General features: G+C 43.4%; 2 protein-coding genes and 1 non-coding gene across 3 annotated transcripts; 1 reads left to right on the forward strand and 2 right to left on the reverse strand.

Moving 5' to 3' along the window:
- Positions 1-291: 291 nt before the first annotated feature.
- On the reverse strand, positions 292-48046 carry LOC122095103 (transient receptor potential cation channel subfamily M member 6-like). The gene is made up of 13 exons (XM_042665571.1): positions 48014-48046; positions 31868-31941; positions 25646-25808; positions 24382-24595; positions 17275-17399; positions 13401-13572; positions 11688-11856; positions 9937-10060; positions 7465-7537; positions 7255-7355; positions 4830-4964; positions 3035-3088; positions 292-444 (listed from the first exon to the last, which is right to left on the reverse strand). Exons 1-13 carry the CDS (start codon positions 48044-48046, stop codon positions 292-294), a joined length of 1590 nt encoding a protein of 529 aa, XP_042521505.1.
- LOC122095145 lies at positions 21434-21540 on the forward strand. The gene has a single exon (XR_006145046.1). It is a non-coding gene; the product is annotated as a U6 spliceosomal RNA (small nuclear RNA).
- Positions 48047-66692: 18646 nt separating the features above from the next.
- CUNH9orf40 (chromosome unknown C9orf40 homolog) lies at positions 66693-69934 on the reverse strand. Its single transcript, XM_042665580.1, has 2 exons — positions 69506-69934; positions 66693-67252 (listed from the first exon to the last, which is right to left on the reverse strand). The coding sequence occupies exons 1-2, from the start codon at positions 69893-69895 to the stop codon at positions 67094-67096; spliced, it is 549 nt and encodes a 182-aa protein (XP_042521514.1). The 5' UTR covers positions 69896-69934; the 3' UTR covers positions 66693-67093.
- Positions 69935-72089: the final 2155 nt, after the last annotated feature.

Genomic DNA, 72089 nt, shown 5'->3' on the forward strand with positions numbered 1-72089 from the left:
CACACACACCACACACACACACACACACACACACACACACACACACACATACAGTGGCCATTTCATTCTTTCTCACCAGTCTTGTTGCATTGCTTTTACATCCTCTCTTGTATTATGGCTGGATCATCCTCAGTCTGTACTTCTGACACTCCTAATCTTCTGTTCAACCCATGCTAGCCTGCGGGCACTTCACAGTATGCTTTTAGAAACTGTTTCTACCTGACCTTCCCAGGCCATTTCTTTCTTAGAACCATACTCCCGACTCCTCCTGAATGTCACTGGAACCCTTTGCTATGTAATTACCTTATGCTTTCTGCAGAGGTTGTTGTAGAGAACTCTGAAATTTTTTCTTGTGTAGCTACTGCGATATGCTCCACCAATAAGGTATTCTATGACCAATCCAATGTCGATGAGAGTTATTCTGTAGCCTGAGAGAAGGGTATGCTACAAGGAAACGGGCAAGGAATTATACCTTCCCATGGTCCTCCTCCATCTCATTTGCTGTGCTATCGGAGTCAGAGTCACCTGACTTCTAATTAAAACTCGCATAGTATACTACACTTGACTATATTTATTCAAATGCATGTATATTTGCAAAATACATGGGTTTACCTGAAAAAAAAAAGAAGAGAAAAGAAGGAAGAAGAGATAGAGGGGAAAGTGAGGAGGCAGAGAGGCAGAAACAGCGGGGAAAGAGCACACATGGTTGTCAATGTCGATTTAATGTCTCTGAAACTGGAGGCTATATTAAAGCTAAGGTCATTTTCCTTTGGAGTAAGCAAATTTTATCAACAGCTGGTCACATGAATCAGTTTGTAAGGTTGGAAAAGTTGATTACAAGGTGTAAGTTATCTCTCTCTGTGTTTCTCTCTAACCACTTTTCCCACTATCTCTCACTCTTTCCCTCTTTTTTTATGTAAATCCATGTATTTTATATAACTATGCATGCATTTGAATAAATATAGTGAAATGTAGTATAACATGCTAGCTTTAATGAGATATTATATAACTATTACAACAGATGAAAACCATGAAGTGTATAGTGAATGCATGCAATCCAAATTTAACACGGGCTTAACTTTTGTCTTGCTGTTGAATACTTTGCACTGTGTTAACTATATCATATATAAAACAAGAGCACTGAAAGGAACAGGACAGGAAAATATAAGAGAAAGGATTATAAGCCAAATGAGATAAAACACCAGGATATTCTGAAACAAATGTTAGGGCTGATTGAAAAGTGAATGAAGATTTCCCAGTGCGTGGGTCACAGTGAGGATGAAACCTTTTGAACCTTTCCCAATCATAGTACTTTTTCATAGCCATTCTCTTCTGAATTGCTATTCATCAGACGCGGTTTAAGACATGCAGAGTGCGGGGCTGGGAAGGTGGCTCAGTGGTAGAGCGCTTGCCTTGCATGCATGAGGCCCTGGTTTCGATTCCCCAGCACCACATAAGCAAAAAAAAAAAAAGCCAGAAGTGGTGCTGTGGCTCAAGTGGTAGAGCGCTAGCCTTGAGCTGAAGAGCTGAGGGACAGCGCCCAGGCCCAGAGTTCATGCCCCACGACTGGACCTCCCCCCGCCCCCAAAAAAGACATGCAGAGTGCTTTGGATGAAGATCTCTGAATGGACAGATTGTGAGCAATAGCTATGAGCAAGAAAAAGGTAATATATATAATTCTTACTTTTCACCATTCATGTGTGTGTGTGTATGTGTGTGCCTGCACATGCCTGCAAGCGCACCATAGCTCCACTTTCAACATATTGGTATTTATTGGAGACAAAAGTCTCATGGACTTCAATACCTAGACTGGCTTTAAATTGTGATCCTTAGATCAGCCTCCTGAGTAGCTAACATCACAGGTGTGAATCACAGATGTACATCTTAATAGATAAGAGTACCCTGGAGAGGGGGGAGGAAAAAAAAGCAAGTCATGGCCCGGTGTTGAAGGCTCATGCCTATAATCCTAGACACTCAGGAAACTGAAATCTGAGGATCATGATTTGAAGTTAGACCAGACAGCAAAGTCCCTAAGATCCTTATCTCCAATTAACCACCAGAAAATGGGAAGTGGCTGTGGCTCAAAGTGGTAGAGCAGTAGCCTTGAGCAGAAAAGCTCAGGGACAGCACCTACTCCCTGAGTTCAAGAACCACAACAGGAAAAAAAAAAAGTAATTCATAAACCAGGTGCTGATGGCTCACACCTGTAATCCTAGCTTCTCAGCAGGCTAAGATATGAGGATTATGGTTCAAAGCCAGCAAGGCAGAAAAGCCTATGAAATTCTTTTGTGTGTGTGTGAAATTCTTGTCTCTAATAAACTATTCAAAAAAAAAAAAGCCAGAAGCAGTACTTTGGCTCAAGTGGTAGAGTGCTAGCCTTAAGCAAAAGAAAAAGAAAAAAGAGAAAAAAAAAAGCTCAGAGGCAGCACCCAAGCCCTAAGTTCAAGCCCCAGGACTGGTATAAAAATAAAAGTAAGTCATGAGCTCCATGCAGGTGGGTTAAAAATTTAAAAACATTAATAAAGAAGAAAATGCAGGAGTATAGTTCTAAAATTATTTAGAATCACACGTTAAAAAAACAAGTAACTCCAACTCATACACAGGATTAAAATTATGCAAACCAATGTTATATATATTTATATAAATGCACATAGTTACCCAACACATATACAAATACACAACGCCATTCACAGTCTACCTTGTTAAATCTAAAAATCTCTTTTTTTCACATTTTAACTCTGGGAAGCTGGGAAGAATTCCAAAGTTGATAGTTTCATTGTTGCTTTTTTTTTTAGTGTTTTGGTTTCATGAATGTTACATGAATATACTTTGAATTGTATACATACTGGTTTAACATAGTTACTTATTTTTTTCATGTAGAGATAGAAGTAAATCATTGAAAATGAAATATAAGAGCAGGTAGTTAACTAGAAAACCCAAATCTACATTTAATAAACCAAGATTGGATGAATCCACTATCGCAAGGCTAAAATAACATACAAAAGTTATTTTCGCATGTTCTAAATTAGGTTACCTGTTTTACATCTTGGACAAGATAACGCAAGAACATATTACTTGGGCCTTGTTTCTGTGACAAAGAACAAGAGGAAAAGTTATTCCCTTTAACCCCACATGACGGACAGCATTTTACTTCAGAATATATGAGTAACCGAATACACTTACCAAATACAGAAACAGAATATGAAAGTTTGACTTAATAACTTCAAAGAAGGAATAACAATAATAATAATGATGATAACCTAAAGAAGGGATTTCTAAAGAAGCTACAATTAGGTAAAATATTCTTCAAAGTAATATGTACAGCAAGGATGCTAATTTATGTGGTAAGAGGCAGAAATAAATTTTAAGTAATTTATAAATATTCTTTACCATAAGTAAATGTCACACAATCACAAAGTACATTGACTCAACTGGTACTTTCTTGAATCTTTACAATGTTCAATCAGGTTACTAAGGGATTCCATGGACTGTTTATAATGGAAATAATATATAATATAATTGTGGGGAAAAGTACATATTTATACTAGAAAACAGGCAACAATATAATAATGTGTGTGCTAAGAAAAAGAGTTACAAATAAATCATACTCTCATGGCACTTGTGGCTTATTCCTATAATCTCACTTACCCAGGAGGTTGACATCTGACCATCAAGGTTTGCAGCCAGCCCAGCAGGAAAATCCTTGAGACTCTTATCTCCAATTAACTACCAAAAAGCCAGCAGTGGAGCTGTGGCTTGTGGTCGAGCACCAGGCTTGAGCGAAAAAGCTAAGAGACAGTGCCTAGGCCCTGAGTTCAAGCACTAGTACTAGCATCAAAAGCAAAAAGAACAAATAATCTACTCTCAGGAACAAATCACTGTGAATAACTAGAGTATTCAAGAATGAAGGACTTGAATGGATTTTTTAATTGTGTAAATAGCGTACAGAGGGGTTACAATTACATGAGCAAGATAATGGGTACATTTATTATCAAGCATTGTTGCCTCCTCCTTTGTTTCCCCTTACCATCCCTTCCCATCTCCCCCCTCTCGCTCCCCCTCCCCCGCCAAAGTTGTTTGAATGGATTTTTTTTTTGGCCAGTCCTGGGACTTGAACTCAGGGCTTGGGCACTGTCCCTGAACTTCTTTTGATCAAGGCTATCACTCTACCACTTGAGCCACAGTGCCACTTCCAGCTTTTTCTGTTTATGCCATACTGAGGAATCGAACCCAGGGCTTCATGCATGCTAAACAAGCACTCTAACATTAAGCCACATTCCCAGCCCACTTAAATAGATCATTGAAGAAAGGACAATATCGAAAGGATAAGGAAGAATAATTCCAGAAGGACGCATAGCTTAAGCAGTTGCTGTTCCAATGAATAAGCCAGCCTCGTTTCAATAGCATTTTCCATAAGGAAGATGCAAGAACAACATTTTAATAGTTGGCTGTCGGATAAAATGGAATTGGTTAGAATGTTTCTTCTTTGGTTGAAAAGTCTGTGTATCTACAAATGGTCTGTGTAGAGACTCATACTCAAGGTGACAGAGTACCAATAACTCACACCTATAATCCTAGCTACCCAGGAGGCTCAGATCTGGAGACTGAGGTTCAAAACCACCTTGGGCAGGAAAGTCTATGAGTCTCTTATTTCCAATTAACCACCAAAAAGCTAGAAGTGGAGGTGTGGCCCAAGTGGTAGAGCTCTAACCTTGAGCAACAAAGCTAAAGGACAGTGCCCAGGTCATGAGTTTAAGCCCTACTACTAGCACCAAGAAGTTCTTTTTAAAATCTTAAGGGAGATGACGGATGGACTGTTCATTACTCACTGTGTTATAGAGCTCTTCCAGTCGCTGGATGGTAAGAAATCGATGGAGGTTCACTCCACTTTCTATTAAGAGCTTCACAAAATCTACCCGATCCATCACTAAAGCATCTAGCATTGCTTGCTCTAGGGCACCATGCTTCAGAAGAGAGAAATACATAAGAGATACAATGACAATTAACAAAACAGAAATAAGTAAAGGTGATTATGACCACTAGCATTGTAAGTAATCTTTTGTTCTATTTTTCTCTAATTTCTATTATCAATACGATTCTACTATGTGGTTAGAAGTGGCGAGAAGAGAGCATATGAGAGCATGCTATATAAGACGAACAAGTTAGGCAAGTCCTTTTTATGAGGATTTTCACTCAAGTCAGATAACTGAAATCAAAGAGAGCTGGGCACTGGTGGCTCACACCTGTAATCCTAGCTACTCGGGAGGCTGAGATCTGAGGATCCAGCCAGGCAAGAAAGTCCGTGAAACTCTTATCTCCAATAAACCACCAGAAAACCAGAAGTGGTGCTGTGGCTCAAGTGGGAGATCACTAGCCTTGAGCTGAAGAGCTGAGGAACAGCACCCAGGCCCAGAGTTCAAGACCTGTGACTGACAAAAAGGAAGAGGAGGAGGGGATGGAAGAAGAGGAGGAGGAGGAGGAGGAGGAAGAGGAGGAGGGCATGGAGGAAGAGGAGGAGGAGGAGGAGGAGGAAGAGGAGGAGGAGGAGGAGAAGGAAAAAAAAAGAAATCACAGAAGAAGAAGGAGGAGGAGGAGGAAAAAGAAAAGAAAACAAAAGAAATCACAGAAGAAGGAGGAGGAGGAGGAGGAGGAAGAAAAGAAAACAAAAGAAATCACAGAAGAAGGAGGAGGAGGAGGAGGAGGAAAAAGAAAAGAAATCACTGCCCATAAAGGAACAGTTTACTAACTTGAACAAAAGGAGCTCTGGGTTTTACTGATTCTTTTTGAGGAATGGGTTGGAGTGTGCTCACTATCTGTCAGTCATAGACATCCTTTCAGGAGAAATGTTCCTCTTGTGTGGAAGGACCTAGCTTGTCCTTGGTAGGCAAATGGATGGTCAGTTTTCTTTGAGTTAGAGCTGCGGACATCAACTAGCAACACTGTCCTAGCGTTAAGCTAGGCTTGAAGAACCTGCAGTACTGAGAAAGCACAAGATGTGTAGTTGAAGAAATCACATCCAATAAGCCAAGTTAGCTTCTTGTGATAGTCGTGGATAAAACATTTTCCAAGTGACTGACTCACCACCATGCTTTCACAGCTGAGTAGCATCTGACTCAAGAGTTTTGAGGCAGCAAAAGGGACAAACACCATATAAAGACCAAGATGCCAGCTGTTTACCCCATTTGAGTCAGCTCTCAGGTATCTGTGAGTGCCAGGGAAAAGTCAGTATTTTTAACTAAAGCAAGGCTTCGAGTTTCTACAAAGTCACCTAAGCACTTGCTATCAGAGTTCACTGGTGACAAGTGTTATCTTATAGCAGATTGTTGGTTCTGCTCCAACAGGCTGCCTGAGAGCTAAGTTAATCCTGGGGGCTTACTGAAGGCATCTCCTGGGACAAAGGTTTTCCTTGGTAATAATTTCCCCCGGTCTCTGTTGGTAATTTGTGCAGCCATTTTGAACCTTGTAACCTTTAACTCGGATTAGTCATAAGTGACACTTAGTCTATAAACATTCTGACCTTGTGGCTGAATCCTGTGCTTTATGACAGAACTATAGAAGAAAACATACATGACGCTTTTAATCAGCATTAAGTAAAGGGCACAGAATTTCTTTGCATTTCTGTCCCCCAGTGGTGGTAATGTTTCCTGAAGCACGTTTTGCACTTACTAAGTTCTATGCAAAAAATAAACAAATAAACGGGACAACTTTTAAGTTGTAACAAACAAAATGAAAATTGTTTCATTTGATCATGTTAAAAATCCTTTCAGCTGGTTGCCAGAGGTTCACACCTGGAGTCCTAGCTACTCAGAAAGTTAAGATCTGAGGGTCGAAGTTTGAAGCCAGCCTAGGCAGACAAAACTGAGAGACTCTTATTTCCAATTAACCAGCAAAAGGCCAGAAAGTAAGGGTATGGCTCAAGTGACAGAGGGCCAGTCATAAGCAAAAGAGCTAAGAGATCCAAGGCCCAAGTTCAAGCCTCAGTGTCCTCAACACACACACACACACACACACACACACACACAATAACCTCCATTCTGTTTTTCCTCCAACTTCCTACTTCAGTTTCAATTAGCTCAAGGGATGGAAAAAGCTATTTTCAGGGAGGTAAAGTAGAATAGGGAAATACCTTAGTTTTCCAGTGGTGCCCAGCTATACAGATGTTATCTATCGCTCCTTCGATTTTCTATTTGTCCTCCCGTAACAAACCAGCATGTAAAAATGTTTTTTTTCCAAATAACTTCACCTTCACTATACCTTCCAATGTTGCCCATATGTTAAGATGTGCTTCTTGGCAATGTCCATTCTGTCCCAAGCCATTGCCAGGTTTAATTGTTCCGATATTGATAAGTTTGTGCCTAGGGCGAAATAAAGGAAAAAAATCATAGGTGTATTCAAACTGTCAAACATCAAGGGCCCTAGAACGTGAAAACAGGAAACAAGGAACGAATTGGTTCAGTCGCTCACCCTTCAGCAGAGCTGTCAGAATTGCTAGGTCAAGGTCTTGCTGCTCCTCAGAATCCACATCAAATATGGTAATCTAGAATAGTTTAAGAAACACAATTATTCTAGGCATTCACACACCATGAGGAACGTAAAGATGCAATGCCTCTACATAAATATATAAATATAAAATAATATTTATCAAAATAAACTCCAGGAAATGGAAACAAGAGGTTTTTCTTTGTTGTTGTTGTTTTCCTTTTCTTTTTGTCTTGTTTGTTTATCTGTCTTTGAGAAAGTAAAAGGAGGTGCGGGGGGAGGGGCGGGGAGGCACAAAAATGGAGGGCAAAGATGATCAAATGCAGCAGGGGTACTCAGTAGACACCATGTTGAAAATGAATGATGCAACTTGTGGGTAAGGTCAGAAGGGAAAATCTGGGAGAGAGGAAAGGAATGACACTGTCCAAAAAGAAATGTACTCTTTTCCTGACCTCAGTGCCTGTAACCCTAACAATAAAAATAAAAAAGAAACAACTATTTAATAATAATTGAAAATAAAATTAAAAAAGGAAAGAGAATGCTGCATATTCTACAGACTCCTAAAAAAATTTCAAGCAGTATTAATAGAATGCACATGTAAGCAAACAAATTGAGGAGAATATTCATTCTGTAATTTCCAAACAACATAAAGTGTAACTTTGTGTGAATATATGTTTGTGTGTGTGCACATACATGAGTGTGCCTGACTTGAGCTTGAACTCAGGACTGCTGCACTTTTTTACTCAAGGTTAGGGATCAACCTCCAGATCTCTAATTCTACTTCTAGCTTTTTGGTGGCTAACTCGAGATTAACCAGTAATCTTCAGATCTCAGCTTGCTGAGTAGCTAGGATTACAGGCATGAGACACCAGTGTCTGACCAATTCTAACTTTTTTTTTTAACTTTTAGAAGAGAAAACTTTTTTAAGTAGGTTGACAAAGACTGGGAGAAATTTGGGGCTGGGAATGTGGCTCAGTGGCAGAGTGCTTACCTGGCATGCATGAGGCCCTGGGTTCAATTCCTTAGCACCTCATAAACAGAAAAGGCTGGAAGTGGTGCTGTGGCTCAAGTGGTAGAGCACTAGTTGTAAGCTGAAGAGCTGAGGGACAGCACCCAGGCCCAGAGTTCAAGCCCCACCACCGACCAAAAATAAATAAATAGAAAAGAATGGGAGGAATTTGGAGAGTAGGAACTAAATTGTAAATATTCCAAGCACCCTACAACTTACTGCATGGCTAACATGCTCTGAAAATATTTGTATTTTTACTACTTCTGATGCATTTTCCGTAATGCTGATTATTGAAAGTGCTTTGATCCAGGGAGAACGTAGAATCTAAAGCGTGCGGGGTAGGACGGCGATGTGGGGGTGAGCAGTCTCGTTGACTCAACACAGGGGCTAATTCTAGAAAGTCACATCCGTCTCACTCCAGCTTGGCTTAAATTCCGCATTTTCAAACAGGCACCGGTGGCTCATACGCGCGATCCTAGCTACTCAGGAAGCAGAGATGTGAGGATCCAGGTTCGATGCCAACCAGGCTAGGAAAACACGTGGTTCTTATCTCCCACAAGTGAAAGCTATGATTCAAATGGCAGAGTGCTAGCCTTGAGCACAGAAGGATAGGGGCCGGTGCTCCTGTCCTGGGTTCAAGCCTCAATACACACTCACACACACACACTCACACGCACACACTCACACACACACTCACACGCACGCACTCACAGAAACAGACACACACTCACGCACGCACACACAGAAACAGACACACACTCACGCACGCACACACGCGCACACGCACATGCGCGCACACACACCCACTCATGCACACACACGCACACACACAGACACACACATGTACACGTGCACACGCACACACTCACACACTCACACGCACACACACACACTCACAGACACACACTCACACGCACACACTCACACACACACTCACACGCACGCACTCACAGAAACAGACACACACTCACGCACGCACACACGCGCACACGCACATGCGCGCACACACTCACACCCACTCATGCACACACACGCACACACACATGTACACGTGCACACGCACACACTCACACACACACTCACACGCACACGCACACGCTCACACGCACACACTCACACACACACTCACACGCACGCACTCACAGAAACAGACACACACTCACGCACGCACACACACTCACACACTCACACGCACACACACTCACACGCACACGCACACACACACTCACAGACACACACGCACACACACACACTCACACACACGCACAGACACACACTCACACGCATGCACTCACACACAGACACACACACACACTCGCATGCACACACACTCACACACACTCACACTCACACATGCACACACACACACTCACACACATGCATGCACGCTCGCACGCACACACACGCACACACACACACACACACACGAGTGAAGACACCATACTTACGGAATCCCTGTAGGCCATGCACTGCATTAGAATGTGGAAGAGGTGTCTGGACTGCTCGGGGCTGAAGTTGAAGGTGCTTTCGATCATGCTGAGGATCCCGTCTTTCACCTGCGGACGCAGCATCCTGCCAGAGAAAGAAACGTCCCCACGCGATACAACCCAGAGAAGGGCCACAGCCGGCAGCCTCGGCCATGAAACCCACGTCGCCACCCAACCTGCACCATTCTGCCAGAGAGCAGCGAGCTGAGCAGGAGGGAAAGGGTGCCAGGAAGAGGCTAAATGTCTACGTGACGATGAACGGACCTGCCACAGCCCTGAACCTGTGAGGTACAGGTCTCTCTGTCTCTCTGTCTCTCTGTCCCTCTCTCTGTCTCTCTGTCTCTGTCTGTCTCTGTCTCTGTCTGTCTCTGTCTCTTTGTCTCTCTCTATTTCTCTCTGTCTTTGTCTCTCTCTCTGTCTCTATCTCTGTCTGTCTCGTTCTCTGTCTCTCTCTGTTTCTGTCTCTGTCTCTCTCTGTGTCTCTGTCTGTCTGTCTGTCTCTCTCTCTCTCAGCAGTACTAGAATTTGAACTCAGGATCTCACTCTTCCTTCCCAGGCACTCTACACCACTTCAGCTATACTACTACTCCTTTTTGCTTTGGTTATTTTTCAAGCAGCGTCTTGCATTTTTCAAGCAGGGTCTTGCATTTTTGCCTACGAACAGCCACCTACACTTCCAAGGATTCCCACCATGCCGTCACACCTGCTTTATTTGTTGAGATGCTGCTCGTTTTTGCTCATGGCTTCACACCATGATCCTCCTTATCGCTGCCTCCAGAGTAACTGGGCTTACAGGTGGGAGCCACCAGCTCCAACCCAGCTCTTCACATGATAGATTGTGGGATTAAGGCTACCAAATTCTCGAAAGGATCAAAACCCCTATAAGGTTTAAGAATTACTCATCCAGGGTGAACAAGAAAGGAAAAAGTCTGAGAAGAGAGAGGAGAGGTAGAAGGTAGAGCTAAAAAGCTGGGGAGAAAAAAATGCAAGCAGAAATCTCAACATACCTATGTGAAAATGGAGTTGAGAAACTTAAAGGGCGAGGTGTTGGGACAGACAGGGAGAACAATGAAAGGACTGGCATTAATCAAGAGCCACTGTGCTCATAAACTACTTAAAGATAAAAAATTAATAAACTTAGCTAAGAAAGAAGAAAGCGCCAGGGACTGGTAACTCACACCTGTAATCCTAGCTACTCAGGAGGCTGAGATCTGAGGATCGTGGTTCAAAGCCAGCTCAGGCAGGAAAGTCTGTGAGACTCTTCTCCAACTAAGCTCCTGTGAAAAGCTCAAACACCTAGTCCTTGAATTCAAGCCTCGTGACAAAAAAAAAGCAAGAGAGAGAGGGAGGGAGGGAAGGAAGGAAGGAAGGAAGAAAGGAAGGAAGGAAGGAAGGAACGAACGAACGAACGAAGGAAGGAAGGAAGGAAAGAAGGAAGGAAGGAAGGAAGGAAGGAAGGAAGGAAGGAAGGAAGGAAGGAAGGAAGGAAGGAAGGAAGGAAGGAAGGAAGGAAGGCCATTTCTCTGCTAAGAAAATAGCAGTTCTTCTGGAGCATGTTGGTACTGATGAACAAATAGAGTCGCTGAACATTGTGTTCCAATCTCAGCCTCTGTGCTCCAACGATGTGGCCGCATAAATGCAGCTGGAAGAAGAAGCAGCGTGGAGGAAGGAGACATCACTGGAGTCGCACAGAGGAAGAGCTAGCCACTCACCCTTCGTCGGCTAAGTGTTTGTGAGTGAAGGCCAGGAGGTCGGCTGCTCTGCCCGAACCTTCACAGACCACCACGGGGACTTCGTTCTTCACCGTCTCCCACACCGACAGGATGACGTTGGGGCCGCCTTCCACCACCAGCCCCATCACGGGCACCCCTGGGAGTGAGCCTGGTTCAGATCACACACAATTCCACCTGGTTACGTGGCCCAGCCAGCCAGTCTCTCTACACGCGCATCTGAAGATGACCCCCTCTCGCCATGCCTGCACACACCCTCACTCTTCTGCTTTACCCAGACTTGCCCAGATCAAGAGCAAACCAGGAACAGATTTCAAATAAAACGTGGCATAAATACGGTGAGAGTACCTTCCAGCTTTTGCCAGAAAATAAAGGCAGATAAAGATGCACAGTGATAATTGTTTGAAAAAAACAAACAAACAAACAAAACCAGTCCTCAAGAGATCTTAGCTTTTCCTTGCAGGAAATTCTAAACGTATCCGTGCGTACACAGCTGCATGATGGATTGAGCATCTCCACGGATGATCAGCCCCTTGCCATTTCCATCTGTGTTTTGTTTTTGCGTCTGGGTCTCGCTAGGTAAGCCAGGATGGCCTCAGATTCGCAATCCTCCCACCTCAGCCTTCGAGTGTCGGAATTACAACTGTGCCGCACTCGTGGTGTGAATGTGAACGTGGTATGGGGTCAGAAACTGTCCCCTCCCTCCCCGTGAGCTGCTCTCCGCTGGGAATGACAAGTACAGGAACGTATCCTGCCTTCACCCACTGAGAAATGCCTGCATACAGGCTCAGTAAGCTCGTAATGATAGTTATTTCTAGGAATGAGATTGGATGGGCAAACTTCAAACGCTTAATATATCAATATGTTCTATTTTCCACTGTTCAGATTTCATACAGTGGTCCTATATTAAGAATGGGGGAGAAATCACTGTGGAGTCATTCTTCCATAAAAGAGATGAAGTGAAACAAAGCTTGACAGGCCATGCAGAATCTATCCTACGTGTATATTTACAGTGTATACATGGCTATATATTTTATATGTCTGTATACAGATAGCTATGTAACAGGTTAACACATAGCCAGACCACTATGGAAGCTAGTCATTACACCATTAGCTGTGGGGGAGAAAGAGGAGGATTGTACCAATCATATAAATTTCTTATTTAAGTTTTAACATCACATTGACACTTTCCTTTTTTGTGAATGTGCCAGTCTTGGGGTTTGAACTCAGGGCCTGGACACTGTCCCTGAGCTTCTTTTGCTTAAGGCTAGCCCTTTACTATGTGAGCCACAGCTCCTTTGCTAGCCTTTTTTTGGGGTGGGGGGGTCAGAGTTTATTGAAGATGAGAGTCTCATGGAATTTGCTGCCTGGATTGGCTTCAAGTCGCAATCCTCAGATCTCAGCCTCCTGAGTAGCTAGGATTGCAGGCATGAGGCACCAGTGCCTGGTGACATTTTACCTTTTAATCATTATTTTTTCCAATTTTATTTCTTGAGAGAAGAAAAGTTCACAGAAAACATCATCCTCACACTTCAGCAATAGAGACTCTGAACTTGGGGGCCAAAGGCCAAGGCTGACCCACAGATCTCTCCCTGACATAGAGACCTGGCGTCCACACGGATGACAAGAGACCAGCCTTCCCCCCCAGCAGGATCTCAGCCACGTGTGTTGGCTGAGCCCTGTGACAGAACTCACGGCTGTGTATTTTCTGCAGTGAGATGTACTTCTCCAGGCTCCTCCGGAGCTTCATTTCGTTCCCATACTTGCCCACAGTCCCATCGTCGGACAGGATGAAGTGTGAGTGCATGCAGTTGAGGGTGGTGAGCGTGCTGAGGGAGTTCCCCAGGGTCTGGTACATGCACACCACCTGAGACACAGCAAGGACAAGGGAAGGTCAAACGGATCCCGAAGCCTGTGGCTCACACCTGTCATCCTAGCTGCTCAGGAGGCTGAAAATCGGAGGACTGTGATTCAAAGCCAGCCTGGGCAGAAAAGTCATGATACTGTTAGCTCCAATAAAGCAGCACAAAGCTGGAAGTAGAAATGTGGCTCAAACAGTAGAGTCACAGCCCTGAGCAACAAAACCCAGTGAGAACCTGAAGCCTTGAGTTCGAAACCCACTACCAGCCTCTCAAAAAAGAGGTCACAGCTCAGCTCTTTCCTTGGGCTTAATAACCACCCAGCCAGGTCCAATTTCATCCAACTGAAAACAAAAAGGAAAACAACACAATCAAGGTCTTTCTTAATATACCTGAATACTTCCTTAAGATGCATAAGCTTTAAAGAGTGGGTTTAATAATTCCCCTAATTAAGAATGGTAACCATGGGTTCCAGTATAAAAAAAAAAAACTTTCATACAACACCAAAAAAAGGGGGGTGGGATGTATAAGTTTGCGCTCTTGTATCTTGCATAAGATATGTAAACTAGAAAAAAAAAACTTGAATAATGATCAATTCCTGCCCTGTTTTTTTCAGGCTGATTTTCCTCTTGTGTAAATGAGGATGATAATCACTCCTATGTTAGAGGATTTCTGTGAGGCTTCAAAGAAATAATGCACATAAAAAGCACGATGATATTTGACAAATATTAAGTTTTCGTGGTTACCTTTATCATTCTAAAACATGATACCAAGGTTAGAAATCAGAAAGAGAATGGCTTATAGATTTACTATACATATTTTGTGTCTATGGTAAAATAATCAACAATATTAAATCAAAGCTGGGGACAGCTGCAGTATACATAACAAAAGAAAATGTTACTAGGTTGAATTGTAAAACAAAAAAAGGTCTCTGAAGGAGTAGAACTGGCTCAAGTGGTGGAGCGCCAGCCCCAGTATCAGCACAAAAAATAATAATAGAGTTTTGAAGTCCCTAAAGACAAGTATAAAAATACTGTGCAAAAATCTATGTACAAGGATATTGAATCTCACAGGCAGCCAAAGTAAATTGGAACAGTTAGGTATTGTTTTATATCTATCAGATTGCCCCAAAAGAACTAAACCTAGAAGACCCTAAATGACAAAGGTACAGAGTAACAATTGCTCTCGTAGCAAATATGGATTTTTTTTCAAACACAATGTACGGGGTCTCAAGTTTTGAAATGCATATACCAACTGGACTAATCATTCTTCTTTAAGAATTTTTTTCTAGAGAGAAATAAACTAGTACCAAACATATCTATGTCTTATCACAATATTAATATTATTATCTGTAAGAGTGACAAACAGGAAACCACCATAAAACACAATTATGCAGGAATAACTGATTGAAGTTATAAAGTAGTAGAACACTACCAGGCGTGAGTTGAACAACAGTGCTTGTAATTCTAGCTACTCTAGAGCCTGAAAACTGGATGATCTTGATTCAAAGCCTGCTTGGGCAGAAAAGTCTATGAAACTCTTAACTCCAATTAACTAGTATAATGCCACCCTGGAGGTATGGCTCAAGTGGTCAAATGTCAGCTATGAGCAAGCAAGGTGAACAAGAATGAGAGGCTGAGTTCAAGTCCTGGTTTTAGCATCCATACACACAAAACACTACCAGTCAGGAAGAACCAAACTCAAACTCTGACTGTGACTCCCTCATCCTGTCCCACTAAAAGCAATTGGCAATTTCTCTAAGGAGCAAAAAACACATGATGATGGTAGGGTTGTGTTTTTTTTTTTATCTTGGAAAGCAGCAAAGTTGTGAGATGACAAAACTTTGTAAAAGGATTCAGGACAGAAAAGGGCTCTATTTGTCAAAGAAGACAACAATTCTATAAAAATAGAATACAATTGATGATGGTTAAGAGATTGGAATGCCAAATTAATTTAAATGTATTAGTTTAAAGAAAAAATCTTTCACCTTTAGACAATGCTAGGTAACCATCTTATTATTTTGAAAACTGTCAAATAAAGAGAAGGTATCAAACATTTTTTTCTACCCTTTCAATATAACTCTATCACGAATATTTTGAGGAGAAACATCAAATGAATGTTTGATGAGAAAGTGCTTTTCCTTGCTGAGTACTTAAAAATTATAGAAATAGATGAATACATCGATGTATTATTTCAAAATGAAACAGCAAAAAGCCAGAAGTGGAGCTCTGGCTCAAGTGGTAGAGCATCAACCTTGGACCCAAAAGCACAGGGACAGCACCCAGGCCCTGCACACACACAAAATGGAAACTATTAGAAAGGAGGAAGGGGACCAGCAGGAAGAGGATAATGGGACAAGAGAGGGTAATGGGGGCAAATTGATCAAAATACTTAGTGCATGATTGTGAAAATGTCATTATGAAATCCATTATTTTGTACAATTAGTGTACACTAATAGAAATTTTAAACTAGTTCATAAATGCTAGACTGTATGGTTAATATTGAAATATGATAACAACATTATAGTTATATTTTCTTAAATTGCTCCTATATTTCAGAAATCCATAGTGAGTATTTACAGATAAAAGTTGGCTCAAAATTCTAAAGAGTAGCTGATGGAGTGGCTCAAGCCTGTGTAGCAACTACAAGGTCCTAAGTTCAAACCCCAGTACTGCATAAATAAATGAATGAGAGCATTGTTGGAAACATGAAGAAGCAGGTTGAATACTTCACTGGTGAGTACCCATATAGAATTTTATACACTGTTAAAATTACATAGGTTTAAGAGTGCAGAAAATGTTTAAGAGCATATGAAGTGTTTATAAGAGTGTGGGAAAGGTTAATAAGAGCATGGGAAAGGTTTATAGGAGAATGAGAAGAGTTTATAAAGCCATGTATATATATATATATTTAAATATAATGCTATTTCATGGATTTTCACCTGTTGAGAGGGTCTCTGGAATGTAACTCCACAAGGGATCACTGTGGTTATCTTGCTTCTTTAGACCTTTTTATCCAACATCTTATGTTTACAAAAAAAAAAAATCCTACATGTCTTATAAATAAACTAAGACCAGCCCATTCCCTTCAGATAAGACCAAAGGATCAAATACACTCAAGTAAATGAAGCAGAGATTAACAGGAAGGGGTGGGGGATGAGAACTAGCAAGGATGTGTCTTGTTTTACCTCTTGCAAACCACAACAAATGTATTGACTGTTTCAGGACAGGTGCCATGGAAGAGATTTACACAGCATATCGCACAGTGTGATTTATAGCTCAGGAAATGGTTCTGGCTACAGTGTTGAGAATAGAGACAAGAGAACCAGGAAGAGAAGCTATCGCAATCATTACAGCATCTGAAATGGTCCTTGGACACACACCCCATCCCCCACCCCATCAGCGGGAAGGGAACCAGAGAGGTCAAATGCTAGGTATATTTTGAAAATGGAGGTGAGATCACTTTTTGAAGGATCAGGTATGAAGCATCAGACAAAGAGCTCATTCTGACCTGAAGCTAAGGCTTATGACTTGAGCAACTCCAAGGACAGGATTGTCAAGTTCCATACTAGGATAAGGGCTCTACTGTAGTAGAAAGGTGGCAACCGGGTTTTGGATATATTACACCAGAAGAGCTATGAGACCCTGTGTTACATGAGCTGTTTGGATGCTCATTCATTGGCTTTGGTTGGGAAAGGATTGTCTACTTACATCTTTTCCAATCAGATCTCTCTGGTTTTCAATGACACCCCAAGGGGGAATGCCAACTGTCCAGATTTTCCTCAAGGACTTCGAGGCATGGGCTTTCAGGGCATCCCCAACATGTTTGGACACTCCTGTGAATAACCAGTTTACAAGTCAGATGTTAGCTCACAGAGCATGCAAATAGGGGCCGTCACAAAAAGAGACATGGATGAGTACGTGGAAAGGGCTGTTCTGGGGGAGGTTGCTGGAACAGTGGGATTCCATTCTAAATGCTTGGCTTCCTCTAGTCTGTCTTGAACACACACACATTCTCATCATTATCATCATCATCATCATTATACACATCATCACCAACCTCTGTGTCTGAAAAGTTCCCCTCTCTTTGAGCAATTTCTGCCTATCTCCTCAGTCCTGACCCTAATCTTGCCTGACCAGAATGTTCTGTGCATTGTCCTTTCTCAGCAAGCCCAGACTTGACATCATGAATGTCTTAAGTACTCTTATCTCTAAGCTTCTTCAATGCCCTAGCAAGACAGCTTATACATGGTGTTCCTTATGCATTGAAGTAAACTCATTTAGTAGCTCTACTATAAAACATATTCCAGCTGGGAGCCAGTGGCTTATGAGTATAATTCCAGCTACTCAGGAGGCTGAGATCTGAGGATTGGGATTCAAAGCCAGCCCAAGTAGAAAAGTCCCCCCAAGACTCTTATCTCCAACCACTCAAAAACTGGAAGTAGCCTGGCACCAGTGGCTCATACCTGTAATACTGGCTACTCAGGAGACTAAGATCTGAGGATCATGGTTTGAAGCCACCCTGGGCAGGAAAGTCCATGAGACTCTTATCTCCAGTAAACTACTCAGAAAAAAAAAAAAAAAAAACAGAAGTGGCACTGTGGTTCAAGTGCACTGGCCTTGAGCAAAAGAAGCTCATGGACAACACCCATGCCCAGAGTTCAACCCCCAAGACTGGCAAAAGATAAAAAGGAAGTGGAGCTTGTGGCTCGAAGTAGTAGGGAGCTAGCCTTGAGCAAATGAGCTCATAAAATTAAATTAAAATGTTCCAGAACTAGTACATTAAGGAGTAATACATTCATATTTACCCTCCTGGGATTAATAATAATAGCAACTATTATAACACTCAGAACTTGGTGACACAGAAATACCTCAGTAAGAGTTAGCTAGCTTTTACACACTTACACTTTAAGTATGAATGCCTTTATGAATGTTTTATTACCTTTAAGTAGGTGTACAAGGGAGGTGCCATTTAACAAAGCAGTTTATGAATACTATACAACTTGATCAGTGTCACCCCTTAACCCCCCCTTCACTACTTTTCTTAACATGTATATATAATGAATTTTTGACTGCCTTCTCCCTCTCTCCCCCTTCCTCCCTGGTCCTACTCCTCCTCTTTCATATACCCATTTCCTGATGAGGATTTTGTTGGGCTTTGACCTAGTGTTTTTTTTTAAAGATTATATATTATTATATATATTATATTTCAGATCTCTATAGAGTCTATTATACTTCAGTTAATTCACTTGCAACCACCTGCGTACCACTCAATGCGCTTATTTGTAGGTTTATAGGCTGACTCTAGCTACCATACATGAGGTAAAACATGCAAACATTGCTTCCATGGGTATGGTTTACTTCACCTAATATAATCACTTCCAAGTCTATTTCCTTATTAGTGGTGCAATGCCATTCTTTCTAATGGATGAATAAAATTCTATTGTACATATATACATTGTGTATATATACATACATTTTCTTGATCCATTTGTCCATTGAGGGGCATTTGGGCTGATTCCATATCTTGGCTATGGTGAATAATGCTGCAATGAACATGGTTGTGCTGGTGGCCTTACTGTAACCTTGTTTGTATTCTATTGAGTAGAATTGCTGAGCCGGCAAAACTGGAAATCCACATGCAGAAAACTAAAACTAGATCCTCATATATCATCTTGCACCAGCATCAATTCAAAAAGAATCAAAAACCTCAATGGAAGATCAGAATCCACAAAACTATTACAGGAATGCAAAAGAGAAATACTAGGGCTTCTGGGCATGAGTTGAAAGTTTCTAAAATCCAGAAATACAACAAATCAAAGAAAGACTGGATAAATGGGATTGCATCAAATTTAAGTTGCTGCACAGCTACGTAGGGATTTTTATGCCTCATTTTTCTAGATAAAAATGTGGCACACAGGGATCAATATCATGCTCAAGGTTATAACTGGTCATCATTATCATTATCATTATTCTTGTACAATATTGGGGCTTGAATTCAGCATCTCATATTTGATAGACAGACACCACTTGAACCATGTCTCTATTTTTTTTCTCTGGTTATTTCTAAGTTAGGATCTCGATTTTTGCTCTGGCTGAACTGAACCATTCCTTTTTATATTTTTGCCATAGCTAGAATGAACAAGCAGAGTCTATCATGCCATTTTTTTTCTGTTGAAATGAAGTCTTTCACTTGGTGGTGGGGGAGGAAGAGGTGAACTGGACTGGTCTTGCAACCACCATCTTCCTCATCTTAGCCTCCTGAATAGCTAGGATGACAAGTACACACCACTGCTCCTGTACATGGTAAGCTGGTGGCATTCAGTCTAAGTAACTGTCAAATATTCGTGCCACATTATGGTCAGTTAAAGTTCCAAAGTGCATCAAGAGGAGACAGGAGCTTATGTACAGAGAAACATCTAGAGGTGTTTCATAAAAATAGTTCTGGTTCTAGGCTGCAATGCTTGATAAGAAATGTACTCATTATCTTGCCCATGTAATTGTAACCCCTCTGTACAGTATATTCACAAAAAAAATAAAAATTTAAATTTAAAAAAAAAAGAAATAAAAAACAAATGCACCTCACAAGTGATTGTACAGAAATAGCCAGTAAAGGAAGGAAGAAAAAAAAATAGTTCTGGTTCTGTTTCTCATTTTGCAGACCTAGAGTGTAGTTTGAGGTCTGATAACTCATTTTCATACTACTATATAGGACATTCTTTAGATTAGCTGATGCTGATTTAAACAAAAATTAAGCAGTAAGTAAAAAAAAGGAAAAATCTTTGGCTATGTCTACCTTTTCCTGAACTTGGTGAATTGTCCCTACATTTATTACTGGAAATAATATAAGTCTTAAGCCATAAACTTAGGACTTTGCTGGCTTTGGTTTGTTCCAAGAAGGTGACACAATAATAATCTATAAAATGTATGTCATGAACTATTAAGTACCTATTAGTGACAGGACAAATCCCTTGCTTTTTTTTGTTTTTTTATATATCTGTTTGTTGTTTTTCATTTGTTATCTGTTATTGGCTTCCTTCATTCCTTTTCAGTTAAAAAAAAAAAATGTGTGTGTTAAATTGGTCTGTGTTTCTGAATACTTAGGCAAATGTGTCCGTCCTGACCTCAGGTGCACTGCCAGGTGAGAGTGCAAGCTAGTGGGAACTCATCCTGATGCGGGAGGAAAATAGAAACACAGCACAGAAGCTGGCATGAGCAATGGCTGAGGAAATGCAAAGACGGAAGTGAGAAGCTCTAGCTGAGATACCACAGGCTGCTGAGTGGTTGTAATGGATGTAATGTTGATCTTCAAGGATGGGCATCATTTATTCTAGACACCTCACAGCGAAAGAGAGAAAAGTGAAGAGAAGATGGAGTGCACCACAGGCTAGCAACAGACTGGTGGGAGACAAAGGTCAAGGTGCTCGATCTGTATGATTAGACACACTTCTGAAGCTCACCTAAGGCAGACACACAGGCGCCTGTATCTCTTCAAAGCTCCCAGGTGATTCTAATGTACAGATTGTTCATGTACTCTGATGCATAGGAATAAGGTTTGGTGGGTGGGTGGGGGAAACCATTGTGTGAGGTTTAAAAGTCAGTGAATCGTAACAGGAGAGTTAGAGGCAAGAAGATCCTTCATTGAAGGGCACCATACACACACACACATGCACACACACACAAGAAGGAAAGGGGAAAGGAAGGAGGAGGAGGAAGAGGAAGAGGAGGAGGAGGAGAGGAAGAAGAAAAAGAACAAGAAGAAGGAGGAGGAAGAGGAGGAGGAAGAAGAGGAGGAAGAGGAAAAAGAAGAAAGTCATAGAGATTGCGACATAAGGGTATTAGCAGTCATGGGAGAATAAAAACAATTGTCGTGTTCGCTTTGGCAGCACATATACTAAAATTGGAATGATACAGAGAAGATTAACATGGCCCCTACACAAGGATGACATACAAATTCATGAAGCGTTCCATATTTTTAGTGCTGCAGGAATATCAATACCAAATTTCAAACTTTATTACAAAGCCATAGTAATCAAAACAGCTTGGTACTGGCACAAGAACAGACCTCAGGACCAATAGAATAGAATTGAAAACCCAGAAAGGAACCCATAGACCTATAGCCATCTAATCTTTGATAAGGGAGCTAAAAAAATAGAATGGAAGAAAGACAGCCTCTTCAGTAAATGGTGCTGGCAAAATTGGTTAACTACTTGCAGAAAACTAAAGCTAAACTCTTATATATCACCCTGCACCAGAATCAACTCCAAATGGATCAAAGACCTCAGAGTCAAAGCAGACACTCTGAAAACATTACAGGGTGGAATAGGAGAAACCCTAGGTCTCCTTGGCACAGGACAAAATTTTCTTAAAAGAGACCCAGAAACAAAACAAATCAAAGAAAGGTTGGTCAAATGGGACTGCATGAAATTGCAAAGCTTCTACATGGCAAAGCATAGCAAGCCAGATTAATAGACATAGCTAGCAAGATCAATAGAAAGCCCATGGATTGGGAACAGATCTTCACTAGCCATACAACAGATAAAGGTCTCATTTCTAAAATATACCTGGAACTCAAAAAATTAAATCCCTCAACAACAAATCTTCAAAGAAACAACTGCCCAATAAATAACTTGGCTAAAGACTTACAGAGAAACTTCTCTGAAGAGGAAAGAAGAATGGCCAATAGACACACGAAGAAATGCTCACCTCTCTAGCCATAAAAGAAATGAAAATCAAAACATTGAGATACCACCTCACCCCAGTCAGAATGGCTATAATCAAGAACTCTAATAACAACAGATGCTGGAGGGGATGTGAACAGAAGAGAACCTTACTGCATTGTTGTTGGGAGTGTAAACTTGTTCAACCACTTTGGAAAGCAATATGGAGGTTCCTCAAAAGACTCCACATAGATCTCCCTTATGACCCAGCAATCCCACTTTTGGGCATTTACCCAAATGATCACAAACAAGACCATACTAAAGCTACCAGCACAACAATGTTCATTGCAGCATTATTTACCATAGCTAAGATATGGAAGCAACCCAGATGCCCCTCAGTAGATGAATGGATCAAGAAAATGTGGTATATACACAATGGAATTCTATGCCTCCATCAGAAAGAATGACATTGCCCCATTTGTTAGGAAATGGAAAGACTTGGAAAAAATTATATTAAGTGAAGTAAGCCAGGCCCAAAGAAACATAGGTCCCATGGTTTCCCTTATTTGCAATAACTAGTATATGTCCGAGACAAGCAGAAATGGTCAGATAAGTTGATGTTAGGTGAAAGGAACACCAAGATAAGGATTCAAATGTTTTTTTTTTCTTTCTTGCAATTGTTTCTAACATATTTATAAGATGATTTCTTTGTTGCTTTGTATGTCCCTCCTCCATGGTATAACCCCTGTTTTCACTGTATTTGATGTTGGTATACTTTGTGGAGAGGAAGGGGAAAAAACAAACTGTTTAAATAGGGATACAGGTGGATCCATTGCAACAATGAGGTCTACAAGATGTTATGTTGAAAAACGAACTTTAAACTTTGGTGCCGGTGGTGGGAGGGGGAGGGTGGTGGAGGGATGGGAAGGGGAAACAAAAGAGGAGGCTACAATGCTTGATAAGAAATGTACTCATTATCTTGCCCACGTAATTGTAACCCCTCTGTACGGTGTTCTCACAATAAAAAAAGAAAAAAACAATTGTCTACTTATACTAATAAAAAACAATGTAATTTTCACGAACTTGCTGGTGAATACATGAATTTAGCTAATGTCCAGGCTCACACACACACACTACATACTTGCACAGATTTGATGTCCCCTTTAACCTCAAAATAGTACTGATAAAAGAACATTTCCTAGATACCCTGCATTTCATGGCAGAGAGCAAAGGAGGATGGGAGGAAGAGATAAATTGCTCAGTTGACAGCTAGCACCAACACTAATAAAAAGATTGTTCCGTGTGCCGGAATGTGTGTTGAAAGAGCTGCTCAGACCCCAAGTGACTGGCAAGGTGCTACTGAGTCCTGCTCTCAACAATCCAGACACAGTACTTCTGCAAATAATCCTACGGCACATTATCCCACTCACATCGTCTGTAGCCAGCGTAGTAAGACCAGCATAAGCGTGGATGCTTTCCCTTTCTAAGCAGTTACCATAAAAATGCTCTTCACTAGCCTTGAACTGAAGACCTGAGGGAAAGCCCTCAGGCCCAGAGTTCAAGCCCCGTGACCGGCAGAAAAAGAATGTTGTGGGCTCTGGGGTTGGGTAAACACATCTCTCTCTGCTTTCTAGTCCGGCTGGGGCAAGGAACTTGTTCCACGACATGGTTCTTCTTTTGCCTAGCATCCGGAAAGGCTCCAGATTCTCTTGGATTTCAGAAAAGTTAGTCTCAAGACTTTGTAGGTGAAGTTCCAGAAGGACAGTTTTTTTTGCTAGAAGTTTACTTGAGGTTACATTATAATAGCTGATACCTTTTAATGATTTTAAATTGGTGGGGGGGAATCCCTGTGATTCACCTGGGTTCATTTCACAGTCACAAGTCCAAGTCTTGTCTTCATGCACTGTATCTTCCGCAAGCACTGCGGAACACAGATTTGGTGCCATGTGGCCAGATTCTCAGAAGGAAGGAAAGAAAGAAGGAGGGAGGGAGGGGAGGAGGGAGGGAAGGAAGGAAGGAAGGAAGGAAGGAAGGAAGGAAGGAAGGAAGGAAGGAAGGAAGGAAGGAAGGAAGGAAGGAAGGAAGGAAGGAAGGAAGGAAGGAAGGAAGGAAGGAAGGAAGGAAAGGGGGGGAGACAGACAGACAAAATTTCTATTACCCGAGTTGATGCCTTCTGTTATTATCCATGCTCCGGTTGTCTCTGCAGCTTTAACCAAACCCTGGCTGAAGGTGTCTTTAAGCTTGGCAGGCATCTTGAAGTTCTGGAGCCCTCCATGGACGGAAATCACCAGCTTTGGCAGCTCCATCCTCCACTCATTCAACATCAGATGTAGCAGATGGTCCAACTTGGTGTCATAGGACGTTCTAATATACTGAAAGACAAGTTACAGAGCCATGACCAGAATGCGGTGAAAAATTCCATACTGGATACAGAAATGACACAGCAGGGCAACTAACATGGCCACAAGCCAACAGGAAGTTAGGCTCTCTCTACAAGTTCATCTTCACATAGTGGAACTATTTACTTCCAAAGATTCCTCAATCTCTTCAAGTTCCTTCTGGGAATTGAAAGTCACTACAGAAAGTTTCCCCTGTGTGGAGGGTTCACCCCCAGTATTCCTTCGAGAAAGCCTGAAGTGAGGCAGAAATTCTTCCAACAACTGGCAAAAATCACTACCCCAGCAAACTCATTAATAGAAAGCTGTAAGAAGTAGGTGAAATGAGCCAGAAAGTCCCTGAGCCTCTGATCTCCAAGTAAGCACCAAAGAGACCTGAAATGGATCTGTGGCTCACGTAGTATACTGCCAACCTTAAACAAAAAAAGCTCAGGGAAGCAGGGCACTGTTGGCGCATGCCTTATAAACCCTTGCTACTCAGGAGGCTGAGATCTGAGGGCTGCCATTCAAAGCCAACCCAAGCAGGAAAAACTGTGACACTCTTACCTGAAGTTTACTACCCAAATGCCAGAAATAACACTGTGGCTCAAAGTGGTAGAACACTAGCCTTGAACACAAAAAGCTCAGGGACAGTGACCAGCCCCTGAGTTCAAGTCTCCCCGCCCCAGCACACACAAAAGAAAAAGGTATAAAAATAATCAGGTGATCCTTTTTAAATGATTCCTATTGTCCAACTGATGAATTAAAGTGAAGAAAGCAACTCTGGCTTGACGTATCATTCTCAACCTCAACTCTTCCTCTCAAGTGATCTTCTCTCTCATCTGTAAGTCCCCTTGGTGAAACAAGGTATTTCTAATTAATATTTGAGGATACATAAACTTGGAAAGAGGGAAGAGAGCATCAATCTAGCTTTGACAAAGGAATCAATACCCAATAACTTTCACAATAAGTCCAGGTCTTCTGATCATCTACCCTTGGAGACTATCACATACAGAAGCAGAAAAATGACTTCGATTCTTAACAAACCTTGGAGTGGTAGATATGCTCTCCATCTTGGAAATTAATGGTGCCAAAGCTGTCTGTGGGGCTTTTCACTGTGTGTTTTTCAACAGACCATAGTTCATTCTCGTTAATGCTCCAGGGATAATCTTTCCCTTGATGGTCTTGGCTCAATCGTCCACAGTGGCATCTGAATCCAAAAAAATGAGCAACGTCAGAATAGAAAATCAAAGCGAGGCCTCTCCAGTTTGCTACTGTATTGTATAGATGCCATATGTTGAAAATCTGTAAAACTTCACCATAAGATTTGCATTTGCAACATTGGATTGTCTTCTAAATTTAGAAACCCCTTAAAAGTTTCTCTCCTTTGGCTAGACATAAGAATTATTTGAGGACTATTTTATTATTATTATTTCTTATTAGTGAGGGGGGCGGGGTTCTGGGTCTGGGTCTGTGTATCTGTGTGCCAGTACTTCAGCTTGAACTCAAGGCCTAGGAGCTGTCTCTTGGCATTTTTCTCAAGGCGACTCCTCTACCACTTGAGTATGACTTCACTTACCTACAGGAGCCAGATTCACAGACTGAATGTCACAGGGAAGCCAAGGTTGCCTTTTAAATGGGAAGTTATGCCAAACACTGGTGGCTCACACCTGTAATCCTAGCTACTCAAGTAACTGAGATCTGAGGATTGCAGTTGAAAGCCAGCCCAGGCAGGCAAGTCTGTGAGACTCTTATCTCCAATGAACCACCAGAAAAGTAGGAAATGGAAGGATGGCTCAAGTGGTAGAGCACTAACCTTCAGTAAAAATGGCAGGCAAGAATGTGAGGTTCTGAGTTCAAGTCCCAATAAAAGCACACACACACACACATCTAATAAATTGTGTTTTATATAAAATATAGTATTTATACACAAAAATGAAGGATTATTAATCAATGCAAAAAGTTGCAACATTAAAGATACATGTAAGCACAGAACCTTACTGAAAACATAAGTAAATCATGGTCATGAAAAAGATTTGACTATAATCATAGTTAATATATGTGACATAATTTTCAGAGAGCAAAACATTAAAAAAAATTCTTATAAACAATTAGCAATTTTGACAACAATGTTTAATATAAATAGCATCATAATTTCTACTAAAGAACAAAGTTGAGCCAGGCGCTGGTGGCTCACGCCTGTAATCCTAGCTATTCAGGAGGCTGAGATCTGAGGATCGTGGTTCAAAGCCAGCCCGGGCAGGGAAGACTGTGAGACTCCAATCTCCAATAAACCACCAGAAAACCGGAAGTGGCACTGTAGCTCAAGTGGTAGAGCGCTCGCCTTGAGCTGCAGAGCTGAGGGACAGTGCCCAGGCCCAGAATTCAGGCCCCACGACCAACAACAAAAAAAAAGAACAAAGTTGACTATTCATATTAAGCTCTTAAGGTTAAACCTTAAGACCAAAATTATATAAAAACTAACAAAAATGAGTATCGTGCTTATGAAAGTATAATAAACTTCTCATCTTTCACAAATTAGGGGGAAATGCAAGGAAACTAAAAATATATAGAAGTTTAAAACTTTCTGTAGTAAAAAATTATCCATCTGCATATCTATTACATCAAAAGAAATTATTCCACTAACTCCAGAATGAAATGATTTTGGCCTTGTATACTTCAGACTAGAAGAAGAGCAACTAATAAATAATTACCTATAAAAAAATTCGCCTCTGCTGCAATTATTCATTCAGGCAATCTTGAATATTTAATAAATCTTAATCTCACTGAGGTTAGCAAAAAATGAAATTATACCATTAAAGGAAGATAAAAATCATCTGAAATTATCACAGTCACACACCCCCAAAGACACCAACGTTGGAGCTACATATTTGAAGAGTATATTCCAGACAGAGCATTCTGCCTTACAACTTTGATCTTTTCCTCAATATTTCTCAGTAACTGATAAAAACAAGTTGACACAAAGTCAATAAATGCCAGTATATTACTTGTAGAAAACTAAAGCTAGATCCTTCTATATCACCCTGCACCAGAATCAACTCCAAATGGATCAAAGACCTGGGAGTCAAAGCAGACACTCTGAAAACATTACAGGATGGAATAGGAAAAACCCTAGGTCTCCTTGGCGCAGGCCGAAATTTTCTTAATAGAGACCCGGAAACACAACAAATCAAAGAAAGGTTGGATAAATGGGATTGCATGAAGTTGCAGAGCTTCTGCATGGCAAAGGACATAGCTAGCAAGATCAATAGAAAGCCCACGGATTGGGAGAAGATCTTCACTAGCCATACAACGGACAAGGGTCTCATATCTAAAATACACCTGGAACTCAAAAAGTTAAATCCCCCAAGAACAAATCTACATATTAAATATTAGTTAAGAGATGTTAAATTATAGATGCCCTAATTTATTATTGTTCTGTTTATAACTACAAACACTACAAAGAACAAATAACCTAAATATCCACTCAGTAAAGGATCCAAGTGTTAAAGCATCAGCCTTGAACCAAAAAAGCTCAGCAAGAGTGTCAGACCTCTTGAATTGAAGCCACAGTACTCACCCAGAATCAAGCAAACAAACAAAGAGGATGTTACTACTGCAAATAAGCTCATATGCTTGGTGTGCACACACACACTACTTGAGATAAAAATAAAATACAGCATCCTATCCGCAAGAAGTCTCATTGCCTCCAAATATAACGTGTGAGAATAAAATTAAAGTATAATACTTAAGTATTTCAGGTGGTAAAAAGCCCTTGCCAAACCCTCTTAGCCAGATAAATGTCTCAGTAGCACAAATAACCTATTACATTCAGATAGTCCCTCTCCATCAAAAAAGTACAAAATAAAACCAAAACACAAATCTCCTTGTGAAAGTCAAATAACATATACATTGTCCTGACTATAGAAACTGTCCAACACTCTTTTGGAGACAGAGCCTCACAATTAACAAGTTCGTTTATCTTTTTTTTTTTTTGGTCCAGAACTTGAACTCAGTACCTGATCAATGTTCACTCATTGGCTGGCACTCTACCAAATGAGCCACATCTCCAACCCAAAGAAGCTCATTTATCTAAATCATACTGGACTAAGTTCTGACAGATTTAGCAGCCTGGCATACTTCTAAATTAAAGAAATAAAATATCTGTTCATTTACTGATACATTTAAATATATATTTAAGGTTTATACAGTAGATTTCTATTATTTTCCATAGACTGGGAATCAGGATTTATGGAGTATTCATACATCATTTACTTTCTCTGTCATATCCCATAATTGTACATATGGTAGCAATGGCATACCTGTACTATAAAAAAGAAGAGGTAATTAACACAGCATAGAGTTTGGAACCAAAGTACAACAGGAAAATCTCATTGCTCCAGTGAGTCCTCTAGAGTCCAGATTTTGGGGGGTATTTTTGTTTGTTCAGTTGGTTGGTTGGTTTTTGTTTTTGTTTTTGTTTTTGTTTTTGGGTCAGTTGTGGGTGTTGAACTTAGAGAGTGGGCACTGTCTCTGAGCTCTTCAGCTCAAGGCTAGCGCTCTACCACTTTGAGCCACAGCTCCTCTTTCAGTTTTCTGGTGGTTAATTGGAGCTAAGAGTCTCATAGACTCTCTGGATACTTTCGGATTTCATATGAGCTCTTGTTCACTTCCCTAGGTTTCTTTTTAGGGTTTGGATGAGTATTTTATGGAATTTGAGTTTGCAGGTATATAACTTATCACTACTAATATTTCTTTTTTCTGAATTAAAAAAGAATCCTCTGCACTGGGAGATTAGCATTGTGATGGCCAAGGGTAAAGTGTTCAGTGTGAAGTTAAACTCCCATTGAACGGTGGAAGGAACGGTGGAGCTCATGAAATGAGGAGCCTCAATGACTCAGAAACTAGACCTCTCTGCCAGATGCCAGTGGGTCACATATGTAATCCTAGACGCTCAGGAGGCTGAGATTTGATGATTGCAGTTCAAAGCCAGACCAAGCAGAAAAGTATGTGAGAATCTTACCCCAATTAACCAGCAAAAACAATGAGAAGTGGAGCAGTGGATCAAGCAGAAGAACACCAACTTTGAATTGAAAAAGGTTAATGGTGTGAGGCACTGAGTTTAAATCCTAGTACTGGGCGCCGGGGCGGGCGCGGGAGATGGGAAGGGATGGGAAGGGGAAACAAAGGAGGAGGCAACAATGCTTGATAAGAAATGTACTCATGACCTTGCCCATGTAATTGTAACCCCTCTGTCCAGTATTCTCACAATAAAAAAAAAAAATTCTAGTCCTGGGGTTTGAACTCAGGGCCTGGGCACCTTTGCTTAGCTTTTTTCCTTAAGGCTGGTGCTCTACCACTTGAGCCATACCTCCACTCTAGCTTTCTGGTGATTAATTGGAGATACGCATCTCACAGACTTTCCTGCCTGGGCTGGCTTTGAAACTTGACCCTCAGATCTCAGCCTCCTGACTAGCTAGGATGACAGGCGTGAGCCACCAACACCCAGCTCAATCTGTTTTGTGGCTATCATCACATTATAAGGTATCATAAACATGAAAGGAAAACAAGGCAATGTTACCTTGGTGTTCTATAAACATTCTGTCAACAGGTAAAATAAGAATTTCCAACCCACAGGACTTACCAGCCTGGGTAATTCAATGTGGGTGGGACTAGTCAATGTTTAACAAAGGCCAGGAACGTGACTCTAGCCATCCCCAAAGGAGCCTCACCAGGCCCTGCATACATGGATAGTAATATTGCTAAAATCAGAATGGCCTCTAATTAAAATATTGTTTCTTCATCTTCCTTTTAATTTGCTCCCCCCCACCCCAAGGCAATAATCATCCAACCTTACAGTGGCCTCCATGACCCTGGGGAATTTTCCATAACCCTCCCTTCCTCTCTCTTCCTTAGGCTAACCTTGTTGAACTTTGTTCTACAAGTTGAGTTTCCAAAGGGTTTCTGTGGTCAAACTCAAGCCATCTGCCTTGCAGCCTACTCCCTGCTGACACAAAAAGTCTCTGAACGGAAAATGGAGTTAAAATTACCTGTCTGAATCATCTGAACACACTGTCCTGAAATGTCCTGAGCAGCTACCATTTGCCACAGATAAAGTTTTGTTGGAGATAAAGAGTATTCACAATATTTTGAATCATCAGTTCTGTGTACTGTGTATTATTTAAGCAGACAAGATGTTCTATACATTATCCAAACAATGTATACTACCCATTGGGACGGATGCATTATTTCCCTATAATGTCTATTCCTCCTCCACCTCCATCCATCCACCCACCGTCAAGAGGGGGAAAAAAGACGGAGTGGTGCTGTGGCTCAAGTGGTAGAGCATTAGCCCTGCACACAAAGAAGCTCGGGGACAGCATCCAGGCCTGAGTTCAAGCACCACAACTGACAGAGAGAGACAGAGAGAGGGAGGGAGCACTGAGTGGAATGAAATCACAACAATCAGAACAGTGATGTCATTATGTGTAACTTCTTTCCCCTGAAGATTTCATTCATTCAATAACCAGATAAGCTTCCTTAGTGATTGCACAGGGGCTTAACTTAGGTACAAAGCTGACAGTCCTTTCTTCTTACCAGATTGTCTACAATAATGGAAAAGCAACAGACATATATTAAAATAAATGAATACTCCAGCTGCTGCTGGCTCACATGTGTAATTTTAGCTACTCAGAAGGCTGAGATCTCCCATTGCAACAATGAGATGTACAAGTCGTTATGTCGAAAAACGAACTTCACAACTTTGGGGGGTGGGAGGATCGGGTGGAGGGAGGTAGGGGGAGTATGGGAAGGGATGAGAAGGGGAAACAAAGAGGAGGCAACAATGCTTGATACTCATTATCTTGCCCATGTAATTGTAACTCCTCTGTTCAGTATTCTCACAATAAAAAATAAATTTTAAAAAAAAGAATTGGTAAAAAAAAAAAAAAAAAGAAGAAGAAGAAGGCTGAGATCTGAGGATGTCTGTTCAAAACTAGCTGGACAAGAAAGTTTGTGAGATTCTTATCTCCACTCAAACACCAAAAACCCAGAAGTGGAGCTGTAGCTCAAGTAGTAGAGCACCAGCCTGGAATGTAAAAGCTAAAGGACAATGCTCAGGTCCTGAGTTCAAGCCTAACACTGGCACAAAAACTAATAATACTAAATACTCATTTACACATATCATCAAACCCTCAAGACAAGTCCTATTTCTAAGTTTCTTTAGTATTCTAAGTAGTATTTTTTTTTAAATGCAATTAAACATTGTACCTGTGAGGGTCTTTTGAACTGGGTATGAATTTGTTACATTCTCTCTTGTTGAATACTCCTTCAATCCAGGATTTCTGGAACAGAAGAGAAAATGTCATTATCACATATTCTAATGGAGGGAAAAGCAGTGTGACCACAGCTGCTCAGGTAGGCCACAGGCCTTTGTGAGACATGGATGCTCATTGAGATTCCAAGGCTAGCCCAAAGCAAGTTAAGCAGTTATTGGTTTCCATAGCAGACAATATGCACACAAGCAAGTCAAAGATTTAGACAAAAAGTACTCATAAAATTAATCGGTCCATAATCTCACTTTGAGCAACAAGAGCTTACTAATACACAATTGGTGTGTTCACTTAATCTACCAAGAGTCACTCTTATTATCTTATGATATTATCTCATGCTATAAGCCTATGGCATGGATATTAAGCTCTCAGAACTTCAGAATTCTCACCCACAGAATCCCACTTTGGCTAAGATTTCATAAGAAGCTAGAAGGAGCATCAGAGGAAAGATGGCAAGATTCTTTGCCCTGTCTGTGAGCAGAGCTCACTTTTGGTTGTGGTATTTAAGTTTTGCACAGCATTGACTGAGGTGTTACAAAAGAGTCAATATGTCCTCAGAGAATTCTCCCTTCTGCATTTCAAAATACTTAAAGTCCATGAATTCATCCAAAAATGTTTTGGACAGGCATCTGTGTTGCATGGGAATTCTGTGCCAAACAGGAGAGCTCTTGCTGTCAGCAAATGTAGAATAAAAAGAAAGAAACATATAAAAACCGGTATCATTTCACTTCATGTGCATAATTAGTTATTAAATAAAGATGCAAACCAAGTATAATAGCACCCAGCTGTAGTGTTAGCTAGTTTCAAAGCTAAAGCAGAAAGATAGCTTGAGCCCAGGAGTTTGAAACGAACCTGAGCAATATAGAGAGATCTCTAATATAAAAACCCCCATATCAACATAGATAGGTAGGTAGGTAGATAGGTAGGAAGGATGGCTAGATAGATAGACAGACAGACAGACAGACAGACAGACAGACAGATAGATAGGCAGACAGATCAGCTGCAAGTAGGGTCTCTAATATAAGAGTCAAATGCACTAGGAAAGTTAAGCTCAGTCTTTTTTTGGGGGGGGGAGTGCTAATACTGGGGCTTGAACTACAAACTTCAAGGTCTTTCTTTCCTTTTTCACTCAAAGTACCTCAAGAAACAGCTCTACTTGCAGTTTTTTGTTGGCTTCTCAGAGATAAGAGTCCTGAATTTGTCTGCTTCACTTGGCTTTGAACCATGATCTGCACACCTCAACCTTCTGAGTAGCTAGAATCACAGGCATGAGCTACCAGTGCCTAGCTAGTCTCTCTTCTTTCCAAAGGTTGGCGAGCAGCTCTGTGTAGGACTTTTGGGGCAATTCACTCAAGCTCTTCATGCCTGTTTCTCTTCTATAAACATGACACAAATAACATGGACTCAGAGCTTGCTCAGTAGTCAAGCGCGTGTTAGCATTCCAAGTCCTAAACTCACTCCTACAAAACTCAGCACTAAAAATAGCAATAGTAAGAATAACATTTCTTCATAGAGCAATTGAAAGGATTATGTAAAGACAAGGCTAAGATTGTCCGGCGCTATTAGTTCACGCCTGTAATCCCAGCCACTCAGGCGGCTGATACCTGAGCATTAACGTTCAAACCCAGCTGGGCAATCGAGCATGTGAGACGTTTACCTCCAATGGATCATCCTAAAGCCAGATGTGGAGCCATGACTCGAGTGGAAGAGTGCCTTCCTTGAACAAAAAGGCAAATGGACAGTGCCCAGGCCTTCGGTTCAAGCCCCAGTACTGGTGCGTGCACACACACACACACACACACACACACACACACACATGCACACACAGACTTAGATCTCTTCCAGTTTATTCAGTCTCACTAAAGCTTAGCTCTCACAGTTGTCCAAAACAAAGGTAAAAAAAATACCTCTGGGTCCATGGATTGGGAACTTAAGTTCGTCCTATTTTTTCCATAGGGAAAAAAAATGCCTCTTTCTCTCCGAGTCACCCGTCACGCACCTCCCAGAATACAATCTAATTACTTTCCAGGTCCACTTTTTTCTTCCAAAACTCCAACTCATGTAGGCCTCTGCCCCTTTTCTGTTGCCCCAACCCAATGAGGATTGAATGAACAACAACACAAACACATTTAAAATAGAACTTCAAGCACCCTCGTGTAGAGTTTTCCCTCAAAGGTATAAACATGAAGCTGGTGCCACTGCAAGATATGAAAACTTGATTCCCACAACTCTTGCATCTCAGCTCGAAGCTATGGAAGCGATCATCAGCCTGGCCTGGCAAGGGTCTCGACAATTCTCACTTCAGGGCTCCACGTTTTCCTCACATGGTATCCTTTGCTGTTCGCTGAACAGAGATCCAACTGTTTACTGGTTGTAGTTCAACAATCCAAATCCATACCTAACGTGTCAGTTTATGCTAATGGAGCAGTAAACAGTGGCAATTACAGTTAAGAGTGGAAACTTGGCCATTTCTGCAGCCGTTCTGGTGCTGGTTCTTCATAGAGTAGATGCTCATGTGGTAGAGCGCCAGCCTGGGAAAATCCAAGCAAGGCCAAAGGTCCTGAGTTTAAGACCCAAAAACGGGGGATGGGGGAGAGATTACAGATTACAGATATAGTTTGGTGGTAGAGCATTTTCCTGACATGCACTAGGTCCTGGGTTCTATTCCCAGCACCACAGGTATGAGAGGTGGGCTAAGAAGAGGCCGTTACTGTATTTGTCTTGAGCCTGCAACCTGCAGGAAACCACCAGAGCTGTTCAAATGAAGAAATAATATTTCCAGACTTCAGAGTACCATTTGATCCTTTTATTTTTGCAGAGCTACATTTGGAGCACGACTTCTTCAAACTGAGTGCGGGGCAGATGGGCTTCCGGGGGTGCGCGTGCAATCTGTTAGCGGGGGAAGCCATCAGAGGAAAACCATCTCACTTACTTGGAAGAGTCAGCCCCGGCCTCATGCAAGGCGCTGTCTGAACATCGCAGGGAGGCCTCATCTGACTCGCTGAGACCAGGAGGAAAGGTCTCAGGAAAACATCCAGATCCAAAGCATGCACAAATGAAAGCCCTGTTCCCAACCAAACTCTCGTGGTATATGGACTTACTTCTTATTAAATTATCTTGGGGCAGGGGGGAGGAGGCAGGTCAGCATTTAATATAAACTCAGAAAGAGTTGGCATTTGGGAGAGTAAGGGCGGCACATAAAAGGATGAACAAATACAACAGTGGCGCTACTAGACACTATGTGGAAAACGAACTGGATAGCTTGTGGGTGGGGCTGGGAGGGAAAGACTGGGAGAGAGGACACAAGGGAAGACATGGTTCAGAGAGAATTGTACCCACTACTCTTTACCTGATTCGTGAAACTGTAACCCCCCAGCATATCAACTCTACAACAGATAGATAGATAGGTAGATAGATAGATAGATAGATAGATAGATAGATAGATAGATAGATAGATAGATAGATAGATAGATAGATTAGAACAATTAGCCTAAAACTTCTTAACTAAATGTTTAAAGGAACATATTCACCCAAAAGTACATAAGAGCTTTGTCTTCTATTTTTGTTCATCTCTGAAGGCAGCAGGATTTTCCTACTTGCTTCTGCACTTAAAGCATTGCAATATGTTTTTGGTTACAGTATATAAAGAAGAGAGGTTCCCATGTAATTGTAACCCCTCTGTACAGTATTTTCACGATAAAAATTAAAATTAAAAAAAAGAAAAGTGGCTTCACACTGATATATAGTCAGAAAAGGAGAAAGTATATTAATATCCTTTTTAGACCATTGTGTTTTATTTTTTGTTGTAAGCTAGAGATGGAACCCAGGGCCTCAGGCATGCTAGGCGAGTGCTCTACCACTGAGCCACATCCCAGCCCAAGATAGTTCGGAATTCATCATATAACCTTGAGAAAAGTATATGCATGAAAGTATGAGTTAAAAGGACAAATTATGTCCCCATGCTATTATGAAAATAAATTTGACTTGGGGGTGTCAGGAAGCCGGGTGCTGGGGGCTTGCCCCTGTACACCTAGTTATTCAGGAAGTTAAGATCTGAATATTTCAGTTTGAGCCCAGCCTGGGCAGAAAATTCTGGGAGACTTTTATCTCCAATTACCCAGCAAAGAGCTAGAAATGGAGGTGAGGCTCAAGTGGTAGAATACCAGCCTTGAGGAAAAGTAGACGAGCCAGATTTTCACAGAGAGAGAGTGAGAGGGGGGGGGGAAGGAAAGGAAAGGAAAAGAAAGAGGGAAGGGAAAGGAAAGAGGGAAGGGAAAGGAAAGAGGGAAGGGAATGGAAGGGAAGGGAAGAGAAAAGAGAAGGGTGAAGGGAAGGGAAAAGAAAAGGGAGAAAGGAAAGGAAGGGAAGGGGGAAAAAAAAGAAAGGAGTACTTAGCCAACTGCTAGCCTATGACTGCACAGGCTCCCCAAGGCCGGATGAGTGAGCAGGAATCCACCATTCTCCAGACAACCTGACTTCCTGTGTCCATAGCATACTTACTCTGTGTACTTCAGCTCAACGAGTAGACCGCAGTATTTCAAGACCTCCCTGTTTACCCTCATACTCAACTGAAGGAAGTTCCAGCAGAAAGAAAAAGCACTTTACAGATTAAAATCCTCACATTTTGTACCTGATGGGCAATGTGCAGCACTTCAAGGGTTATTTTGTGTGCATTCCATTTTTAACACTATAGCTGACTTCAATGCTTTACTGCACCCACTCTCCTAACGATGCCATTAAAAATGACCTTCCAGTGACCTTGCAAGCATTGTGGCATGGCGGACCAAGCTTTAGGAAGTATATGTTCTACCAGTTTATCCACTCCTCCTTGAAGACACCGATAAACCTCTACAACAACAGCATCATTCATTTATCAAAGAATGCTTTGACAACTCATTCTAATAAAAATAAGGTTTGAGATCATCGTAACTCTGCAGTAAAGCACTTATGTAGTATAAGCATGCTCCTGGGTTTAACCAGCTAATTTAAAGTCCCAAGTGTTAATGTCATATTGGATGCACTTATGTTTACAAATCAATATCGATAATGACTCAAGCATAAGACTCTAGAAGAGAAATTCCTTCTGCCTGCACACAGGTGTGAAGTCTTCATGGAAAATACAAAAGCTAGCAAAATCCTGGGAAGACAACAGAGGTTTAGAGACAGGGTGACAGAATTCCTTGTGGTTTAGAAATATAGATATTTCTGCTTAGATCATTGAGAAATACTCTTGTTAAGGTGACCATAAAAGCTACAAAGTGATTGAGGAGCACTATTCCTACACTACCATATTCCAGGAATTTCCCCAAGCCGTGAACCTAAAAGTATGTACCTCAGGATACATCTGCAGAAGACATCTCCACTACGGAAAAGGAATTTTGTGTAAAGGATAAGAGGAGGGAAGTTTGTCTGTGTATTGTTCTATCAAGGATCCTCTCAGCTCCTCTCCTTTCCCCACCAATTTTAGAAAACCTGTCTGGACTATAACCACCTAATCTTCCATAAGGGAGCTAAAAAAATAGAATGGAAGAAAGACAGCCTCTTCAGTAAATGGTGCTGGCAATATTGATTAAACACTTGTAGAAAACTATAGCTAGATCCGTATATATCAGCCTGCACCAGAATCAACTCCAAATGGATCAAAGACCTTAGAGTCAAAGCAGACACCCTGAAAACATTACAGTATGGAATAGGAGAAACCCTAGGTCTCCTTGGCACAGGCTGAAATTTTCTTAATAGAGACCCAGAAACACAACAAATCAAAGAAAGTTTGGACAAATGGGATTGCATGAAGCTGCAGAGCTTCTGCATGGCAAAGGACATAGCTAGCAAGATCAATAGAAAGCCCACAGATTGGGAGAAGATCTTCACTAGCCATACAACGGACAAGGGTCTCATATCTAAAATATACCTGGAACTCAAAAATTTAAATCCCCCAACAACAAATCCTCAAGGAAACAACTGCCTAATAAATGAGTGGGCTAAAGACTTAAAGAGAGACTTCTCTGAAGAGGAAAGAAGAATGGCCAATAGACACATGAAGACATGCTCAACCTCTCTAGCCATAAAAGAAATGAAAATCAAAACATTGAGATATCACCTCACCCCAGTTAGAATAGCTGTAATCAAGAACTCTAATAACAACAGATGCTGGAGGGGATGTGAACAGAAGGGAACCTTACTGCATTGTTGGTGGGAGTGTAAACTTGTTCAACCACTTTGGAAAGCAATATGGAGGTTCCTCAAAAGACTCCACATAGATCTCCCTTATGACCCAGCAATCCCACTTTTGGGCATTTACCCAAATGATCACAAACAAGACCATACTAAAGCTACCAGCACAACAATGTTCATTGCAGCATTATTTACCATAGCTAAGATATGGAAGCAACCCAGATGCCCCTCAGTAGATGAATGGATCAAGAAAATGTGGTATATACACAATGGAATTCTATGCCTCCATCAGAAAGAATGACATTGCCCCATTTGTTAGGAAATGGAAAGACTTGGAAAATTTTATATTAAGTGAAGTAAGCCAGGCCCAAAGAAACATAGGTCCCATGGTTTCCCTTATTTGCAATAACTAGTACATGTGTAGGACAAGCAGAAAAGGCCAAAAGCTATGTATATATGACCATATAAGATGATGTTAAGCAAAATGAACCCTAAGATAAGGACACAAATATCTTTTTTTTTTCTTTCTTGCTATTGTATCTAACATATTTATAATGTACCATGAGATTTTTTTATTTCTTTCTATGTTCCTCCTCCATGGTATAACCCCTGTTTTCGCTGTATTTGACATCTGTGCCCTGCATCTTGTATATACACTTCTTTAAGTTGGGGAGGGAAAGGGAAAACAAAATGCTTAAATAAGGATACAGCTTGACCCCTTGTAGCAATGAGATGTACAAAACACTATGTTGCAAACGAACTTCACAACTTCGGCAGTGGGGTGGGGATGGGGTAGTTGTGGAGATGGGAAGGGAAGGGATGGTAGGGGAAAAATAAAGGAGGAGGTAATAGGAAAAGCAATCCCTCTGTACAACATTTTTACAATAAAAAACGTACAAAACAAAAAGAAAACCTGTCTGGAAACTGGAATCTGAATCCAATATTTTGCCCTCTCTTAGCCGTAGGCTCTATCCCTTCTACCCCTTTGCTCTCCGCTGCTTTGGCAGGACCTATTCAGTCTTGTCATATTCAATGCTGCTTCCCCCAAGACTCTGTGCTCCCTTCTGCTTAGCAGGGCACATATAGGAGCATTTTGCCACTGCTTTGCAAAGTATATCCTGCAAAATGAAGGTCTCACATGGGAAAAAGAGAAACTGTTGTGTGGCTGTAGAAGCGCCTACAAATATTCTGACATTCAAGAACAGATAAACTCTGAATTCTAGTTTAAATATCTTTGATCGAGGATTTTCGTTGGAAGACAACATAGACCTTTTTTCCACAGCATGAAAATTTGGGAGATTTTTTTTTACAAAATATTTCTGACTTAATATTTCATCTTTATTTTAGGATTTTTGGTTCAGTTTGGGGTTTTTTTTGTTGTTGTTTTCTGTTTCTTTTCTGTTGGTGGTGGTGGTGGTGGTGGTCATGAGGCTTGAACTCAGGGCCTGCGTGCTATCCCTGAGCATTCTTGCTCAAGGTTAGCAGTCTGTCACTTTGAGCCACAGCACCACTTCTGGTTTTCTGATAGTTAATTAGAGATAAAAGCCTCACAGGATTTTTCCTGCCCAGGCTGGCTTTGAACTGGGATCCTTAGATCTCAACCTGCTGAGTAGCTAGGATTACAGGCATGAGCCACTAGGGACTGGCTTAATCTAGGATTTTTTTATCTTAGTCTTTTTTTTTTTTCATCTTAAAACACAAAAGTGAATCAGTTTATCTCAATCTTTAAAATGTTTAACTTAAAGTTTAACAGTAAGAAATGTTTTATTTCTGCTGTATTTTTTGTGTCTTTATTTTGGTGTTATGAATTGAACCCAGGGTTTCCTATTTCTACATTCAGAGAGGAGCTCCGTCTCTGACACACATCCCCAGGCCTCAGCTCATAATCAAAAAGGTCTTGAAAATCTTTAAGATTTTAATCCTATCAAATTTCAGCTAAAGCATTGGGGTAGGGTCTAAACCAGTTTTATTTAGAAAAAAAAAAAAAAGAAGTTTATATCCAGGATGTCCTAAAATCTTAGGAGGAAAAAGATGTTTTTGCAGAATAAGGGTGGTACAGGAAGGGAGTACTAAGAAGTCTGCCAATGGGGGTACCATAAACCCCATAAGCAACAAGGCAGGCAGATATGAAGTGACACTTGCTAGGGTAAAATTTCCCAACTTGTCTGTGTCAGTCTTGGAGCTTGGACTTGTGGCCTGGGATCTATCCCTGAGGTTTGTTTGTTTTCTCTCTACCACTTAAAGCCAAAGCTCCACTTCTGGCTTTGTGTGTGTGTGTGTGTGTGTGTGTGTGTGTGTGTGTTGTTAACTGGAGTTAAGAGTCTCACAGTCTTTCCTGACTGGACTGGCTTTGAACCACAATCCTTAGATGACAGCCTCCTGCATAGACAGGAATGCGCTACAGGAGCTCAGCAAACTTCTGTTTCTTGATATTACTCCCAATGTTCAAAGTTCCAGGATTGGGTTTTAGAGACAGACTACACTTGTAGTGCTGTTCAGGAAGAATAAGAAGAATTACTACTCCTACATAACTTTTCTAAATTGCCAAAAAGTGGGTTTCCTTTCTCACTGGGTTATGATTATTAAGATATTTTTCTGCATTCCATCTCTTCTGTGACTGTAAGATGAGAATAAACACATATTCTATCCATAAAGAAGTGACTTTAACCCAAAAGAACAATTATAAAAGAGGGATTAAAGTAAAGAAACCAGCTGGGCACCAGTGGCTGGCGCCTCTAATCCTTCCTACTCAGAAGGCCAGATCTGAAGATTGACTGGTTGACAGCCATCTTGGACAAGGAAGGCCATGAGATGCCAATAAACCACTTTAAAAAAAAAAAAAAAAAACAGATGTAGAGCTGTCGCTGAACTAGTAGAACGCTAGCTTTGAGCAAAAAAAGCTCAAGGACATTAACCAGACCAGGAATTCAAGCCCCAGTGAAGGCACAAAAAACAACTAAAGAAAGGAAATTAGCTTTTCTTTTTCTGGGAAGATATCATTCCTATGCTCATACTATTTTGTGATTGCACTATAAATCCACCTCCACGTACAAGCCCAGGCTATAATATCATAAAAATAAAATAATTCAAATGAGCCATCAGTGCTGATAGGGCAGAGAACAGAGCTAAGGGATTCTAATACTTCTCAACTTCTCTCTGGCTGGACCTAACACCCTCCCTGCCCCACTGTGGAACTGACAGACCCTGACACCAAGAGACAGAACCCCTCCCTCAACGGCAAGAACTAGGAGAGTTCCTCCCCCGTCCTTCGCCTATCCACCCTGCTTTTCAGCTGGCTGGCTGCTAAAGTCAAGTGGCCGGCAGCAAGATGTGATTTCTTTCTGACATGTGTCCAAGATAGAGTTGCTTACAAAGAACACACTCCCTCCTAGGGGAAGTGGCTGTAAGAAGCTCAGAAAAAGACAAACATGACCTGGAATGGCTTTCTCCTCTGTTCCCTGTAAGAATTAGGAAGCAATGTATAGTCTTGTGGCAATTCACAATTCTCCCCTAGACTACCTTTCTTAAGGTTGTCCTACAAACTCAAGCTAATTGTAGGAAGAGTTTAAGTTGTAAGAGCCAAGCACAGTGACACACATTCATAGTCCCAGCTACTTCAGAGGCCGAGGCAGCATTCCTTGCAGCCAGGCATACTAGATCAGTCTGAACAACATAGGAAAACCCCTGTCTTCACAGAGCAATTGGCTAGCCAGGTGCTGGTGGCTCATGCCTGTAATCCTAGCTACTCAGGAGGCTGAGATCTGAGGATCAAGGTTCAAAGCCAGCCCAAGCAGAAAAGTCTGTGAGACTCTGATTTCCAATAAACCACCAGAAAACCAGAAGCAGCACTATGACTCCAAGTGGTAGAGTGCTAGCGTTCAGCAAAAGAGCTGGGGACAGTGCCCAGAGTTGAAGCCTCAGGATGAATAAAAACACAGAACAAAAAGCAAGCAAACACACAAAAAAAGCAATGGACCGGGCATGGTGGTTCATATCTGTAGTTCCCCAGCACTTGGGAAGCGGAGGTAGCAGGATTGAAAGCACTGGGCCAGCTGGGCTACAAAACAAATTTCAGGCCAGACTGAGCTACATAATGAGATCCTGTGCCAATAAACAAGGAAGGGGGGAAGAAAAAGGAGGAGAAAGAGGAGGAGGAGGAGGAGGAGGAGGAGGAGGAGGAGGAGGAGGAGGAGGAATAGATTTTCAACCTTCATCTCTAGACTGATCCAAAAATATCTATTTGCTCAACAATAAAACTGCCAGCTTGGAAGGCAGAGTGTGTGTAGTCCTGCTAAGGCCAAAGATCAGGCTTTGCTTTATTTCATTTTAAAATCTCTATAAAGTTCGAGCTCACTGTGGTGACAAAGATTAAAGAGAAATAAGCAATAGTGGCTGAAATTTTGTAAAGCACCTTGTGAAGTAAATGAATCCGAGGAGAACACAGTCCTTCCTGGGACGATTACAAGATTTAATTTACAAAACCTCCTAGTCCTAAATAGATCAAAGGAGGATATCTACTTTCTCCAGTAGGAGGAGGAGGAGGAGGAGGAGGAGAAGGAGGAGGAGGAGGAGGAGGAGGAGGACGAGGAGGACGAGGAGGACGAGGAGGACGAAGAGGAAGGTATCTTCATATAAAAAGACCAGCCCAGTCTATAAGCTCCTATTATCAGCAAGGAGCAGGTTATTCAGTCTGTTCAGGCCCCATCTGCCCAGTGCAAAGCACTTTACGAACTCCTGAAGTGTGTTATAAACTTGCTCAACCTGCCTCGTGCTCCACCGCCGCTCTTATCCCCACCTGTGGAATGAGGATCTGGGTCTCATGGCCGTTACATAATTTTCACTAGGGGCGCAACGCTCAGCAGCGACTGTGGGGTCATAGACAGGCAGTCACTTGAGTGCATGCCCTTAGCAACTACCTTTCCCATGGCTAACCTGCACACCTCGTTGCTAAGACCAAGTCAGGCGAGACGGCACACGCTTGCAGTCCCAGATACTGGCACTGAGGCAGGAAGGTTGTTCGAATCCAGGTACTGAAGTCAAGTCAACGAGACAGGTATGCTAATATCGACCCAGTAGCAGGTGGCAAAGGAAAGAAAGCATGAGAGAAAGGAAAGAAAGAAAGAAAGAAAGAAAGAAAGAAAGAAAGAAAGAAAGGAAGGAAGGAAGGAAGGAAGGAAGGAAGGAAGGAAGGAAGGAAGGAAGGAAGGAAGGAAGGAAGGAAGGAAGGAAGGAAGGAAAAAGAAAGAAGGAGGGAAGGAGAGGGGAGGAAGGGAGAAGGGGCAAGGAAGGAAGGAAGGAAGGAAGGAAGAAAGGAAGGAAGGAAGGAAGGAAGGAAGGAAGGAAGGAAAGGAGGGAGGGAGGGAGGGAGGGAGGGAGAGTGGAAGGGGAGGGACAGGGAATGAGAAGGGAGGGAAAGAAACATTTTGAGCTGTTCTCTAGTTAATCACCGGGCTAGAAGGGGAGTGTGGAGAGATTAGAACGGTAGGCCAGGGCAGGGAACGTGGCTTAGTGCTAGAGTGCTTGCCTAGCACACACGAGGCCCTGGGTTCAATTCTCCTTGGTATCACATAAACAAAAAATGAGTAAGATTAATAAAAGAAAAGAAAAACCAGCCATTAACATGATTTTTTAAAGAGCCATAGGTCACAATAACAACAGCAACAATAAACTTGGTTTTACATTCCTGAATATATACATTGAAACCATCCATAACTTGAACCCCAGGAAGCCAATCCCCAAGTGCCAACACACACACACACACACACACACACACACACACACACACACACACACACAGGCTCTTGTCTCTTCATTCAAGCAGACCAATTTCTACCTGCTCTTCCAGGACATGGCGCTGTTCTGGCTAGCACCTGTAACGGTTCAGTGAATCTTTATTTCATAGAACGCTCAGTCTCAAGCACTGTGGTCTAACGGCAGTGTTTCCAGTTTGCACATCATCTTCCTAGCAAGCACAAGGCACACATCAAGATATTTCACTTTCAAGAAGGAGTTTGTATATCATCTTTTCGCTGATACGGGGGCAGGGGCGGGGCGGGGGCTTAGAGCAGCACAGTTCAACCTGATTGCTCTCAACAGATTGTCCAAGGCATCCCTGACTGAAATCAAGTCTCAACTGGCAGAAAGAAGCGCTAATTCGTGGTGACTGTTTGCTTTCTAGATCAGGAAGTTGGGTGACTTTCCTAAGACCAGGAGGGCAGAGAACCAGCAGTAAAACCATGATTACTTGGTTTCTTTCAACACTGCCTTCCTCTTCTGCTAGTACTTCCAAAGAGTTCATCATTCTGTACCTCAATTCCTTTTCGATCCGACCAGAGGAGAATCCATGGAAACACACACGCTATACACCCCAAAGATGGCGTCAGATTTTCACACTTTTTCTTCCAATCATGAGGAAAACGTTCTGCAGGTCCCCGATTTTTTTTTTTCATTTTCATTTAATTTAATTTTGGTTTACATGAGCAACTTGAGCTGATCCTCCGGCCCCCAAAGCCTGCAAATCCCAGTACTGGGGAGGATGCATGATAGGGATGTTAAACCTGAACACAGGGCAGGAGAAAATCCCCAAGAGGCAATGAGTTCCCTCCCAGGTCCCCGAACCCGTCTGCCACCGAGAGCATCTCTCTCCTTTCTTTTTCTTTTTCTTTTTCAAGCAGTGCTGTGGCTTGAACTCAGGGCCTGAACATTGCCCCTTAGCTTTTTTTTGCTCAAGGCTGGTGCTCTACTACCCAAGCCATAGCTTCACTACTGGCCTTTTGACAGTTAATTGGAGTTAAAAGTCTCACTGACTTTCCTGCCCAGGCTGGCTTTGAATCGGATCCTCAGGCCTCAGGCTCCTGAGTAGCTAAAATGACAGGTGTGAGTCACCGACCCCCTACGGGAGGACCAAGCTCTGTAGGCCACAGAAATACAAGGTAACCACAGCCAAGAATGCTTCTGTCCATCCTCCCTAGAAAAATTGTATTTCCAGTAACAATGGGCTGTGAGAAGAAAGTCCTTACAAAAAGACAAGAAAGAATCCAGCCTTTTAGGCAAACAAAACATTTAATTCGCATGGCTAGAGACTGGTTGTAACATTCTGGAATAGTCTCAGAATTTTCTGGGGGACAGCCAAGAAATATGCAAATGCCAACTGATTAAAGGTGAGAGAAAGAAGCCTAGCTTAGTGACTCACACCTGTAATCCCAGCTCTTGGGAGGCCAAGGCTGAGGAGTTCCATGACTCCACAGCAAGATTCTGTCTTTTTTTTTTTTTTTTAAAAAAAGGTAATAATAACAATAAGAGAAGGAAGCATTTGTCTCCTCAAAACATTGGGACCTGGAGAAAAGTCAATCAGAAGAAATTTGCAAGCCTCACCTCCACCAATCTCCCTCCACACCGGGGAACAGCTGTGAATTCCAGTCAAAAGTTCACCTAAGCCAGGGATGTGGCTCACACCTGTAATCTCAGCCACTCGGGAGGCTGAGATCTGAGAATCATGGTTTGAAGCTAATATTGGCAGGAAAGTCCATGAAACTCTTATCTATAACTAACTACTACCAAAAAGAGAGAGAAAGAAAGAAAGAAAAAGAAAAGATAAAGTCAAAAGCAGAGCTGTGGATCAAGTGGTAGATTGCTAACCTTGAGCAAAAAATCAAAGCTCATGGATAGCTCCCAGGTCCTGAGTTCAAGCCCCAGGACTGTTCCCTCACCCCCAAAAAAGGAAAAGTTCAGCTCCTTCTGAAGACAGACTCAACAACTATATTCTGCGTATGAGAAACCTCACTGTGAAAAGCTTGAATGAAGGTATTAGTATTTAATTTTGGTAGATTATACACATGCAATGATATTTACCAACCTAATCCTATTCCAGGGTGTGGTTCTGTCTTGTTGTGCATATTTGTATCATCCTGCAACTACCTGCAAACTTGAAACTTTTTCTTTTTGGCCAGTCCTGGGACTTGAACTCAGGGCCCGGGACCTGTCCTTGAGCCTCTCTGTGCTCAAAGCTAGCCCTCTACCACTTGAACCACAGTGCCACTTCTTGCTTTTTCTGAGTAGTTTGTTGAACATGAGAGTCTCATGGACTGGGTTTGAACCACCACCCTCAGATCTCAGCCCCCCAGGTAGCTAGGATGCTAGGCATGAGCCACCAGCCACACCTGAAACTTTCCATACCAGTTATCTGCTCATTCCCCTCCCTCATTCCTGGCCGCCAGCCTATTACCTTGCATTTCTATAAGTTTTACTTTGTAGGTAGCTCAGAAGTACAGTCCTCTATTGTTCTATCGTTTATCTTTTTGTGACTGGCCTATTTCACTTAGTGCAGTATCTTCAAGGCTCACTCACCTGCTAGCATAGAAAACGTTTCCTTCCTCTTTGAGGCCAAGTAATATTCTGTTGAATGGATGTATACAGCACATTGTGTTTGTTCATTCAGTGAAATCTACTTCTATATTTTAGGACTATGGTTCTATTGAACTAATATTTCAGAGAGAGAGAGAGAGAGAGAGAGGAGAGGCAGTTGATGATGGTGTTAACACTCTAGAAGAAAAAAACCAACACGCTACCTAAGGCTAGGTATCCAATGTCATCAAGACGCAGCCCTTCATTCCTTTTTATACCAACCATATAAAAGTCTTGTTCACTGCACATTCCCAGTTCAGAAACAGGGTTTGGGGCCCGGTGCTGGTGGCTCACATCTGCAATCCTAGCTACTCAGGAGACTGAGATTTGAGGATCACCGCTGAAAGCCAATCTGAGCAGGAAAGCCTGTGAGACTCTAATCTCCAATTAACCAGCAAAAAAGCTGGAAGGGAAGGTATGGCTCAAGTGGTAGAGGGCCAGCCTTGAGCAAAAAAAAACAAAAAGCAAAGTGACAACAGCTAGGCCCTGAGTTCATGCCCCAGTACCAGCGGGCGTGTGTGTGTGTGCGCGCGCACACACACACACACACGCACACACACACACACACACACACCACAAGACACTGAGCTAGATTCAGAGCTCAGCTCTATTCTTCTCTTCCCACCCTCGTCTTTCCTCTCACTGGCACACGGGAGGGGGACAGTGGTGATTTTAGTCTCTTTATTTGGGGGCTGTACTGGGGCTTCACCTCAGGCCCCCCCCCCCCCCGCTAGACAGGTGCTTTATCCCTTGAGCAAATCCACCCGTCCCGTGCTTAGTCTATGAACGCGCTGGCAACCGCCCAATATGTGAAGCGCAGCGCGTCGCATCTCAAGTCCTCTGCTCTCTCTTGTTCCAGAGGAGCAAGCACTGAGGGCCAGTGGCTCGGGCTGTCTGACTTCGGAGAAAGGCTTGGACCGACGAGGCCAGGCTGGAGAGCGCCCACTGTCCCCGGACCGACGAGGCCAGGCTGGAGAGCGCCCACCGTCCCCCCATCCTGCCCTGTGCCCAACGCGCTCCACACGCGCGACGCGGGACGAAGCCCCCCAAAACTGGTAAGTGGTTGCCAGTGTGAGCCATGACCTCAGAGGGGGACACCGAGGCGCAGCTAGGAGCTCCAGGATCTCCATGGGGGGGGGGGGGGGGGAGACGGAGATGGAGAGGAAGAGAGAGAGCAGAGAGGAGAGAGGGGAGAGGGGAGATGGCCCCCGCTGGCGATCAGCGTGGCGGGTCCCGCGGGGCGCGTGGAGTCGGGGCGGGGCGCGGTGGTTCTCGCCCCGCGTGGCGGCCCGGGACCCCGCGTGGGGCCGGCTCGGCGCGGTGGGGGGGCGCCCGGGGCCGTGGGGGGCCGGGGCCGGGCTGGGCGCGTCTGCCGCCGCCGCCGCTGTCCCCGGAACCTCAGCCCGCCGGGGCCGGCCTGTCCGCTCCCGCGGGCGCACGGCGGGTCCCCCCCGTCCGTCCTCCCCGCCGCCCCGACAGCGCCTCCGCGCGGGCCCGGGGCTCTCACCTGCCTGCGGCCCGCGGGAGGTCGGCCCTTCATGCTGGGCCGCCGGGCTGGGAGCCGGGCTGGCCGGGCTCGGGACGGTGGAGACCGGACAGCCTGGGCTCCACCTCCGCACGCCGCCTTTTACGGCCCGGTGCGTGTGTGTCACCGTCCCCCCCCCCCCCCCCCCCCGCTCCCTCCCCGGCGACTCCCACCGACCAGGCCCGGGAGGACCCGGACGGGACCCGCCGCGCCCTGGGCTCGTGCGGGGTCAGGGCGTGCAGCCCGGGGACTCAGTCCCCAGAGCCAGCCAGCCCGGCAGGTGGCCCTGGGCCTCAGTTTACTCATCTGTGTAAGGGGGGGCGAGGAGAAAGGAAAAGAGCAAGGGGAACAACCAACTCCCTTAAACAAAGGAAAACGCTCACTGGCTCCAGGCGAAGCAAGGTGCTGTTGTTACCTCCGTGGTGTGGGGGGGTCTCCAAGTAGTCTTTGATCTTTAACCCTGAAGATGGTGAGTGTGTGTGTGTGTGAGTGTGTGTGTGTGTATGTGTGTGTGAGACTGTGTGTTGGTCCTGGGGCTTGGCACTGACCCTAAGCTTTTTTATCCCTTTTTTCTGACAATCATGGGGCTTGAACTCAGCTCTTTGACTCAAGGCCAGTGCTCTACTGCTTTGAGCCACAGCTCCACTTCCAGTTTCCTGGTGGTTTATTGGAGAGAAGGGAGGGGAAGGGGAAACAAAGGAGGAGGCTACAATGCTTGATAAGAAATGTACTCATTATCTTGCCCACGTAACTGGAACCCCTCTGTTCAGTATTTTCACAATAAAAAAAAAAAAGACTCTCACTGACTTTCCTGCATGGGCTGGCTTCGAACTGTGATCCTCAGATCTCAGCCTCCTCAATAGCTAGGATTACAGTGCCCAGCTTTGTTCAAAGCTAGCGTTATACTACTTGAGCCACAGCTCCACTAAAGGCTTTTATTATTATTATTATTATTATTTAATGCTTAATTGGAGGACTTTCCTACCTGGGCTGGCTTTCCACCACGATCCTCCGATCTCAGCCTCCAGGATGATAGGCATGAGCCACTGACACTGGACTGAGTTGGTGGTTTTTTGATGCATGCTAGTAGGTTGGGAGAAGCTATATATGCACAGAGACAAGGCAATGCTTACATTATGACAAAGGGTGTCGTTAACAATACTACTCATTCATCGCAGCCTATTGATTTAAAAGTAGGGACACCTACTCGTGACATCCAGCTTGAATTTTTACCTGATGAGATCACATTTGCAGACAAGGTCAGTGTGATCTGTTCCCCAATTCCTCAATGTGGTTCTCACGAGCATTTCTTTTTCAGAAAAATAGAATATTACCTACATGTACTGGCTCCTAGTTGGTTTTCTATTAATACACTAACTCATCAAAGAGTTAATCTGTAAGCATTTAGCAGGAAGAGCTCTTCTAAGGCAAATAAGTATTTCTCTTCTCTTTTTTCCTTACGCTGGTACTGGGGCTTGAACTCAAGGCCTGGGTATTCTCCCTTAGCTCTTTCATTCAATGCTGGAGCTCTGCCACTTCAGCAGCACATCCACTTCCGAGTTCTTGGTGGCTATTTTGAGATAAGACTCCCACCCACTTTCTGTCAGGATGGCTTTCCACTGCAGTCCTCGGATCTCAGTCTCCTGTGTTGCTAGGATCATGAGCCACCAGGACCTAGTTACTTGGGGCTTGAACTCTGGGCCTGGGTGCTGTCCCTCAGCAATTCAGCTCAAGGTGAGCGCTCTACCGCTTGAGCCACAACGCCACTTCTGGTTTTCTGAGCGGTTTATTGGAGGTAAGAGTCTCACGGACTTTCCTGCCCGGGCTGGCTTTGAACCATGATCCTCCAATCTCAGCCTTGTGAGTAGCTAGGATTACAGGCGTGAGCCACTGGCGCTTGGCTACTATCTTTTGATTTGTATCCTTCATATATCTCTTGTATCTGTAGGAAGAACAAGCTTCCAGAAATCTGAAGAACTCTCAAGAAGACTAGATACATGGAAGGAGCTGAGCAGCCCTCTGACTACCATCTTCCAATTTGATCTCTTTGGTAATTTCTCATATATTAGCATGGATGTACATTCTTTTCAAAGCAAGACAAGAACAACCCAAAATACCAAGGCCATTCTTAGTGCTTAAGGCATTTTTTCTTTTCTTTGTCAGACTTGTGGCTTGAACTCAGGACCTGGGCACTGCACCTGAGCTGTTTTGTGCTCAAGGGTAGCATTCTACCACTTGTTGCCGTAGCTCCACTTCCAGACTTTTGGAGATCAGATGGAGATAAGAGTTTCATACTTTCCTTCTAGGACTGACTTTGAACCACCATCCTCAGATCTCAGCCACCTAAGTAGCTAGGATTATAGGCATGAGCCACCAGCACCCGGCTGCTTCAGGCATCTTGGTGGACTTGGTTATAAGGTGTCTTTGGTTCAATCTGTATCTGAAAACACAAGAGAAATTATGGAAAGTTCTTGCCCCCTAGTCTGGCTGCTGACTTCACCTATAGACAATTAAATCCAGAGAATCAGTATTAGATCAAGAAGATGACTTTCATTCAAAGTCAGCTCCCCAAGAAGCTGGAGGACCCCATCATAAAATCCATCCTGCACAGATCAATCAATTTGGTGTTTGCAAACTGGCGAGCGCCCTCTGGAGAGGGTCACACAGTACATATCTGATTGTAATGCTAGTCACCAAAGCCTTTAACCTCAAGTTTCAAAATCTAGGATCTTTATTCCCTAAGGTTACTCTTGTCACTGAAGAGTTGGCCCACAGGGGACAGGCCAGAAGGAAGGGATGCCCGGAGTCCCTCTTGCTGATCTTTGTGGTAATGGAGGAAAAGATACGTCACCTGATTATGATGGCAGGTAAAGCTCCTGTGAGGTCAAATGGGACATTGTCCAGGGATTTGCTCTAATGTTCCTGCTTCAATGCAGATTCCCAGGCCCCACCCAGAGTTCTTGCAGAAAGTTTTCTTGGGTGGGGTCCAGGAATCAGGTTCTTTTATAGGCCCCTGAAGCAGTTAACATGATCAGCTATAAAACCAGGCTCTGGTGGCTCACATGTCCAATCTTAGCAACTCTGGAGGCTGAGATTTGAGCATCAGTTTGAAGCCAATCCACCCCAGAAAGTCCTAGGGTCTCTTACCTCCAACTAACCACCAAAAAGCCAGCAGTAGAACATGAGCCATGGGCAAAAAACAAAAAACAAAAACCACCCTGAATACTAGCACACACACACACACACACACACACACACACACACACACACACACACACACACACACACAGTAGCAGCAGCAGCAGCATCTATATAAGTCATCTGACCCCAAATATATCTAGACTCAAGGATAGTTATGAAGTATACATTTAGAATGTTCATTCATAGGTTAATATGGTCTGATTCAAGCAGCAAACATTCCCTAACCAGCATTTCCTGGGCACCAGGGAAACAAAGATAAATGAGACATTGTGCAGTCTTCAAGGACAATGTTTTATAAGAGAATCAATACTCAAGAGGGAGATGGCACCTGAGCATTACAGGGAATGCGCATCACCTTAGACTGCTTTATTTCCCTCTCTGTTGCTGTCTTCCCTTCTTAGTTTTTTGTTTTTGTTTTTTCAGTGTTTTTTTTTTCTTCTCTGCCTATCCTGGAGCTTGAACTCAGGGCCTGGGCACTGTCTGTGGCAGTTGAGCTACAGCTCCATTTCTAGCTTTTTGGTGGTTAATTGGAGATCAAGAGTCCCATGGATTTTCCTACCCAAGGCTGGCTACAAACCATGATTCTGAGATCTCAGCCTCCTGTGTAGCTAGGAGTACAGGTGTGTGCCCAAAGCACCTGGCTCTCATTCTTTTCTCATATATTTTCTTTTCCTTTGCCTGATATCTCTTTTCACTATAACTTGTTAAATTTTTCAGGCCCTCTTGTGGAATATAAAATCATCATAATAACTAGGCGTGTATGAGTGTGTATGCATGCACATATGTGCTCCCACACCAATACTGGAGCTTGAACTCAGGACCTAGGCACTGTCCATGAGCTGTTTTGCCCAAGGTGAGCCCTCTGTCACTTGAGCCACATCTACTTTAGACTTTTTTGGTGGTTAGCTGGAGATTAAACATCTCATAGGCGTTCCCTCCCAGTCTGGCTTGAAAAGGCGATCCTCAGATCTCACCTCCTGACCAGCTAGGATTGCAAGCATGAGCCACCAGAGCCTAACTCCCTCATAAATTTTGATTCCACATCTACTATGTGCATAAACTGTTTTTTTGTTTGTTTGTTTTGTCCAGTCCTAGGGCTTGAACTCTGGGCCTAGGCACTCCCCGAGCCTCTTTTGCTCAAGGCTAGCACTCTACCACTCTAGTCATAGCACCACTTCTGGCTTTTTCTGTGTATGTGGTCCTAAGGAATGGAACCCAGGCTCTTCATGCATGCTAGGCGAGCGCTCTACCATTAAGCTGCATTCTCAGCCCTTTATAAGCTGTTGTTCCAAATGTTGATCATTTTTTAAATGAGGACAGTGTAGCCAGCAGTTCAGAGAGGAAGATGGATGTGGCCGTTTTAGGTGGTCTGTTTTATTTTTTTTTTTTTCTGAGACCAGAACTCAAACACTATACACTCATTACCTGAGCCATGTCTCCAACTCCCAAATTTCAGCCCTGATTTTTTTTCTGTTCCTTGGGTTTGAATTCAGGGCCTGGCCGCTATCCCTAAGCCTGTTTGTTCTCAAGGCTTGTGCTCTACCACCTGAACCACAGCACCACCTCTGGATTTTTCTGAGTAGTTTATTAGAGATAAGAGTCTCATGAACTTTTCTACACAGTCTGGCTTCAAACTGCAAACCTCAGATCTCAGCCTCTTGAGTAGCTAGGACTACAGGTGTGAGCCACCGGTGCCCAGCCTAAAGGGTAATTTCTTTTTGACTTGTTCTACGCTGGGAGAAAATTGTCTCAATTGTGGATTGAGATTTGGTTTGGGTTTACTTTCTTTTATTTGAATGGGGCAGAAGAGTAACTGGAGGAGTGCGCAAGTGATATTGCCCAGCTTTTGTGACCATGAAGGAGGCGGGGAAAAAAAAAGAAAGAAACAAATCGCTCAGCTTCTTAGCACTAAGAAGTGGTAGCAGCCAGGATTGTCACTTTGAGTCGCCAATGACTTCTTCACAGAAGCATAAATAAGCTGGGCACACAGGCTCACGCCTGTAATCTGAGCTACTCAGGAGGCTGAAGTCTGAGGATTGCAGTTCCAAGCCAGACTGAGCAGGAAAATCTATGAGACTCTTATCTCTAATTAACCAGCTAAAAGCCAGAAGTGAAGATATGGCTCAAGTGGTAGAGGGCCAGCCTTAACTGAAAAAGTGAAGGGACACTGCCCAGGACCTGAGTTCAATGAGCACCGCTACTAGCACCAGAAGAAAAGTATAATGCTGGCCAAATCAATGTATGACCTGTGAAAGGTGTAGTAAAAATTGTGATCAACCTACAGGGCTTTGCATACGTGTGAGAAATGTAAAAGGTATGCATTAGTAAAGAAATCAAAGAATGCAGAAATGGAGGACAAAGGGTGAACAAATGCATATGTAGCCCTCACTAGACACTATATTGAAAATGAACTACACAACTTGTGGGTAGGGGCAGGAGAGGAAAACTGGGAGAAATCGAGGGAAGGGGTGACATTGGCCAAAAAGAAATGTACTCTTTTCCTGACTCACATAACTGTAACCCCTCTGTCTAACACCATTGTAATAACAATTTTTAAAAAGAAAAGAAATTAGAGAAAAGTATCCTCACTGCTGTATAATTGTCTGCTTTCTGGCCTTCCTTTTTAAGCCCAAAGTGCTGAATGGGATTTTCATGCTTTCATGCTTTTGTTGCCTTTGGCTGGCTGAAAAACAGGTATTCAAATGCTTCTCCAGAAGGAGGCTTAAAAGTGTGTCTCTATTTGCTATGAAAATACAGATTCTTTTTCCTATCACATGAGCAAAGATTCAAATAGTCATAGTTGAGGACTAGGCATGTAGTTCATGGTAGAGTAATTGCTTAGCGTGTGCAAGATCCTAGGTTCAGCTCTTAAGATTCAAACACAGACACACAGACACACACACAATCATAGGTTGGCAAAGTGAGAAATAGAAACCCTCAAAAACTATTTGGGAAGTTGAAAATGACACTATTTTCAAAGGCATCTTAGCAATGTGGATTAAAAGGAAAATACTTTTAATCCCAATTCTAGCCCTATAACTTCAAAAATACCACCGTAGGGGTGGGAGGATGATAGGAGGAGAACTTGATCAGTGGACATTGTATGTATGCATGAGGCCTCCTATATATCCAATGGATGCTAATAAAAAATCAGTGAAGTAAATAGAATTAAAAATGCCACAATACATGTGTAAGTATACATCTTGTAGCAGTTGATAACTCACTAACATTGGATAAACCTTAAAATGATGCATACAAAGAGCTGAAATCCTATAGTGTACTTTGCGGGTCATTATTCTTCCTGATTGAAGTTTCTTTACTGTTATGGTAAAGGTGATGTACACAGGGGCTACAGTGACGCAAGTCGGGTAAAGAGTAACACTTCTTTTTGGACCATGCCACCCCTTCCCAGTTTCTCCCTTCCATTGCTCTTCCTGATTAATAAAACATGTAATGGACTCCCTTTTCTCCCGCCTTGGGGGCCAGAGTTGACCATGAAAGCCATTCTTTTTGCTCTATGGATCATGGGTTACATGGAAGAGCTTGGGGGTGCTTAGAGTGAGTGTTAGGATAGTTATTTTAGTGAGGATGGTTTTATTTGAGCTATAGCTATTCAATCAAATACAATGATCCTAATTATTTCTTCACTGAGGGGGAATTCATACGCTGGGATTGCAGATCAAAATAAATAGCAAGCAACAGCATGCTGTACTTTGGAACTTACATGTGTCCCCAGAGGCCCATATGCTAAAGAATGATTGCCACCCTGTGGCATGACTGGGGGGTAGTGGAACCTTTAAGAGGTGAGGCTTACTGGGAGGACTTTAGGTCTGGAGGCTGGTGCCCCTGACGTGGGATATTAGGGCTTTTGGAATTTGAACTCAGGGCCAGGATGCTGTCCCTGAGCTTTTTTGCTCAAGTCTAGCACTCTACCACTAGAGCCACAGCTCCATTTCCAGCTTCCTTGACGCTCCATTGAAGACAAGAGTCCTACGGACTTTCCTGCCCAGGCTGGCTTCAAACTGCAATCCTCAGATCTCAGCCTCCAAAGTAACTGGAATTACAGGTGTGAGCCACTGGCACTCGGCCAACTGATGGTTTTTCTGTGTAATTTATCTCATCATTATAAATACTTTGGCTTAAGACCTTTCCTCTACAAAACTTAGAATCAATGATACTTAGTATAGTATGAATCACAAAATCCCTGTATAGATGGGACCCAGCAAAACACATTTAATTTCATAATTAAAGGAAGCTAGACAAGGAGTGGTGGCACATGTCTCTAATCTCAGTATGAAGGAAGCTGAGGTACAAGGATCGTAAGTTCCAGGCCAACCTTGCCTATATACCCTTCAAAAATAAGGAAGAAGGGAGGGAGGGAGGAAGGGGGAAAGGAAGGAGTAGAAAAGAGAGGGCACTGTGGCCCAAAGGGCTCTTCTCTGCTGTCACCAGAGTCTAGTTTTTATCTGAAAAATGTAATCCTGAAATACTAGCAATCCCCTAAATTAAAGTCTCCTCCCCCTTTTTTTAAAATTTGGACTGCAGTGGGTTCGAACTCTAAACCATGAGTGTGCCTCCAGTACTCAGAAACCACACACACTTCATGCTGTTAGGCATCTCCCACCCCTGCCCCAACACTCACACCTTCTTCTTTAAACAATACTCAGGATGCCAAGGCTATTGCAAAATAGCCCCCTCATTCCAAAAGCACTCTGGTTGTTTGGGGGGGGGGGGTGGAGGGGGAAGGGGAGGGCAGTCCCTGAGCTTGGACTCTTCACTTGAGTGCTATTGGGCTCACAGACAGTGCTCTACCACTTGAGCCACAGCTCCACTTCTGGCTTTTTGAGGTTAAGTAAAGAGTCTCAGAGACTTTGCTGACTGGGCTGGCTTTGAACCACAATCCTCAGATGTCAGCCTCCTGAGTAGCTAGAATTACAGGCATGAGCCACTCACACTGGTATCTGGCTTTAAAAATAACAAAAGCAATTCTCTCCCTGGGTGTCCAGAAGGCTGAGATCTGAGGATCCTGACTTGAAACCAGGCCAGGCAGGAAAGTCCTTGAGATTCTTACCTGCTATAAACTACACCACCACCACCCCAGCCCCCAAAAAAACCTAAGTAGAGCTCTGGCTCAAATGGTAAAGCACTAGCCTTGAGCACAAGGAGCTCAGGAATAGCACCCAGGCTCTGCATGAACATGATAAACAGATAGCAACACTCTCTAGTTGAGAGGAATGAAGAAACCAGAAGAGGAGAAGGAGGAGTGGAGAGAGAGAGGCGGCCAGAGAGCTGACAGAAAAAAACCGATTCAATGGCACTCCACCTTTCAGAATAATCCCGGCCTTTCCCCTGGTCACGATATCCTATTAGTTCTGTCTCAAACTTCTCTTCAGTATTTGTTTTACTCGGGACTCATCAACATATTTATCCTTTCTTTGTTAAGTGCATAAATCCCTAAATAAGAAAATATTTCCTTTTTTCAATATTATGAATTGAATACAGGGTCTGATGCTTACTAATTAGATGCTGTGCGCCTTGAGCCATGCCCCTTCAGGCTTTTTGTATTGATTGATTGATTGATTGATTGAGGACATGGTTTTCCAACTTTGCCTGAGCTGGCTTCAAATGTTCTATCCTCCTCTGTCTCCTGAGTAGCTGGGATTACAGGAGTGAGCCACGACAGCTGGCTAAGATGTTATTTTATGGGATTCAATATCAATCTATTGAAATTTCTGTTAAGATAGAAAGCCCCTCAAAGTCCTGCCTTGTCTAACTTCCAAAAGCCCCTTTTCTTGCCAACCCCACCACAATCACCATGTACAGAAAGCCTAAATATTGTTGGGCTTTGGTGGTTCATACCTGTAATCCTAACTACTCAAGAAGCTAAGAAGGAAGGATCGAGGTTAAAATCCGGCTTGGGCAGAAAAATCCATGAGACTTTTTATCGCTAATTAACCTCCAGAAAGCTTGATTTGGAGACTCAAGTGGCAGAGTATCAGCCTCGAGCAAAACCCGAAGAGTGAGAGGTCTGAGTTCAAGTCTCAGAACCCACATGCATGCATACACACACATGCAAACAAGCATAAATATTGATATGTGCAAAAATTAGTTACATTCGGTGCTACATAAATCTGGAGATAGACCAGGGAATCCTTAAAATGAGTTCTTATTCTTCCTATTGTGAAAAACCTGTTCTGAACTCCGAGCTAAAGGCTTCCAAAGCCTCTTTAATTCCAGTTATTACCATGACCCAGCTGTCATCAATAGAGAAGCACAAAAGTTAATCACTAGAAACATCCAGATTCTTTCCAGAAGCGAGATTGTCAATGTTTAGATCACTGAAACCTGAGAAGAGGAATAAATGTGTAATATTTGTGACAGTGCATAACAAACAACCTACTTAGTTTCCACAGGATTGTGTCCAATGCCTGCAAGTGTGAAGAACCGGAAAGAAGATAGATCTTCAAAGTAACTTCTCTCTGAACTCTGCTTATCTCCACTTCTTTCTTCAATCCTCTTCCATGTCTGGGGAACTCATTGATCAAAACAGCACCACACAAGCCTGGTGCTGGGAGTATACATCTGTAACCCTAGCTGTTCAGGAGGCTGAGATCTGAGGATCACAGTGTGAAACTAGCCTGGGCAGGAAAGTTTAAGACTCCTATCTCCAATTAACTGCCAGAAAGCCAAAAGTGGAACTATGGCTTTAAGTGGTAGAGCACTAACCTTGAGCAAAAAAGCTCAGGGACAGTGCCCAGGCCCTGAGTTCAAGCCCCAGAACCAGCACCAACAAACAAACAAACAATCCAATTCTACACATGATCCTGTACATAAAACTGGTGGCATCTGGAAAAGGTCTGTCCACTTCCCAAACACTGCTTGGAGGGGTGGAGGGTAGGCTGGCGTGCCAATCGTGCTGGATCTAGGCACTATCCTTGAGCTTTTGTTGCTCAAGGATAGTGCTCCACCACTTAAGCCACAGCTCTACTTTTCATCTGTTTGGTGGTTAATTGGAGATAAGAGTCTCACAGACTTTTTTGCCCTGGCCAGCTTTGAACCATGATCTTCAAATCTGTTTTCTGAGTAGCTAGGATTACAGTGTGAGCCATTGACACCCAGCTGCTTTGCTATTTTTAAATATTTTTAATACTGTTACACAGTAGAGCTGTGTAACAGAGAAAGCTAGCCTTCTCTTTGTGCAATTTTTGCTAGTTCTTTTGAGCCTATAATTATTTCAAAAGAAAAACAGCTCTAGAACTTTTTTGCACGACAGTTTTGTTTGCTACCTGAAATCAAATCATGTTCCTGCTGCTTTGGCATCCTGCCTTTGACAACTGAGTGTGGTCTCTCGCCTTGCCTGCTCTTACGCTGTTCCTCTTAGCATGTGTGTGCACTGCTGCAGATTGAATATATATGTGTTTAGTGTATGTTGTGATTCACATGCAGAAATGTAGATAACGCTGCTTATTAGCTGTGTCCAATGCATAAATATCTTCAATCTCAGCCAAGTGCCAGTGGCTCACACCTGTAATCCTAGCTACTCAAGAGGCTGAGATCTGAGGATTTCCAAGCCAGCCCAGGCAGGAAAGTCCATGGAGATTCCTCATCTCCAATTAACTACCAAAACAGAAGTGGGCCTGTGGCATACATAATAGAGAACCAGCCTTGAGCCAAAAACAAACAAACAAAACACAACCAAGGGACAGTACCCAGCCTCAGTTCCCCCTGCAACCTCCCCTCCCTCCGTCCCCTCCCCCCTGCATACACACACACTAAGTTCTATGTGCTTGCATTCTTTCCTTGTAACCTCAGGCACAAAATCCTCCTAAATCCATGGTAGGTGCTCAATAAATACTATTCATGTGCCTGAAAACGTGAAAAACTTTAAAAGAGACAAAAAGTAGTTAAACTACTTGACTAAGTTGGATTTGTTTTTCAAACATAATATACTTTACTCCCCGAGAAACATTTACTAGGCCAATATTACAGTTTAAAGGCTGCGGAAACCTCTTTAATCCCAGGGATTACCAGGATGAAGCTTTTATCAACCAAGAGCACAAAGGTTAGTCTCTAGTTGTTGTTTTAGAATTTGTCATAAAATACCTCCAAGAGTTCATGGACAGAAACGCTGAAAAAGCACCTTTGCTAACTCCAGGATGCACCTTTTGTCCAAGTAATCTTGTCTGAGTGAAAAAGCAAGAAGATATTTTTGAGCTGTAAACTGGAATGGGAAAGGGACAGGTTAGTTACATTTTCTGGGGTACATGTACCTTGAAAATAAGGGACAGAAATTAGACTTTGAGAAATCTACTCACAAAATATCGAATATTCTTAAACCAATACTTGCTTATTTCAACTACTATTTATGGCTTAAAGAATTGAGCTACAGCTTAGAATTAAGAACTGATTTAATGCCTTTAAACTTCAGTTTCACCCTGTGTGATACAGAAGAGGCTATAAAATCAAAGGTTTACTTGCAAAAGGGAGGTAGGGCCAGGGAGAGTGGGGAGAGGAATGGAAGGGGAAGGTAGGGGAGAAGGCAGTCAGGAAGTCATTGTATGGACCATGAAGTTAAGGAAAGTAAGGGAAGGGGTGAGTCACAGGGGTGATCCTGAGCTGGATGCCTTATATTCATAAACGGCTTTGCTATATAGCACCTCCTTTGTACAGCTACTTAAAGATAACAAAATATGACCCGGCGCCACTGGTTCACGCCTGTAATGCTAGCTACTCAGGAGGCTGAGATCTGAGGATCACGGTTCGAAGCCAGCCCGGGCAGGAAAGTTCATGAGACTCATGAGACTCTTATCTCCTATTAGCTCCTGGAAAAACTGAGCTGTAGCTCAAGTGGTAGAGTGCTTGCCTTGAGCTGATGAGTTCAAGGACAGCGCCCAGGCCCAGAGTTTACGTGTGACCCAGAGGAAAAAATATTCATTGAAATAATCAAAGCAATACATCCTATTGCAATGCTACCATTTATGCTTTTACAATGAGACATCATTTTATATACTTACATACTCCATATTTACCACATTTAAATAATAGCTTCAGAAAGGTCTTTTTTGAAATCTTTTTTATTTCCAACATAAACAGAAATATAGAAAAACCACAAAAACTAAATTGTCTTGGTGAAGTGTTACCAGGTAAACACCCTTGAATCTACTTACCAGCCAGGAAGTAAAACACTGATAGAATCTTCTGGCTCTGCTGTATGGTACCCTGCTCAGTGCTCAGCTTAGCTCCTGTGGTCAGGCCTAGGATCAGCTTTGGGTGTGGGCGTGACCTGCACCTTTCCACTGTCCCTGGCAAAGCCTTCAGAGGAGCTGTTGGTCCCTTGGTGTTTCTCCTGTTCTCAGTGCTCAGGGCTCCCTCCTGGTTCCAACTGTGTTTTCCCACCAGGATGATACCTTTACAGTCTGAGATGATGGGCAACTTCCCCCCACTGGTTATACAGAAGGTTTCCTAGCGTTAACTTGTTCACTTTATTTGGTGTTGATCTTGTTTGATGTTCTCTGAGTTTCCTGAATCTGTGGTTTGGAATGTGTCATTCATTCTCAGAAACCATAAACATCAGTGCTTCTCAATTTCCTTCCAATCTCTTTCTCTCTTCGCTTTCTGGTTTTCCTGTTTCCTATTTTGCAAATACTCTGTCATTCTTGGGTACATTGTTCTATCTTTTTCATGATTATTTTCTCCCATTGCTTGTCAGTTATGAAGTAGCTAATGGCATTTCTTCCCAGAGTTGTAGATCTGGAGTGTGGTCAGGGGTTTTATTGTTGTTGTTGTTTTGGGGGGTTGGTGATGTCTAACAATAATTGAGAGGTACTTGGACAATTCAGTGCGACATACATTAATTTTTCTCCCTTTGACACATATCTCAGGAATTTAATTGTAAATTAACAAGAAAAAGGCAAGAATTCACTTAGGAAAAAAAAATGAAAGAGAAATACTTACAAACAGGCAACTTGGGGAAGAAATTGAAAGGAATATTAAGATTTTCAAGCCAGGTGCTAGAGGTGCACACCTGTAATCCTACCGACTCAGCAGGATCACAGTTCAAAGCCAGCTCAGACAGGAAAGAAAGTCTGTGAGACACTTATCTCCAATAAACTACCAAAAAAAAAAAAAAAAGCTGGAAGTGGGGCTGTGGCTCAGGTGATAGCAAGCTGGCCTAGAGCAAAAGCAGCTCAGGGGCAGTACCCAGGCACTGAGTTCAAGCCCCAGGACTGGCAAAATATATATTATATTTCAAAGTTCTTGGTAACAGAAAACATCAGTTAAAAACAATAATAAAAATATGAATTTTAACTCACACCATTGATTCCAAACCCGGGTGACAGTAACTGTCGACAGAGTTACATTACTTCTGTGCATTAGTTGGGGTACAGCATAGAAGGAAAATATTTATAAACAACTGCTACCATTCACCAGAGAAATACAACTCTGCTTGGGTTAAAATAACGTACAGTTGTGTTCCAGCAGCACCCTTCTTTGGTAAGCATAAAAAAAAAAAATCACTGTGGAACATGAAGGAACAATACAAGTTGCCTGCCATAGGCTGTTGTAGAGGGAATTAGAGGAAATAGTGGCATGGTTACTGGAAGTGCAAATAGGTAAAATATAAAACCACCCATTGGGCATTTATATTGTGGCAATTAGAAATAATCAACCTAATATGGACACTGGTGCTCATACCTGTAATCCCAGCTACTCAGGAGGCTGAGATCTGAGGATTGCAATTCAAAGCCAGACTAGGCAGGAACATCCTTGAGACTCTTTTATCTCCAATTAACCAGCAATAAGCTCAAAGTGGAGGAGTGGCTCACATGGTATTGTGCTGGCCAAGCAACGGCTGGAGGCTCAGAGGCATGGGTTCAAACCCCGGTGTTGGTGCATGTGGGGGTGGAGGAGGGGCGGGACATGTGTATGTATCTGTGCACATGCACACGTGTGCACACACACACACACTAACTCTAGTATTATCTACCCGTCCTATTGGCATATTCTAATTGGCTATCTTCCCACTTTCTCTTTTCAAAAACTCACTGTTGTAGACTAGGAATCTGACCTCAGTGAAGTCAGGCAGCCCAGCCCTACATCTCCTCATCTGCCTCCTTCAGCATCGGAGAGTTCTGCTGCCTCCTCATAGGGCTAAAGCTGACGAACCTCTTGCATGTGTCTTCTTAGGGAAGACAAAAGAGAACGAGATAACCAGTTCCTTTGTGTTTGACACTTGTTGTTTAGTGACCAGGTGTCTGAACCCTGGCATGCATGCCTTGTGCTTATTTTTTGCAGCCACCCCTCCCTGTCCACTTGAAGCCCTGGCCATCTCCAGTCTTTCATTGAAGAGTCCACCATTATTACAGCAGCGCAAGGGACCTGGCAATAATCCCCCAATTAAGTTCGCAAGCCAAAGCTATCGGGCTTGTTGTGCGTTTTGATTTCTTGGTTTTGACCCAGGATCTTTGTACCACATGACGAGATTACTCCTGGAGTACTTATGATGTATAAAATCTTGGGTAGGAAAAAAATGAACCTTAATAACAACAAACATATCCACTCACCCTCTTCATCACTATAGCCAGTATAAACTTGACTTAGTCTTTGGAGATGGAGATTTATCCAGAAGTTTCCATCCACCACAATCGGATAAACCCCAGCTTGCGGGAGTCACTCATGGAAAGAATGCTATAAAAAGAATTGCCCAACAAATTTCCAGATAGTTAAATTAGAAGGGAGAAACTGTAATGTTCATGGAAGAGAAGTTTTTTAACTCCATTTAAACCAGAAGGGGGTGATTTCACTTTTAGAAGAAACTCGTAACTAAGACTGTTCCCTGGGAAAATGATTAACACCGCTGTTGACATGTGTTCGAACTTCTCGGCAGAAGAAGACTGAATGAGGGAAGGGGAAGCTCTGGGCAGCTGAGTTGGAAATCCCTTGCCCCAATGAATCCAAGCAGTGTGCACAACGTAATGTAGGTGCTAGGTTATTCTAAGTAATCATGTATTTAAGGACTCTATAAACTTCAGTAGTGGTCATTTTTAGTAAATTTTTGTTCTAAAGGTTATACTTTTTCTTTTCATTCCTATGTCCCACATTAAAAGATGTCTGATCACGTTGATCCTTTTTTCTTTAAATTCTCAAGGTTTATAAGTAACATTCACAGGAACTCTATGTTCCTGTAGGCCTGTTTGCCTTCCCAGCAATGCTTATTTCTAAAAGCTGGGCACCGGTGGCTCGTGCCTATAATCCTAGCTACTCAGGAGGCTGAGATCTGAGGATGAAGTTTCAAAGCCAGCCCAGGCAGGAAGGTCCATGAGATTCTTACCTCTAATTAACACCCCCCCCCCCCACACACACACACACAAACACAAAACCCAGAAGCTGTGGACCAAGTAATAGAGTGCTACCCTTGAGTGAAAAACCTGACACACACACCCTAAAAAAATGAAGTGTCTTTTTTGGGGGGAGGGGGTCAGTTATGGGGCCTGAATTCTAGGCCTGGGCGCTGTCCCTCAGCTCTTCAGCTCAAGGCGAGCGCTCTACCACTTGAGCCACAGCACTGCTTCCAGTTTTCTAGTGGTTTATTGGAGATAAGAGTCTCACAGACTTTCCTGCCCGGGCTGGCTTTGACCACTATCCTCCGATCTCAGCCTTGTGAGTAGCTAGGATTACAGGCGTGAGCCACCTTTTGGACCATCAGTTCTTACTCTTCCAGAGACTGAGGGCATGGACACATGGAGGAGACTGCATTCTTCGTAACATCTAACTTGAAGGCACTAGAGTCATCAAAAAATCTTTTTTTCTTTATCTGATGTTATGAATACTAATTACTACATGGTCAGTCCCCTTCAAAAGTACTTCTAGAAAAGAAGGAAATACACTCACCTAATAACAGAAATAGATTTAGGCAGATGACTACAGTATCTTGCCAACAGGAGCCAGAGATATTGTAAGAGTCCCATAGCTGTGAGTCAAAAACTCCACTGAAACAGTGAACAATACAGCATTGGTACTCATTAGAAACCATGTTGAAAATCAACTATACAACTTGTGGACAGGGACGGGATGGGAAAATTGGGAGAAAGAAGGAAGGGGTGACATTGTCCAAACAGAACTGTACTCATTAAGTGGCAACCCCTCTGTACATCCCCTTTATAACAATTTTTAAAAGAACAAACCAATAACCCCATTAAAAAGAAAAGCAGCCCAGAGGTAAATATATGGAACCTAATTTTCCATGCCATTCCCCTCAGGAATGCCATTTGCTTTTGAGTTGCTGTGGATTAGTATATTTCTTGTTTTCTTATCCTTTCTGATTTATGTATTTGTGTACCACGTGGTTCTAATTTCTTCTCAGTCAATATACATGGTATTTACGTTTTATCCGTGTGCTGCGCAGAATCCATGTTTGGTTCTACCCCAGGTCATAAAGCATTTGCTTCCAGTGCCTTACTAGCTGATTTCCTGTCACCAAGCCACACATGGCACCCCAATACCTGGGAGAGTGAGGCAGGAAGATGACAAGTTCAACATCAGCCAAGGTACAGGAGTTCCAGGCTCATCCGGGCTACCCTGTCATATGCTGTCTCAAAACAAAAACAAAGGAAATCAAGTGTTTTATTTCTGTGCAAACTGCCTGACTACAGTTTGTGTCTTGGCATTGCGTTCACACTGATGGGTAAAAATGCTCACTTTCTAATAGAGGGTTGATTACCCACCATGTGTGGGCAGTGTTCTGGACATTAGGAACAGAGGTCAAACACCTGAGTGAAATAAAAGTTCCATTTTATCTTGTCGATTTCAATTCATCCTATTTGGGGTAACAATTATGTTAAAGTAGAATGAAGATAACTGTAGGAAACATTAAAAAAAAAAAAAAAAAGCTAGGCACCAGTGGCTCACACCTGTAATCTCAGCTGAGATCTGAGAACCGAGGTTCAAAATAAGCCAGGGCAGGAGTCTCTGAGACTCTTCTTTCCTATAAACTACCAAAAAGTTCCAAGTAAATCTGTGGCTCAAATGGTAGAGCAGAGCACTAACCTTGAGCAAAAGCAGCTCAGGTAGAGACTAATACCAAGACCCTGAATTCAAGCCTTAGGATCAGAACAAAAAGAAAAAGAGAAAAGGAAAGAAAGAAAAAACAACAAACAACCAGGTGTTGGTAGCTTATACCAGTAATCCTAATTACTCAGGAAGCTGAGATCTGGGGATCTCAGTTCAAAGCCAGCCTGGGCAACAAAGTCTGTGATACTTGTATTTCCAATGAACTACCAAAAAGCCAGAAACGGAGCTGTGGCTTAAAGTAGTACAGTAGTTTTGAGTACAAAAGCTCAGGGACAGCTCCCAGGGCCCGAATCCAAGTCCCAGGATCTGCACCCCCCCACCCACCACACACATACACAAATAAAAATCCCAACAACAAAAAATACCTCATAGATCTTTGAATATACCCTTAAAGTTATTATGAAAATTGAACAAAATGGTGTTGTATTTAAAACACTGAAGATAAAGATAATCGTTCTAAGGTAGACACTATTTATTTCTCATTTGACAGGTGAGAGGTGTGAGGCCTGGTGATGGGGGGTAACTCGCTTTGTTGGTATCACACAGGTAGGAGGGGAGCGAGTCTGCTCGCCACAGTGCTATCAGGGGCCTTTGTCCCATTCCTACCAATGCCAGCTACTGATGCAATGCTGCTTCTTTCTCTTTCACTGAATTTAGTTATCTTTTCTCAAGTTTGGATTTAATGCTATCAACCACAAAAATTATACAGGGAGAGACAGGACAAGTAACAGAGTCAACCATTCTGATGCAGTGTAAAAGTTAACTTAGTCATTGATAGTCACTTAATTCCAACACAAAATTGCTTACTTTATTTTGAAACAATAAAATAGTAGCAACACAATAACTTAGTTACCATAAAGTATCCAATGCAGCAAAATAACATAGCAAATAAGCAGGCCCTACCTTAGCACAAATTAGTTATCTCCTCTAAGTAAGAAAACCAACCACCAAGCTAGTGGCTTCTCAGTCCCGCCTGCACATTGAGAGGAATGCAGGAGAGGAAGGCCGGTGCTTTTAAAAAAAAATAAAAAAGCTAAGTGAGTATCCCACCAAAAAGGGATCCAGGTAAAGATTTCTAAAGTGCTGCCAGTGTTGAGAACTATAGGTGTGAAGTAATAAACAATAAAAACACACCCTGGAAGCAACTCAGATCAAGAAACTGATCAGATGACAAGGGTTCTCCTTTTTAGAAAAAGGAGGGGCCAGGCAACCTCTCCCTGTTCTCATCCGTTCTCCACTGCCCATGGTGGTTTTACAAGCATCAAATATTACAAGTGATTTATGCATCCAACAAACTGAAATTCTCACTAGTGTACATGTATAAAATCCTCTGAAAACAATACTAGCTTTTAGCTCTTTCAGCTATTTGTTCAACTAAGAGTCAGTAGGATATATGAGAAAGTATTTTATTGAGATCAGTTATAAAATGATATTCATTGCATGTACCACAATTAAAACTTTTTGGTGCGCAGAGGAGGAAGAGTTGAACGATTTCCATCAGTTTCTAAAACTGCTTCAACTCCCTTTCATAAGATCAGCTTTACCTTCAAACTCAGAATCTAAGCAAAATTTATTTTCTTTAACAATGCATACACAAAATACTTCAACTATAACTGTATTAGAGCTGTGACAAATCCCTATTGGGAGTTTTGGTAGTAACTCTAGGCATTTTATCTTCAAAACCACTTTTCCTCCTTTTTCAAGTTTAAAGACACTATCATGTCGAGAGTGGAAGATTAACTGTCCCAAAACTGCAGAGCACATGAATCACTGAGACCCTTGGCTCCTTGGTCAGGACTCCATGTCAATCTCAACCACTTCACTCTTGCCCTGAAGGGCTGTTCCTGTGAGGCTGTCTTGGCTGGCGTCGGCGATGTCGGCCAGGTCAATAGGTGGTAGAGGATTCCGCCAATACTGGAATGTGTTATACTGCCAAAACTCTTCATTGTGCTTCAAGGTAAGAAGAGAGGTGAACACACATCACTGCCTCTAGTTTATTCGAAATACAGATTTAATTTGCTTAATCAAAGCATTTCATGTAGTTGGTGAAATATGTAGAGCTTAATAGTTGTGCTTTTATAACAGTGTGCTAACAGTTTAAAAGAATTTTTTGCTGGGAAGGTGGATCAGTGGTAGAGTGCTTGCCTTGCATGCATGAGGCCCTGGGTTCAATTCCTCAGCACCACATAAGCAGAAAAAAAAAAAAAAGCCGGAAATGGCACTGTGGCTCAAGTGGTAGAGTCCTAGCCTTGAGCTGAAGAGCTGAGGGACAGCGCCCAGGCCCAGAGTTCAGGCCCATGACTGGACCCCTCCCCCCAAAAAAAGAATATAATTTCTTCCAAAAATATCTCTTTTTCAGAAGAGAGTTCAGAAATTCAAAGATTTCTCTTTTCAGAATTTTCTAGCTTTTCACCCAAGGAAAATGGAAATAATCTTAGAACTGTCAATGAGGAAAATAAGATCTTTTAAAATACACACCATTAGTCAGGTACTGGTGGCTTACCCCTGTAATCCTAGTTACTCAAGAGGCTGAGATGTGAGGACTGCAGTTTGAAGCTAGCCCAGGCAGGAAAGTCCGTGAGAGATGTGAGAGTCTCATCTCCAATTAAAGTACCAGAAAAAGAAAAAAAAAAATGCTGGAAGACAAAGCAGCTCAAGTTGTAGAGCGCTAGCCTGTCCAGGCCATAAGTGTAAGCCTCAGGACTGGCACACACACACACAAAAGATATATATAACTTATTTTCGGTCTTTTTTAGGTTTAGTATGAAAGTTTTCTCCCAGTACTAGGACATGTCTAACTTTTAAATCAGTGTATCAAAGTTTAGCGACCTAATTGAGTGCTGGCCCCTTAAAAATCCAGCTACTTATTTGGGATGATTAAAAATTTCTAAGCAGGAGAGGTGGCAGTTTACAAGTCTTCATTCGCTACTTTCTGTATCTGTACTGCTCCCTCATTAGTTCTACACAAAGACTGTACACACATCAGATGTGATGTGCTCTGCTAGGATAGATCTCCATATCCAATAGGTGAGGGTGTTTTGTTTTTCCGGTCTGAGACCAGGACTCGAACTTTGGTACCTGACTCTTCGGCTCATTGGCTAGTGCCTACCAACTGAGGTATGAGCTCAGCCCTGAGCGTTTTTGTTCAAGGCCACTTAAGCCACAGCTTCTCTTCTGGCGGTTTTTGATTAGTTGGATAAGAAATGTCACAACTTTCCTATCTGGGTTGGTTTCAAACTGCAACCTTTAGATGACTGTGTCCTAAAGCCTAAGCCACACATGCCTGATAATGGGTTATCGTTCTGGATCTCAAAGAGCAATTGGAAGAAAAAGACTACACAAAGCTTATGTTTTCTAAATTCCAAGAACTCTGGGCATAGAAATATCAGCAAGTTCATCCAGAGGTGGTCTTTTTAGGGATTCAAGTCAATGTTTCACAACCACAGGGAGAAAAAATATCCTTTCTAACAATAATAATGTCACTCCACTTTTCTCATAAAGGAGTCTTGATCCTGGGGCTTGAACTACGGCCCGGGCAGTACCCCTGAGATTTTTTTCTTTTTGCTCAAGGGTTAGTGCCCTAACACCTTCAGGCTGATTAACCTGGGATGAGAGTTTCCTGCCTAAGCTGGCTTTGAACTACAATCCTCACATCTCAGCTAGGACAGGTGTGAGCCACTGGCTTCCGGCTTCATTGGTTCTGTTCGTTCGTTTTTTCATTAAACTGACTGAGGCACTGGGGTGGAGGCCAGGCTCCAGAGGAACTTACCCCACTCCACCCTCCCGGGTAAACGGTCTCAGACCAGCTCGCATTTCCCTCTCTGGACCCAGCTGTCCAACACCCACGTGGCGTCACGCGTGCCACAAACTAGAGCTTCGGGGGGGGGGATGGAGGAGTGGGTGCGGGGGGGACCCCGCGTGCACGGCGTCCCAGGGCCCCAACGACCCCCCCCAACCCCCAACCCGGCCCCGGACTGGAGCATGTTTCCGCAGCTTCAGCTGTTCGGATCCGTGCAGCTCCGGTCGCGGGTCGGTTTGGGGGATCCCGGGGCGGGGGGTGGCGGAGCCGAGGGGCGCGTGGGATCTGCTGCACACGGCCCAGTGACTCCCACGGGTGGGGGGGGTGAGTTCCACACCCGTCTCTCTCCCGCGGACGGCACCGGCCGCCCTGACTTAGCCCCCCCCCCCCCCGACGGCCCGTACCTGGCGCGGGGCGGCCCCCCAGTCCCCCCGCGGGGGCCCGGCGTGCCCCGCCTCGTCGTCGTCGCCGCCGCCCCTCGGGGGCCGGGCGTGCTGGAGCTCCTCCCCCGGCGCCCGCGGCCGGCCGGGCAGCGGGGCCGCCGCCGGCTCGCCCGTACCCAGGCCGCGCTCGGGCCGCCCGCGGCCGCCCCGGCCGCCGCCCTCGCCGCCCTCGCGGCGCTTGCTGGGCGAGGCCGCCGGCTCGGCCATGGCCCCCGGCTCAATCTTGCGCTTTCGGGACGGCCCCGGCGGCGGGCCCCAGGGCGGCGGCGGCTGCTCGGGGAAGTCGCGGAGCAGGAGCCGCTTCCAGGGCACGTGGAACGCCAGCGGCTGCGCGGCGCGCCGCTTGGCCATGGGCCCGCCGGCTCGGGGCGCGGGGCGGGGGGCGGCGGGCGGGCGCGCGCGGGCCGGCCCGCGGCGGCGGCGGCGGCGGCGGCGGCGGGACGCGGAGGGGCGGGGCGGGCGGCCCGGGCGGCGCCCGGCGGCCGCGGACGTTAGGCTGCAACCGCGAAGCTGCGGAGATTCGAACCAGCGCACGGCTGTGCGCGCGCACCCTGGCGCCGGCCGGGCGAGGCCGCTGGTTGGTGGAGGCTGGCGGGGCGCGTTCCCGACCGCCCTCGCGGCCGGAAGTGCGCGCCCCGGCGGGGGGAGGCGGGGAATGGGTGGCGGGAGGCTCGGAGTCTGGTGCTGCGCTCGGGGGCGGGGCCGCGCTCGGGGGCGGGGCCGCGCTCGGGGGCGGGGCGGCGGCTGTCTTTCTCCACGCTGATTTGGAGCCTGGCTGGGCATCGCCTTTGCCACGTTTGCCACTTTTCCCTCGCTCCGGCCACGAGTTGGGGGACGAGCCCGTGGAATTAGGATTCAAAGGAGGATTCAGATCTAGGAGGCAGTAGGGTGAAGCGGCTTTGTGCTCGCGTCGAGGGGGTAGCGGGGCGCAGAGTTTGGCCGCAGGGAGCGGCCCCCTCCTGGGCTGCGGAATGCACCCGCGGGAGAGGCTCACCCCCCAGATCGCCGGGCCGGAGGAAGAGGCAGGACCGGGGGGCACGGCCAGTCCTCCCGTGGAAGCCATACAGCGGGTCGAGCTTCGCCGGCGTCCCCTCCCTCTGATCGCCTAGCGGGAAGTGAGGAGACAACCTGTTACCTTGTGTTCTGATCGTTTCGGACGGAAAGTAAAACAAGTAGGAGGACAGTGCTCAGGGGTAAAGGGTGAAGGTAGTTCTGGCTCGCGGATGCGACCGAGGGATCTCTACTCACCCCGGGAGGCCTGGGGGGAGGCGCGAGAATCAGACAGCAGGGGCAGTACTGGGGAGAAAGCAATGGGGGTTCCTCCTCGTGTTTGATAGGGGGAACCCATGCAAACAAGTGAAGAGTTTGCCATTTTTCAAACTAGAGACACAGACAAAACCTGAGCCTAGCGGTCTGCTCGAAAGCTCTGGAGATGATCCCACCGCTCAGTGACCGTGAAGTTCGGATAATGGCTCGTTTTTGTTCTTACATTGTCTTGTTCTTCGAGGCTGTGAAGTTTAGCATACGTGCCAACAGTCTCACAATGTCAGAAATGTCACAGACACCAGGGTACGAGGAGCTCTGTGTTAACCTTCTCCGTCTGGCAGCTCCTTTCCTTTCCCTCCGAGTAATTATTTTTTGAACGATTCCTTTACATTTTCTTTGTAATTTTCATACATACATGGATAGATCCCTAAGGAATGTACTTGTAATTTTGTTGATTTTTTTTTAAGAGAGCAGCTTCACTGAGACCTACTTGGCCGACAATAATTGAAATATTGAAACAATAATGAAAATAAAAAGTACACATCTATGCAAACCATTTTTTAATATTCAGAATTTTGTAGTAGGATCTTAAGCCCATATTTTGTACGGAAAAGGTCTTTTTCTAGTGCTGTTCACTTTCTGTGGGTAATGACCCCAAAGTTGTCAGGCTGCTCCGTTTCTGGGCTTCAAGCAATTCTGTCTTAGCTTTCTTCCCCAGTGCCAGCACCGCTGGCGAGCGACACTGCACCCAGCTTTATATCTTTACATTTGCTTATTAAAAACTGGAACCTCACAGCCATCTATGGTGTAGGAGTGGTTTTAAAACTTTGTAAGACTGACTTTGTACAATTGTCTTGTGTTAACCCTAAACACGGTTGGAACAGATATTGTTGCCAATTAAACAAAACTTCCTCACTTTCCAGTGAGTCCAACTCTGTTCATACAACTGACTTCACATTTCCCTAGATTCAAGCTACCTTCTCCACCAACCCCCCCCCCCCCCCCAGCACTACAACCATCCAGCCTACTGTATCATTCAATGTGTTGTTATTGCCTCCCATCCTGGGAATTAAGCCAGTGGAAGGACTGGCCACTATTTTTTTTCAAGTGTCTAGAACAGTGCCTAGCATGTATTAAGTGCTAAATTAACACAGGGATCTCGTTACTATCCTCCAGTGTACCTATGCACCATCCATCAGCCTTCCAGGTATTCATATAAATTTTGTTGTTTTGGTGCCAGTCCTAGGGCATAAAATAGGGCCTCAAACTCTGCTTTTTT

This window comes from Dipodomys spectabilis, unplaced genomic scaffold, assembly GCF_019054845.1.
Source record: "Dipodomys spectabilis isolate Male_0828 unplaced genomic scaffold, ASM1905484v1 ptg000335l, whole genome shotgun sequence".
NCBI classification, from domain to species: domain Eukaryota; kingdom Metazoa; phylum Chordata; class Mammalia; order Rodentia; family Heteromyidae; genus Dipodomys; species Dipodomys spectabilis.

What these genes read in the sequence shown, in the direction of transcription:
- LOC122095103 (XM_042665571.1), bottom strand. Translation starts at nt 48,046, where the DNA reads ATGAAGGGCCGACCTCCCGCGGGCCGCAGGCAG. An exon ending in CTCCCGCGGGCCGCAGGCAG is followed by an intron (nt 31,942 to 48,013) that starts GTGAGAGCCCCG and finishes CTTCTGTTCCAG; the next exon opens with AAATCCTGGATTGAAGGAGT. An exon ending in CATATGGGCAACATTGGAAG is followed by an intron (nt 4,965 to 7,254) that starts GTATAGTGAAGG and finishes TCTCTTCTGAAG; the next exon opens with CATGGTGCCCTAGAGCAAGC.
- CUNH9orf40 (XM_042665580.1), bottom strand. Translation starts at nt 69,895, where the DNA reads ATGGCCAAGCGGCGCGCCGCGCAGCCGCTGGCGTTCCACGTGCCCTGG. An exon ending in GGGGGGCCGCCCCGCGCCAG is followed by an intron (nt 67,253 to 69,505) that starts GTACGGGCCGTC and finishes CTTACCTTGAAG; the next exon opens with CACAATGAAGAGTTTTGGCA.